Consider the following 54,645-nt stretch of genomic DNA (forward strand, 5'->3'; position numbering starts at 1 on the left):
CCTCCGCCACGATGCTCCATCCTGCGCAGCGCCACCCGCTAAAGAAGCTTGCACACGCAGGAGGTGAGAGCCACGGGGCGATATGCCGTCACCGCCCCGAGGCCCCTCCCCGGCTTGAGCATGGGCCTCAGGATGGCGAGCAGCCACTCGGGCGGCAGCTGCCCCGTCTCCCAGATGTGGTTGTAGGTCACCAGGAGCTTGCCGAACCCCACCTCGTCCAGGTTGCGTATCCATCTGGTAGGTTAGGCCATCTGCCCCTGGCGCCGACTTGCGCTTGAAGCTGCGGAGGGCACCGCGGAGTTCGCCCACCGTGATGGGGGCGTCGTTGAGCGGGTGCTGTCCCTCGGGCTCCTCCAGCGCAGCCGTGGGCCTTGGTTCCGCCTAGTGCTGTGGCAGGAAGTGTTCCGCAAAGCGTTCGGCCAGCTCCCCAAAGCTGGCCTGCTTGCGGATGGCCAGGGCGGCCAGGGGTTGCGATTTATCCGGGGCTTCAAGATGGAGCGGAAGATGCCCCAGAGGCGACGGCAGCGCGAGTCTTCCTCCGAGCTGACACACAGCTCGGCCCCCCGTTGCCAGTTGAGGCGGTGGGCATGTCATCGGCAGGCAGCATCCAGGCGACGGTACTCCGTCCAGTCTGCCCTGTCCCCCGAGCGCTGCGCCTTCCGCTCCGCCCGGTTCCGTACTGTCCGCAGCTGCAGCAGCTTGTTGCATCCGGGAGGGCCGACCCGAGCCGAGCTCCGTCGCCTCCGTCATACGTGTGGTAGCGTGGCGTGAAGCGTGCGGCCAGCCGCTGTTGCAGCCGTGAAGAAGTCCAGAAGCCTTAGGATAACGTAACTGTTTACTTCATAGCGAGAGATGAGCAGAAGCCAAAGAACAATGCCCCGACGGGCAAGGTTACAATACAAGACTCGAGCAGATTGACAGCATTGATTCACTGCTCAAACAGGAATGAGTTATAGCGCTTGAGGGGCTCGTATTAATACCCAAAAGCGCCAACGGTCAAAACAGCGTTCCCGGTAGATTGTGCACACGCCACGAACGTCACAGACACACGCCACACTCTTTCCCGAGTTCGTGAGCAGTCGATAGTAGCGGCGCACGCTGAGTCCGAGAGAGGGGAGAGAGGAGGACTCTGCTGCGGACGCGGGGCTTCCGTGTCCTAGGGGCGCGTTGAAGCCTGCCTCGCCGGCAACCACCGAAGTTTGGAAACCCGCCGAAAGATAGGCGCCAGAGACCCAGGCTTGTCGAAACGTGAAAGCATGAGTCACCGACACGGGGGGCCGGCTTGAACGGCGCACGTAGTAGAGGCTTCGCCGCACAGCCGAGGAGTGTTGAAACAAAGCCCAACGGCGGGCTCATACGTAACAGCTTCTCCGCCGGGGGTCCGAGATCTCGATAGATAAGGGTCTTCAACCATTGTTGGAGGGATACTTTCGAAGTGAAATGCTCGGCAGACGCTCGACTCCAGGCCTGGGCTGTACGACACCGTGCTGGAGCTTCACCGGGCCGGTCACTGGACGAGTAGTGGCTCCCCAAGAACGTCTCTGGCTTGGTCAGGCAAGCAACAGAACAGCACAGGAAGACACAACCGCATCGCCGGCAAGTGCGAAACAAATCCACACTGAAGCTCTACCAGGCTTTTAGTTGCGAAAAAATACGCTAATAACTAACTGCACTAGTTATATTTTAGCCCAGCAGTACTTCAGACAAGTGCACAAACTTGAAAGGTGACATTTCGCGGGATTGGAAATGTCCCACACAAAAAGAAATGTAATTGTAAAGGGTGAAACCTGCTCCTGGAAAAACAATGAATTTGAGAAAGTCAGGCGTCTACAGGCCACTTCTCGCTCAGAGAGCTGCGATTTGAGCTCTCGTCATTGCCCTGAGCTTTCCTCTATTTGAATCGCACCTTAGGTGCGCCCGCTCTCTGAAAACGACTGCGACCGGTCGAGAGAACCATCGGCCTTCTTCCGAGAGGTGTCTCGAGCGCGCGGAGAAAACTGCTCGATTTTCCACCACTCGAGCAAGGCGTGCGCTTTCGTTCTCGGTCGCTCCGAGGTCCGCTGAGACGCGGCGCAAAGCGAGCGTGCAGCGCTTCCGCTCGGCAGGCGCGCATGAGAGCTCTTGCCGCATTTGTTTGCGACACCGTCGGCAAGCGAACACCGCGGGGTGCTTTGGCTCTCCTCTCCGGCTGTCAAGGCCAATCTAGGCACGGGCAGCCCGGTCTCAGAAGACGGCTCACCCGAAGGCGACACCAGAATTTTTACGTGCTCGGCTGGCCGTTGCCTGACATCGAGTATCTGAGTTGGAGGTGTAACGCTAGCGACTCGCTCCGTTGCGGCGTTGTCGTTAAGCTTAGCTGCACAGTGTAAACCGCTCAGTGTCTTGACTGCCGGCTCTGCCACAGCATTGCTCGGTTCGGAACTCACGTCCGGAGAAACAACCGCCGTTTCAACGGACTCGTGTTGCCCCCTTAAGCTAACGTCCCGGTTTAGGCTCTCCCGCGGAACGTCGGTAGCCTGTGAACTGCGCGCGTTCGGGTCAGCAGCCGTTTTCAAGGCCTCCCGTGAAGCTGCGCACTTCGAACATGACGACGAAACATCTCCGCTCACTGCAGGGTCCTTACACACAGTGTACTTACGCTGCCCTCTGTCGTGCGCCGTCTATCGCTCCCGCATCCGGCCGCGCGCGCCCGCGCAGCGGCTGGTTTCGGTATCGTCCTCCGAGCGCTTCCTGCTTTTTGCGCCCACGAAACTGATGTATATCTGATTTTGATTCACTCAAAAGGTGCCGGCTTGTTACTCTCTCGTTTTTTATTTAGAATTTTTCTTGTGTTACTCATGAATAAACCACATATATGTAACAACACAAACGATTTTTTTGTCACATTATGGTCACCCTAAAAAAATTACGATATTTTTTTTCTCGAAATAGATTCATCCGAAGAATTTGAATCAGCAATAAAAGAATCGACCCTGGAGGGTCGCATTTGGCGAAAAAATTCGACCCTCAAAAGGTTAACGTGCGCCGAAATCTTGCCACACGGGCGTTTTCGCTTTTCGCCCCCATCAGAAAAGCGCTACACAATATAGCTCGACACGCACTCCCGCAGGTAACGCTGGTATTGATTCCCGGCCACGCCAACTTGGGCGGCAATGCTCGAGAACACCCGCTTACCCGAAACCTCTATCCGGGGCCGTCCATGTTGTGGCCAAGTCTTTACCACACTGGCACTAAGAAGATTTCAGATCGTCAATAGGCACGCCGACAGCATCTCTGCGCGCGTTCCAGTAGGTCCACACCTTCACTGGACCCTCTCCCGTAAAGCCGCATGTCCAAACCTCCTCTCTTCTCACCGCCCGTGTCCGGTCCGCGCCAGGACCCGGGTTGAGCCAGTCCTCCCAAGAAGCGATGCAGGAGCTTAGGTGGGGTGGTAGGTCTGGTGGATGGCGCTCCCAGTAAAGGTGGCGTGCTGATGGGTGGGAAGGGCAGTTGGGTGTAGGGCAAGTGGAGTTGGGGAGGATGCCATAGTTGGCAGTCCATAGGCAGAGAGTTTTCATTTTTCAGGGGGGTGGGGGCTTGCAGCCTAGGATGATGATGATGATGACAGAATTTACCCATCATCACGTACATACATACATACATGCATACATACATACATACATACATACTGTGAGCATTCGCGGCGTTACATTAATGTGATACGCAGTGCAAGCGATACCGCCACTATCATGGCCAGTGTGAGCACCGAGGATACGCTTCCCAACCTCTTGTATTCAAGCCCCATCTTCATTACCATCTGTAAATAATCATCATCATCATCGTTGGACACGCGCTTCCGGGAACGTTCGCTCCGAGCAGGACAATAAACGTCGTCTCCGAGACCTCGTCCCTCACTCTCCCAAGTGGTGGAGTGTGCGCTTTATCCCGACGTCTACCTCTCTTGGTCGCACCGCTGAAGCTACGATCGGGTCGGCGTTTGACGCTAGCAATACGCAGCATGCAGCACGAGAGCAGCCGTAGCGCTACCAACGCAGCAGCTCCTGTCCAGCCCGCCATTACTATCACTACTCACCAGCGCGATCCTCCGTTTTTCAATGGCCTCCGGGGTGAAGACGTGGACGAATGGCTCGATCAGTACAACAGGGTAAGCTCCTTCAACCGCTGGGATGACACGTTAACGCTAGAACGTTGGTTTCTCCTTGAAGAAGGTGGCCGAGACCTGTTACCACAATAATGCGGAAGGAATTTCTGATTGGAGTAGCTTTACTCAGCAACTGCGTCAGATTTTCGGCACGTCCTCTGCTAGCGCGGCTGGAGCCAAAAAGAAACTGGATGCGGGTGAATCAAATGCACGAGAAATGAATGGGGTGGACTCAAACATTTAGGGATACAGAAGCTTAAGATATTTTATCGACCATCGGCGTAGAAAGCGGCTTTTCGCTATGTCGTGTTTGGTTGCAAGTAAAAAACACGCTGCTGGCACAATTTGGTATATCTTTCGGCACAGTCATAAGATCAGTCATAAGATCATAAGAAGTCACGTCACCGAGACTTCCCGGATTTATCGAAAACAGCAGTCCGTTTGTGCTTTCGGGGGAAAAAAATTGGAGGTTTCGTTTGCAGCAGTATTTTTCAACGGCTGACATAGAACGTTTGACATGATTTCAAGGAATATGCAAGGTTTTTCCGTGTTTTTGTCGGCTTAGGCAAACGTTTCAGATATATGGCAGCATTTAATTGCCAAACAGCCACCGTGTTTTACTTGTTTCGCCCTCGGAATGACACCCTGTGGAACGTATGGAAAAGCAGTGATGCGAAAACCACAACACCATGGATAAAAATAATCATTATAAAGTTTATTATATACAAATCCCGAATTGTTTCTTCCAGCTCAGCTCTAACTGTACAATTCACTCAAAACCAAACACTTCCCTTTACCGTAGCTTCAAGTCACATCTAAAAGTATAAACACAACTCTTTACATACTTTGCTGTAGTTGCTCACGCATACATGACATGCAGCAATCCGTTCTGTATAACCGCGCCATCTTGTTACAACCTACAACAGCGGCCGTTTTGCACGCGCGTATGAAGGAAAATGAACTCTTGAACGTGGAAAGCTCCTGGGTAGCGTCGCATACGAATCATGCACGAAGTTGACCAAGTGAAAAAAGGGTGCTATTAGATACACAAAATAGCGACAACATAGCCACTTTTAGTCTTTTACGACTCTGTCTTGAACTTCCCGCGCGCAGCTTTACAAAAATATTTCAAAAAATAGGATTTGGGAGGAAGCAGAATTCCACGATATTTCCAAGTAATGAAAGTTTCAAAAGCATTAACTAAGTTACACAATACTACGAATGTACAGAATTTTTAACCGCATCCTATGCAAAAACAAAAGTCGCACACAAAAAATGCATTCTTCCAGCACCTAAATTCCGTAACCTATCTTTATATTTATACATTGAGAGCTTAAATAATGGCGTCGTTCGGAAACGTTTACTACGTGCTCGACAATCAAATCTGATGAATGAGCCACGCGAGGAACTTTCTTTCTGAACAAAATTTAAAATTTTATTCTGCTTGAACTTAATATCTCTGCGTGTTCTGGTTTTATCTCCTGATGACAACAGAGAAATTAAACCCGAGACAATCCTATTTTCTCGCTCGGAGACAGTAAAAATGTCCCCCTTTCTGCTGCATAATTGCCCTCAACATTCAGTGGCACTGAAACAAGCCATAATCAGGTAAAAACTACACATATGTGTATAACATAAAGGCATGTGCTAATCAGTTGTTTCTTTGCCTGGTCTCTCTGCTGGGATTTTTTAAGGAATCTTGATTAAATATCCGTAATTTCCGGTCTATACACTGCGTTCTACTAGTCTGATCAGGACTGGGCTATCTGTACAAATATTTCTGCAATCGCTGAAGCAGCTTCTAACAAAAATCCCATCGACTTAAACTCCTCTGTCGATTACTCTCGGTTAACTTGAATGATAACAAATGCTGAAAATGTTCCCCCGCAGGTGCTACAAACTTATTCTCGCACGAACTGTACCAGCCTACAGCGGAACTAATGCTTGAGCAACATGAGCGTTATCTCGCAAATAGCATATATATGTGCCCCGTGGGAGCTACACTAGACCAGTCGAGCCCTATGCCCGAAGAATGTTTTAAAGTGTACAATGTGCAGATGCGAAAGAAGTAGCACACTATGAGAAGCCTTCTTGAAACTCTGGCTAACAACAGTGATACCGTGGTCTTGCAAAACGCCTCGTGCTTCCCACTGATTGGTGCGAAACAACAGAAGACAATGATGGTCTAGCGAAACATTACTAAAACACCTTGCATATCGATCACATCGACAAGTTGAAGTGAGGGAGAAGGGCAGAAAGCTTCAGCATGAAAAAAAGCCATCTCCACGAAGTGAATGATGATGAGTGGGGCGAGCTCCAATGCTTGTCGGTAAAACCGCGAAACATTCCCCCACACATCATATAAAGACTCGACACGTTGTTATAGGGGTGATTGTATATACACTTATATACACGATGTTTATTATTTACATATCGATGCAATTATCCCGCGCCTGCTCCGATTTGGAGGGTGCCTCAATTCACGCGCGTCCCCCGTACACGAAGGCACCTAAGGTCCCTAAAATTACTGTCGGTGCTCTTAGCGTCATGATGCGCTACTTCGCTTCGCCTCTTCTTGACGGCGCGCACCATCTGAATGAGTGAAGGACATAAAGCGCGTTCGTAGCACATGCTCCCGTCTCGGTTTGTAGCGCAGTGGGAAGAGCGCCACGTACCTCCCGTTGCGGCCAGAGGGTCTTGGGACCGAAACCGGGCGCCGCCGCGTCAATGGCACTTTAACCAGTGAACACGGCGACGGCGCGACGCGGGACTTGCCCCGAGCAAGAAGCTTCGGGACTTGTCCCGAGCAAGGAGCTAGTTTTAGGAGCTTCGCCCCTAAAATGAGCGGCGGTGGCGGCGGCGCGGAGGCGCACAGGTTACCTACGGCGGGACGCGAGACTTCGAGCGAGCAAGAGGAGCTTCGCCCCTAAAATTTGACAGACACCTACAAACGGCTAGCCTCCGGGCGAACTTAGACGCTAAGAGACGCTGCCTTAGCCATAGACAGGCTGTGGTACCGGGTTCAAAGTACAAGCCAGGAGAAATTTTCTAACGGCACAGTTTTCTGGGAAAGGTGTATAGCTTCACTAGGTAGCCATATGACAGCATTTTAAGTGGAAGCCAAATTTTCTTTCGCGTGTGTTTACTCCAGGGTTGGAGGTTTCGAATTCCTGAACGACGGAATGCGTAACCCATATTCCCAGCTTTTTTTTACTATTTAACCACGTTTTTAACAACAGAAGTGCGCTTGAAAGTGTCCTTTCTCTCGCACCAACCTCCTCGTGTATTTCTTGACGCCGTATATGACGACACACTGGAAGCCTTCACGGCTAAATTTAGCTTACTGATAGAAAAGGCGGCCTGCAAAACCTCAGCATGAACGGATAAGAAGCCGATGACAACCACTCAGGGGGTGAAAATCAAAATTTTCGGAAGCAGAGGTAGCATGAAAATACATTGCAAACCAGTGTGACATGATTGCGGTATGGTTAATGCGACGGCCGCGAACGGCGCACGACATTTTTTTTTTTTGCCACCTGTTACCGATAAACTAAGGACGCAGACTTCTTTCTGCTTTGCGAGATAATGAATTGCATGGCTTGTACAGTGAAACCCAGATAACAGCAGGCAAGACATCGTCGAGTCCACAACAGTGTTTTGCCAAGCCTTGGGACACCGCAGGACATATAAGGGTGACAAAGAGCAAGAACAATTCCGTTTCTGGATGCAGATACACCAAAGAATATACAAAATTCACCCAAGAAGAGAAAAGTATTGCGGACAAAATTGGCAAGAAAATACACAAAACGTGTCTATTTACGCACCATGCTTTAAAAACAGGCATAATTGCGCTTTAAGAATTATGTCTTGTCGCATTTGCAGGTTTACAGAAAGCGGCAACAAGAAATAGTACTTTAGTCCTTCATTAAAAAAATTCAACGGAGTAAGAGCGAATGACAGGGCAATATTAAATAACTAAGGCAAACAATACACGACATTTCATTTCAGCTCGCACTCAGCGCATAAAATTGTGTTTTGGGCGACGTGAGAAACTTATTCACAACACGCATTCACATTTTGTCGTCGCGATGTATAAATAAAGATATACTAGACAGCAACTACAAAGTTCTCGCGGGCGCTGTTGCATATTTTTCATTTTTACGTATCCGTAAACTACATAGTCACTACCGCCCTCGCAATGTCGACGTGAGATCATAGTTGGAGCGAGCCCGTATGCGGTAAGCTGTACCACGAGGAACCGGTATCTTTGAACCATAGTACGGTCCGATGATACAGAGGCATCAGTAAACTAATGCTATTTCTACTACGAACAATACGAAACTACATAGCTTGGAACCGCGTGGAACTTGTACAGTGTATCAGGAGAGTGAGTCACGGTGGCCGGCTGGCCGAAAATTTAACAAGGAGTGGCACGTCCCGATTACCGACCTCGCATCGTAGCCTACAATAAGAAAAATAGCGTGTACGTATGCCGAGATAGCTCCTGAAGATTAGAGGTATGCAGACATTTCCGCGCCGATCTTATTTCCGCTTCTCTTTCTTGTTCGCTTTTTTACTAACACGCTTTCTCATCAACTGACTACCCCCGCTCCCTTCTTGCGTTCGACCGCGAGACGACAGCCAACCTATACCAAAAAAATATGTTAATTTATTCTAGAAGGCATACCAGCGCTTTAAAAAACTGGCTGGCCCCGACACAGCGGCTTTAAAACGAAAAGAAGGCCGAAGTTTTCGAAAGGCCAGCTATGCAACGTCTACCGGCCGCGCCTGATATGTTTCTAAATTATATTCATACGCAACAAAAAATATGTAAATCACGCCCCATAGTGGCTTTCCAACACACACGCACACCAACAGTTCGGCGGCGTCGTGAAGGTGCCACCGTCCTTCCCCCACGCAACCGACAAGGTGGCAACACGAAACTTTCCCAAGGATCTGAACACTCGTCGGAGTAGTAAGGGGAGGTCGTTTGAAAAGGGGGTGACGGCGGCTTCATGAAGGAAGGACAAGCGAGCCCGGCTCGCTGCGCCCTCTCCGCCCGCTGGCGTTCTCGTCCGCGTCGTTGCAGTTAACAAACGCGCCCTCCTCTGGCGGCGGGTTGGCCAGAACCAGCACGGGTTCCTTGTCGGGATCCACTTCTTGCGGCTTCGTAGCGGCCAACACGGCAGCTGCAGCAGTGCAAAGGCGGAGGACGCGCACTTTCACTTTTTCATCGCAATACTGCGAAGATACTCTCTCTCACACACACGCACGCACGCACGCACACGCACAGTATTATAGGGCTACTGAGTAGCTAGGATAAGTGGTTTTCCGCCCTTTCCCTCATTCTAGTCTTTTATTACAACTACAGGAGCGGCGTTCAGGTGTTCTGGAGAGGCTGTAGGAATCCCGCTCCCCAAAGGTGGCTATAACTAGTAGAGGATTAAACCGTTTATAAGTTATATTTGCGGTATTCAGAAATACAGCCTCCGTAGCCAGGAATCTAATCTGGTAACAGCACATGCTCGTGAGAGCCACGCGCATTTGAAATGCGCCTGACCTCTTTACCCACCATAACAAGGCTAATCTACGATGTTAGCTGTCAATTTCATAGCATATATTTTTAGAAACCTGTCGACTTTCGCTGCTTATAACCACCTGACTCTGCTGTTCCCCTTCTTCTGACCTTAGCCAAAACGCCAACGCGGCTGATTCAATAGATGGTATTCACTGAAAAGTTTAGCTGTCAGTTTCTTCGCTCGGAAACCCCGGAAACGGCCACGGATATGGCCGAAGCGCTACGGATATGGCCGAAGCGCTACGGACATGGCGCGGCTTGTGCCACTGCGCCCGCACGCCGCAGAAAAAAAAAAACAGCGGCGTGCGTCGTCTGCTCCGTTTCAAGATTCTCAACGGTGGTGTCAACAGATATGTTATTAATCGCACTCACACTGGAGTCGAGGCATCACTTTGCGTTCGGTGGGGTATAGAGTTTGAAACGCCCCACACGCATCATGTGATTAGCACGGATAAGTACCGCCATCCCGCGAAGCCCGACGTAACCCGTGACGTCCCACTCCCACGGTTGTCTGCATGCGTGCCTCGCCAGTGAATACAACCTATATGTGCAGGACTTAGTTGCGCGCGAGGTATTTCGTGACACACGCAAAAAGGGTTTTCGCTGGAACAAGATTTATATCCCGCGGTATGTAAAACTCACGTTGGAGGTTTTGTTCTGAATACTTTAGATAGTAATACGCGTGACAGGCCATCCATTCGACCTCTCAACGGCGAAAAGCGAGCAGGAGACAGGGCAGCAGACTCCGATCAAGCATCAAAGACCAAGCGGAAGGCTTTGGGGCAAAGCCCAGCGATGTTAAGACTAAGAAGCAGCTAGAGAGCTTAACTGATTCCGCTGAGGTAAACATGCGGAGAACTCAACGATTTTGGAACGGCCATGCTCTGTTTCATCCACGCTGCAGCGAAAGCCACGGCTGGCTGGAGAGAGTGGACGGACCATGTATCTCCGCGTAACCCCATCATCTTTTTCAGCCGTATACAGCAGCAGCAGAAGAAGAAGGGGGCTACCTTTTTCGGCGCTATGTGAACGCAATATCGAGATGATTTGGAAAGATGTTTTGTCTGTGCCGAGTCTGCCCAAGGTAGCAAGGATGAAGTTAAGAGGGAAAAAATATCCGGGCCATCTCCAGTAACGTGGAACCCGGGGAAGGGCGAATCGTGCAGTGTACATATAAGTGTATTCAAAGATTGTAAGTATCTCTCTTGCCACGCGGAGCGCGCTGATGCACGCGACATCCCAATTACGAAGACGGAGAAGAAGTGAAAGTTAAAACGTATATTTGGATTGGAGGAAACAAGAAAGCGTGAACGAAAAATTGCGCCCACCTCCCCGCGAGGGGAACCCTGTGTAGATGCGACGCATCGTGGGGTTCACTTGGTGTTTCCGTTGGATTGATTCTGAAATCGCGTGAAACGTGTCGGGAACGCGTATGATTATTATGTTTTACGATTATTATTATGTTTTATTGGCCAATCTTGGTCAATCCCTCTAAGTGGTATGCTTGGGGCTTCGCTGTCGCAACGACCTTTACTCCACCATTGTTGCTGTAAGTGGGAGCTTTTATTGCAAGTGTTAATCATTGCCCCATCATGCGTTGTATCAGTAGCTTCTTGACGTAGTTTGAATGAGTCAAGGATATAAGGCGCGTTCGTAGCATTTGATTCTGTCTCGGTTTCGTGGCGCAGTGGGAAGAGCACCATGTACCTCGCGTTCCGCCCACAGCGGCGTGGGATCGAAACCGGGCGCCGCTAACTATTTTTTTTATAGTGTAGGGGGACGGGTGTGGACGGACAACAACGCCGTATGGAGGGACAAGGCGAGTGAATGAGATGCAGTCGCATCTAAAACGAGTGTCCGGGTGTGTTCTTTTATTACGCGTTTTTTGCCCATGGAGGTGAAACGTTCTAGCGCGAGGCATTGGAAAACGAGTGTCTCGGTGTGTTCTTTTATTAAGCGTTACGTTCTAGCGCGAGGCGTTGCAAAAAGAGTGTCCCGCTGTTTTAGTACCGTGACCACATCAGAATACCACGACGAACGACGACGACATGAGACGCCGACAGCCCGAGCCCCTCAGCTGCTTCGCCCCCAAAAGAACTCAGACGGTAGCAAACAGTCAAAGGCTTGAAAAAAACTCACTGAAGTTCTGAGTGTGACACTTTTTAAACAAAATGACTAATTAGTTTACATGTTCCGATAAGCAGCGAGTGCTTCTAATTGATTTCCGTGTACAAGCAAGGACGACCAACCCTTCTGTGCAGCGCTTTAAATACTAGCTGAAGAAAAATTTCAAACGCGTCTCCTACAAACAAACACTACCTGACAAAGACATTCCACACACGTGAAATTTTTATAAAATCACGCCGCAGTTTTCGGGCTGTTTTCGCTAAAAACGGTTTTGCACATCTCTTCGTTGCGTCTGTCAGTCAAGGCCACGCGTCAATAGTGGCACGTGCATGGAATCTGGCACGCAAGCCCAAACCGCGTTCACGGACATCTGACCATTTGAGACGCCCATCAAAGCCCCGCTCCTACCTGTGGCATGCCGGTCGTTGTTCTCGATTGCAGCGTCGTATAGAGGAAGAAATTTCCAGCCTGTTACGTATCAGCGTGACGCCAGCGGTTGTTAGCGCTGTTCACTACAGACCACGCCTTATTTCACTATATTCACTATAAAGAGGCTATATTCACTGGACAGACGAAAACTAAGTTGTGTTAGCGCTTCAAACTTGTATGAAAGGTCTGAAAAACCTGCCCGACGTCCACAACGGCATTACAGAAAAAAGCCGTCGTGACCTGCGTAGTCACCGTGTGAGCGCCGCCGCGAGGTCTAAGGTTGATTTCATTCAGAGTTTATCCAACGCCTAGACTAGCAGGCACGCAAGACTGTGCTGTAAGATAGGCGTGGCTGAAGAATGAGTTTTCACTTCTTCGATATATCACATTAGTACCGGAGGTTAAACGTAGTGTGCTTCAACGCAACAGCGGGTAGCATAAGATGGCAGTGAAGCAAGCTCTTTTTTGCCAGTATGGGCCCACAGGCCAATGCTTTGTTCGATTCCACGAAGAGCCCGATGAGCATGCGTCCTTACCACGCTTAGCGTCCCTCATGCTGAAGTACAGCTGGATCGCAATGTGGAACAGCAGGAAGACGACGCTGTAGAGGAAGAATATGTAGCACGTTCTTCGGCCACCCACTTCGGTGAACAGCAGGCCAGCCGCGAGAGTGCCCGAGGCTATTCCTGCGGAAAGGCGGAAAAAAAGGAGACCGGTTTTGAGGAAACAAAGTTGTAATTCCAACTACAAAATGCCCCTGTAGTACCACTTCCTAATTCGTCGCAGTAAACAACCACAGAGTTGGGCTCGAATTCAAGGACCCAAAAAACACGTTGACTGTAGCGGTGTAGCGTTAACTGTTAATATTAATGATAATGTTAATTGTTAACATTATAGTTGACAAAAGAGTTAACATTAAAAATGTCAGTAAGCCAATATATTGCCTCAAAGAACTCGATGGCCGAAAGATTAAATGATTGATTGATTGACTGTGATTGATTGATTGATTGATTGATTGATTGATTGATTGATTGATTGATTGATTGATTGATTGATTGATTGATTGATTGATTGATTGATTGATTGATTGATTGATTTCGCTTTACCATTCTACAGGGCGCCAGTGGATAAACCAGTCGAACGAGAAAAGAGCCACCACTAAATCACTCAGAATGAAGAAAAAGTGCGTGATCGCACACTAACCGAGCCCCTCGAAGGTGCCGCCCAAGATGCCCTGCATGGTGGCCTCGGTGCCAGGCGGTGCAGCCGTGCTCGCGAACGACGTCATGGCGGCGTAAAAGAGGCCGAAGCAGAGGCCGTGCGTCACCTCGACGGGCAGCATGGCCCACACGTCAGTTCCGAAGCTGTACACGGCAAAGCGGAGGCAGAGCCCCGCGATGGACAGGCTGACCGCGTTGCCGTAGCCGATGCGCTTGATGATCCACCCCGAGAAGAACAGCACGGGCACCTCGCCGCCGAAGCACTGCACGGCGAGGTTGGCGCCCAGCAGCGTGGGCGAGGCCCCCAGGTCCTGCAGGTACCACAGCGCGTAGCTCCAGATGAAGCCCATCAGGAAGCCCATGTTCAGCACCGAGAAGGTAAAGAACAGCGCCCGCCCGTTCCCCAGCACGCTTCTGACGTCCTTGAGCAGCTGGCTGGACTTTGTGGAGCGCGGCACGTCCAGGAAGCACAGGCTGAGCACATCCAGCACCGTGAACGCGGCCAGCATGTAGAATCCCGGGCTGTAGTTGATGAACGCGCTGCCGCCCGTCGCCAGCTCGTTCAGGTAGCCGATGAGCGGCGCCAGCCCGCCCCAGCCGATGGTGCCCCAGGGCCGCTGCTTGCCGTAGTCTTGCTTGCGGTCCAACAGTATCGCGTACGCGGCAGCGTCTGCCAGCGAGATGCCCACGCCAAACGCTGTGCCGCCAACCACGCGGAAGATGACGAACAGCCAGAAAGTGGACGTCTGCAGCGTGTTCGGCTGCCGAACCGAAGGGCAAGTGACCACGCAAGACGCATTTGCATCCAAGAACGAGGCGTTGCTGGGAGCCAAGTCGTCCGCCAGCAGGCACCACCTGGACCGGTGGCACACCAGGCTGGAGTTGAAGGGGTACTCGATCTCCTTGGGCGTGACGGCCCCGCTGCTGCCATTCGAGAAGACCACGTCGTCGTAGTCGCAGCGCAGGTGGCAAGGCTCGCCCGTGAGCGGTCGGCAATCGCTGATGGAAGCTTGGGAAAAGCAGAGGAGAGAGGCGTTGTCCTGGAAGGCTATGTCGAGCGACGCCATGTTCATGTCGAGCGACAGGTGCTCGATGGGCGGCACGAATATGATCAGAAAGTGGAAGAGGCTCTCCACGCTGATTACGGCTATGAGGACAACCTTGAGCTGCTGCACCTTGTCCGTGAGTGTGCCGATGGCGAACCGCATGACGATGGACAGAAACAGCAGGGTCGTGTTTACGAGACCCACATGTGCCGCTGATATTCCCAGCTGCTTGGCTATGACGGTCGTGAAGGGCATCACACCTACCACCGCTGGGAACGGAAAAAGAACGAAATAGAACATTTTAAGCTCTTTTAAGGCTAATGGCAAGCCCTATCACGTGTTAATCTTCCTGCCAACTATAGGCTTTCATCATTTTAGTACTTGGATACATTACATGGGCTGCTGTTAACAATTTGCTGTCGGGCTCACTAGGAATCATTCACTTGCTTCGGCGTCTCCATTTCACCGATACCAAATGGGCCCTTCGAACTGGCAAAACAAAATAATTTCCGAGATTTCTTGGCGCTGGAATATGTAACAAGTGCATGACATGCTACCAGCGACTACAAGCCTTCCCTTTACTAGCGTTTACAATTGGAGAAGCGACGGCGCCAAAGGTGAAGCTGCATCGCATTGCCGCTTACAATGCCGCATCGAAACCGACCCGGTAAAAGGGCCGTAGAAATAAAAATAAGGCAAGGTTAGAAAGCTTCGGCCTAATTCTATCGCCAAATGTTTCCGCGGCGTTGAATAGGCCAGAACCCCAATCTGTTTTTTTTTTTTTTTTTCAATTCAGGAGACAGAATTAATCGCGGTTCATCCACCTAAAAGTTTTGTTATTTTTTTACAATCTACAAACCCAATGCTTGTGCAAGGGCCCATGCTGTTCTCACTATTTTAGAACATGCCGGAATATGCAATCATCATTAGATCCAAAAAAAAAACGAACGTTTGGCATTAAATATTTTTAACAAGCTCCAAAATAAAATTTTAGAAACAGGTCAACCCCGCACAAGAGAACAGCAGCACGCAGCATTCTGCACAAAAATAAGGCATAAACGCATCAACTTGCTTAACTGGCCACCGAAATGCTCAGTTTACAATTTGCTTCTGGTGAACTTAGTTCATTCCAGGGTGAATTATGACAACCAAATTAAATTTGAGCTTACAAGATATGGGAGTGTCTAGTATACAGAGACAAGAAGAGCCATTCAAAAGGCACATTTGTTATCATAATTAAGGATCAATAAACCTGGCATCCAAAAGTGGGCCGTCCAAAGGGCCGATGACGCCGCCAGGTGACGAGGCACCATAAAGTTATTTCCCCCTCCTCCAAGATATCTAAGAGCCACATGGCGTTAGCGAGAAAGTTGGCTTTGCTGCACAGCGCTTTCTGTCGACGTACCGCGACGCGAAGGAATGTCAAGCAAAGCGACACTCACCTCCACAGTAGAAGAACATGTGCATCTTGAGAGGCAGAAGCCGTACATTCGGCGTCACGTACTTCGATGCGGTTATCATATTCTCCTTGATCGTCATCTTGGCCTCGATTTGGCGGATTTGTGGACATATGACGTCTGCCCTCAGCAGGCGCTGCGAAGCAATCACCACACTGGTTACTTATTGCCTCCTGCCATGTTTTCAGGTTCGCCATTATCTGACTCATGCTATCCTCTAAATTCTCCGTGCGTTCTCCTTTCCTCAGCACATCAATCATACCCGGATGAGAATTGAACGACTGGCCATATGATTAAAGCCCGCAGTATTGAATCCTTTTGGGCATCCAGTGTTTTGAAGTGCAGAGGACTCTAGGGCTCGCCTTTCGTCGCTTGCTGGACCCAAGTAGAGCTACACGGCGTTCCGTCGTAGCGGCTGTCGTCGCGGCGTAACCCAGATCGCGAGTGTTCGAAAGCCAAGCGATTTATATAGTCATAAGCGTTCGAAACTCGTGAACCGCTGGCGCCTGTTATACATCTCCCCGTTGTTTAGCACAAAGAAAACTGCAGGTACATTTGAGGCAAAATATACGTAATTAACCGGCAGCGCCCGCTTTCATTTAGTTAAGAACGCTCGTTGGGTTGGTTTTTACGATACTAAGCGAAAAAAATGGCAGTGCAACGCCGACACATGTGGGCGGAAAAGCAAGCACAAAAAGAACAGAACTCCCGCTGGCGCAGTTTCAGGCAGGGGGCGCGCGAGCACTGCGAAGGCGGGAAATTTGAATTGCATTGGGTGGTAGCACGTGAGCGGTGGAAAACAGCGGAAATTCGGTTTATCCCGAAACCGGGAAAGGACTTGAAGGTAGAGAATCTTAGGCCCATCTCGCTAATATCCTGCCTGGGGAAACTTTTCGAGCGAGTAATCAACACTCGATTGCAACGGTTTCTCGACGGCACAGACCAACTTCCGCACACACAGTTTGGCTTCAGACCACACCTAGGCACTGCCGATGTGCTTTTGCAGGTCTACAGGGACGTATACCTTCACCCAGACCGCATGCAACCGTGCGCGGTGCTAGCCCTTGATTTAAAAGGGGATTTCGATAACGTCCTGCACTCGGCCATACTACGCACCTTAGCGGAGACTAATTGCGGCTCCAGAACCTACAACTACATCAAGGCGTTCTTACAAGATCGGAAGGCCAAGCTCTCTATAGGGGGACTCGAGTCAGATCTAATTGAGCTGGGATCGCGGGGTACACCCCAGGGTGCAGTTCTCTCCCCTTTGCTCTTCAACTTGGCGATGAAGGATCTGCCGCCCAGACTGAACCGGGTGCCAGGCATTTGTCACGCACTGTACGCGGACGACGTCACCATATGGTCAAATCAAGGAACTAGGGCCGACATAGAGGACAGCTTCCAACGAGCGATAGAAATCGTGCAGACCTTCGCCCGGTCCCGTGGCCTGGAGTGTGCACCGGATAAGTCGGAACTACTGGTGGTCCAGCCCAAGAAGCCCAAATACCCGAAACAAGACCCCATCAAGCTGCACGTGGATTTCATGCCTATCCCCGCCAGGCAGGAGATCCGTGTCCTCGGCGTGCACTTTTCCAACAAGGCACACAATACCACAGCGGTGAGTCGCCTGATAGCGGCGGCCAACCAGGTAGCCAGAATGATCAAGCGAGTGACCTCCAAAAACCACGGAATGAAGGAGACTGAAACCACTAAGCTGGTACAGGCCTTTGTGGTCTCTAGATACACATACGTCGCTCCTTTTCTGAACCTCAAACCCAGAGAGGAGGACAGACTAGACCGGGCTCTTCGTAAGTGCGTCAAACTATCTTTGGGCCTCCCAGTATCTACGTCCAATAAGCGCCTAATGGCTCTGGGGGTCCATAACACCACAAAAGAGCTCATAGATGCTCAGAGAATAGCGCAACAGGTGCGCCTCACGAGGACAAAAACAGGCAGAGCCATCCTAAATAGACTGGACATAACCCCTCCGACCACGGTGCAGAATCGATTCGACATCCCTCGAGAAATAAGAGAACGCATTCACATCCATCCCCTCCCCAGACACATGCACCCGGAACACGATCAAGTCCGCAGAACACTCCGGGCCCAATACCTCTCCAAAACGTGGGACTCCCACCCTGCTACAATCTACGTGGACGGTGCCGGCCCCACCAATGGGGTGACCACAGCAGCAGCCTGCTCATCCAGTGGTAACTCCATTGCAATGGCATCCATCAAAACGACGGATCCGACCCGCGCGGAAGAGGTCGCCATCGCCGTGGCCATCTCTGCCCATCCTCGCGCCATTATACTAACCGATTCCCAAGAGGCTGGCCGAAATTTGCTCAGAGGCAGGATATGTCACCAGGCCCTTCGCATAATTACGAATCAGCCGCCTGAAGGGGCACAGATCATATGGTTCCCGGGTCATCAGGGACAGACCGGGGGGAATGTCGCCGCGCACGCGTTAGCCCGCGATTCCTTATTCCGGGCGTTCACCCCCGCTGGTTGCCCCCCAGGCAAGGGAGCCAGCCGATCACCTTCACCCCCTTCGCTGCGTACCGCCTACAGGGAGATACTGCTTGAACAGAGGCTCGGCAGGAGGAGATTTCCAGCCCCTCATCCCTCGCTAACAAGAATGGAAGAGGTGTTACTCCGACAACTTCACACAAACACACTTCCAATTCCCGCAACCCTACACAAATACTATCCGGACATCTACCCAACACCACAGTGCCCGAACTGCGACCAGACGGGAGATTTACTCCACACGATGTGGCACTGCACACAAAACCCCAACATGAAGAACATCACACCGAACAACAGATCCACAACACAATGGGAGGCCACCCTGCTCAACCCGCATCCAGCTTGCCAGAAATGGCTTGCGGACCGGGCTGAGAGAGCTACTCGTCGACCATTGGCAGCCCCGGATTAGCGGGCCCGACCATGGCTCTGAGCAAATAAAGTTTTTTCTCTCTCTCTCTCTCTGAGCGGAAAACGGCGCTACAGCCCATTATGGCGAATCACTGCTCTGCACTTCCGACAGCTTTCACATGGAGTGGAACGGCTTCGATTTTTTTTTCCTTCGGAGGATATAGGAAATAAGAAATATGTATATGGTGTCATGCGCCTAGAATAGAGGGATGTTGCGACATCTTTCAACAAGGGCAAACATTCATCTTGAGATTTTACGCGCCAAAGATTTACGCTAATGTGACAAAGTTCCTGAACATTCTACGAAAGTGGTCGGTTTTATCAAGAGAAATTACAGTCCAGGAGGAACGGAATTCTAAAATACTTTTATTATGCCTTGCCAGCTCGTCCTGAGTCAAGGGGCAGCGAAAATTCGCCGTTCACGTTTGAGAGATTTTTGGACACGCCACCAGATAGCACACCGAGATCGCGTAAGTAAGATCAGTGTGGATTTAACCTAAACAAAATTTTTCCAACTCTACCTGTCTAGAGTCCTTTGCGTTGCGGCCCACTTTACTAGAGAACTGCGTCCTCCGTGGGATCAGCTGTTCGTGCAAATAAAAAAAGAAGGGGGAGGGAACCCGTAGCTTTTTAGCGGAATGTCCAAAACGTTTATTTTAAGTGCGGAGCACTTTGGGGACCCGGCTTGTCGTCGTAACTCGTCCGGCATCACGCACCCAAACATGGCACGGCAGCACGCATCGTCACGCACCAAAGCAAAGGCTTCCAAAAGATCACCGCTTCCCTGGTCGGGTTTGAAACTGGGTTTGTCGCGTTACGAAGCCGATGTTCATCCCATGGCGCCACAGAGGCACACACTCCTTATATGCAAATTGTTGAGGGTGATCTTTGCGCTGCGCCGTTGCCAGGGAGGCTGCCGTTGCTTGGTCGCATATAAGTACACAATATTATAAAATAAGGAAAAATCATGAATTAACGCATATTTACCCCAAATTAATGAAAACTCAATCCAGTGTATCCATAGGCCTTTTCAGGGACTGTGGAGCCCTCTCTTGACTACTTTCGGTATCAACGCCAGGCTGATACTGAAACTAGTGAAGAGAGGGTGCCACAGCTCTTCCAGCGAATCCCTGTTCCGCACTTGACAGTTCACGTTGAGTGGAACTGCTTTAATTTTTATTATTTCATGCCGTATTCGCACTCGGCCATGGTTAAACGCTCTGGACAAGTCCAGTGACAATTTAGTGCGATTCACGTATTGTGGGGCAACGCGATTCCTAGCCGGCTTGAATCGAGATGAAAGAGCATTAGCATTTGTGAAACTGCATGAATTTTCTTTAAAACACGTACGAGCACTGCGCTTTTTTTTTTTTTGCGTGGTTGTCTAAACTTGCCCTGCATTTTGCTCTAGGGCGTCATTGCCCCAACGCCAATCTGGGTGCGCAGGAATTAAGCAATGCGGAGCCTCGCACTACGTCTAGCATTTTAGTGTGGCTCACATTCACAGAAAAACCACAGGCCAATTGTACTACGATTTTTTTCCAGCTACACTACATTGACAGCTACGCTGCTTACGCGAAGAGGTTGCCTTTCCCGCAAAGTGTATTCTGCTAACGGACCCCGACACGAAGAAATCCCGATGGATGGGCACACAACTTCGCTGTAAAACATGCTTGTTCTAACCTACAGACAATTGTTCGTTCGTTCGTTTGTTCGTTCGTTCGTTCGCTCCTTCGTTCGTTCGCTCCTTCGTTCGTTCGTTCCTTCGTTCGTTCCTTCGTCCCTTCGTTCGTTCGTTCGTTCGCTCGCTCGTTCGCTCGCTCGTTCGTTCGTTCGTTCGTTTTTGATTGATTGATTGATTGATTGATTGATTGATTGATTGATTGATTGATTGATTGATTGATTGATTGATTGATTGATTGATTGATTGATTGATTGATTGATTGAAAAACGTTTATTCTACCGCAGTTTCACATGATGTCGGGACCCCCAGGGTGTTTCTGAATGCAATTCAGTTAGCCTTAAGCCGCAGAATTCCGGAATCCGATGCTCACGGCTCAACGAAAATTATATCATAGCCGCCGCGGTGGCTCGGTGGCTCAGTGGCTATGGCGTTGCGCTGCTGAGCCCAAGGACGCGGGTTCGATTCCCGGCCGCGGCGGCCGCTTTTCTGATAGAGGCGAAGAGCGAAAACTCCCGTGTGTTCGACATTTTGGCGCACGTTAAAGATCTCCCGGTGGTCAAAACTAATCGGGAGCCCTCCACTACGGCGCGCCTCATCGCCTGTGTAGTGTCGGCGTGTTAAACCCCACAATCAATCAAATCAATCAAGATTATATCATTCACATGCTCAGTTCTTTGTCCAACGTTCTTCGAATTTCCCGCAGTATTTGGCTGTTCACTTTCCCAAAACCGCTGCAAGGAGGCGATTTCTCGACGAAAGATCTTTCTCAAATTACAGGAAATACCGTGCATTCTAGTGCCGTCGCATTTCTGCAAAGAACCGTTTTGCTGTTTCGTGTTCAGCGTAGGCATTGCTCAAGACACGTGTCGAAGGAACACTCTAGAAGGTCTCTAACGAATCTCATAGTACAAAGGCGTCAAGAACGCACAAGCGCACTGGTAGTCGTGTGTAAAATGAAGCCGCAATATTGAAAACGATCAGGGAGAGTTCATACTGGTTTCTTCTTTTTATTTTTATTTTTTTTTTTTTGCGGAATATCCTTTACTTCCGCAGTCTTAATTCTCGTGACCAAAGCAGTGAGTGCGAGTATTTACCGACGTAGTAAATGTATCCGAGCAGATTCCCTGGCTCTGAACTGCAGGCACGGCCCATGGCGTAGGGTGCGAAGCTACTAATTATTCGGTACATACGACCGCGCGTCGGAGAAAAAAAAAAAAAGAAGGATACAAGGTTGCCACCAACTCACTGAAATGGTGTGTAAAAGACAGCACACTCACAAGAAAGTAACGTGTCGTGTGTAACAGCCACGTCATCCTGCACGAACGGGTTATGCAGTTCGTGCTTCCAAATATTAGGTCAGGTTATGTAAACTCTCGATAAACGGAACTTCAAGGGACCAAAAAAATTAGTTCCGTTTAACACGAGTTCCGTTTACTGAGATAGATGTGTGAAAGTGCAAATTTATGTGCGGATACACTCTTAACACCCTTTCACGCAAGTCTAAGCACTAGAAGGAGAATGTAGCTGATGGTTTTTCAGAAAGCAAGAAAACTACAAGAGGTTTGGGCACAGCATTCACAAAGTTGATTTTGCAACAATGAGTTGATGTGCACTACAAAATGCATCAATTATTTTTGTTTGAGCCCTTGTAACTGCATCTTCACGGAGGCTAGAGGCCTCAACTTCGCGAGTGCTTACGAGCCACCGAATTAAGACGGCAACGCGGTAATGAAGCGCGAATAGCACCACGATGGCACGAACGAGGCGGCAGGAGCTGAGACCTGTAACCTCGGCGTCTTGAATCGAGACGGAACGACTGGAACAAGAACTGCGATGTTGCATTCGTCGCGCTAACACGGCTGACCACTAACTAGACGAGGCTTACGAGGCCAACCAGGCTAAAAAACATGGAGGAAGAAAAAAAACAAAAACGAAACAGCCGGAACCGTAAAAAGGTGACTCTTATGCCAATGGGTTTCACAAGAAGTTCCATTTTCGGTTCCGTTTACACGGTGACGCGGGAATTTTAGTTCCGATTACCGAGTTTTTTTACCTTATCTGAATACAAAACCAACCAACTTACAGGCTACTGTTCCCTTCAAGTGGCAATTCCGTTTAAGCGATGTCCGTGTATCAAGATTCTACTGTATAACTTCATTGATGCCTGCAATCGACGGTTTTTACGCACCGCGACGCGGGCCTGGCGTCGGCCTACGGTTTGCTGTTGCTCTGCACAGCGTCAACGCATTCCGTTGCCGGGTCGCCTGGTCTGTTTTTCGAGCGCACCCCTGGCTTTCTTCCAAATATTAAACGTCAATTATATATCATGCCCGAATAGATTACCGTAATTACCCGATTCTAACGCGCACCCGATTTTCAAGGCAAAAAACCGAAAAAACTTGCACCTCCGTTCGTAAAGCGCAAGGAACTTTGTGAGCAAGAAAAACGAATGCGAGAGAAACGGGCGATTTATTCCCCGAAGTAATCTCACTCATCTCACTCCTCGTCGCTCTCCGAGAGCTCCTTGTCGCCTTCCGCTGACCGCAACATCTCGTCATTTGTGCCGTCAAGCGCGTTCGCGATGCCACACTTCTGAACGAATGTTCAACCATGTTCGATGAGATCGTGGCCCACGCCTCGCATGCCCATCCCGCGACCAGAGGCATACGCTTCAGCCAACCGCTCGTTGTGAACGCGTGGGAGCCGCTCGTAAGCCGCTGAAGCGGCGCACCTTCGTTGCCGCTGAAGCGGCGCACCTTCGTTGCCGCTGCTGCCATTGCTGTTATCAAGCACGCAAGTGGAATAATTTGACGATTTGTGTGAACGCCGAAAGAAAAGCCTAGGCGCCTAGACCCGAAAAATTGTTGCTAAAAGCTTTGACGCCATCTTGAGATGGCGATGGCGATGGGGGGAACGAAATTTCAGCTGTTTCGGCAGTTTCTGTTTCGTATCCGATTCTAACGCGCATGCGATATTTCGGCCTATTTTTGCGGAAAAAAGGTGCGCGTTAGAATCGGGTAAGTACGGTATACCTTTCACGGTTCTAAAACACAAACCTCGTGGTTTCTGGTCGTCGGCCGCTGGTGTAAGAATAGGTACTCAGTGCAGACGTAGATTAGGTTGTATGAGGTCTTTTACTTTCTGCCAAATTTATTTTTTATCGTACATGAGGTAACTCCAGCAATTCAAGCTCAGGTTTAGGAACTCCGCACCGTAAGGCAATCGCGTAAAGTGAGCAATGCCACCGCCATCTGGTTGTCCTTCCGACTCCGTCGAACGCCGGGAGCGGCAGAATCCGAGCTGCCTGACGACGATGACGTCAGGAGGGCTCCCGTTCCCACGGGGTATATCATTTCGGTGCTGGCTTTGGAAGAGGAAGCGTCATATCAGCTGGGCGGCCACGGGCGCCTCCTCCGCTTTCGCAGAAGGAATGCTACACCATCGCCCATGTAGTATCACTTATAACACTAGCGCATATGCTCTCGTCTATGTATCGTCACAATTGTTAATGTTAAGAAACGAGCCGGTTGAAAAAAAAAAAAAAAACTTGCATTTGCTCATTGAACAAGTTCACCCGCTTTTCAAACAATAAGGTTTTTCGGTAGCATTTCGGCTGGCGTATACCCGCAAATTTTCCCGCCATTTTTTTGCGGGGCTACCATGGTTGCCAGACCAGGACTGCCCTCCCCTTTACGGACTGCCTTTACGGGCCCCATACGTTTGTAGTACCTCCCCTAGGGGTGAAGCGAAAAAAAAAAAAGAACGAACCTGGGCCCGATCCCGAGCCGCGAGCGCGCAGGGGTTCGAATCCAGAGCGGGCTGATAGATCCGCGCCATTTACGGGCCCCAATACGTTTGTAGTACCTCCCGTGGAGACGAAGCGAAAAAATAACAAACCCGGGCTTGAGCCCGAGCCCGCGGCGTGAGCGCGCAGAGGTTTGTAACCAGAGCGGGCTGACAGATCCGAGGCCTTTACGTGATCCAATAAGTTTGTAGTACCCGCGAATGTATGATGCGAACTAATCAACAGAGAGCACTCCTGGTCTGGCAACCATGGTAGCCCCGCGAAAAAACGGCGGGAAAATTTGCGGGTACGCACTCCAAGTGCACTCCCCTTTGCAGTTGTAGAATACGAATAAATCTGCGCCCCTATTTCCAGGGGGAATATTCTTCTGTACGTAGGTACGTCGCCACGTGGCGATGCACAGCCACTGTCATCATCATCATCATCATCATCATCAAGGAGGGGATCCCTGTACTCCCTCTCCTCCTCCTCCTCCTCCGCATCCCTCACCCTCCCTCATCAGGGTAAGCGAGAAAGGAGTTGACGTTGACACTGCTATTGTCCTTGTAGAAAGGGATGATCGTAACTTATTAGAACTGAAGCATACTCACACAATTTAAATAATTACAAGCTAGCGAATAATAGTGGCAATGTATTTAACCCAGGCTTGACCCACGTATAGAACCGAGGCACGATAATTTGGTAGCTTTGATTTGCTTTAACTCAAAGGAATGTTGTCGGCGTGTGGCTACATGATACATAGTCCTGTGGAATCGAAGCGCCGCCGAAGTGGTTTAATCTAGGCGTTTTCTAATTCGGCGCCGTAGGACTCCCGGGGATCCGCGAGAATACTTCAAGAAGTCTGGGTATCCTCGCGAGAAAATTCCTTCCCCGTTTTATTCCTGTCAACCATTGGCAGTAATGCGAAAGGCTGTATTTGTTGTATTCGTCTTTCTCTCCGCACTCCGCGCGGTGCAAGTTTGCTTTTTTGCACAACGCAGAAATGCGAGATAGCCAGGCACGCCAACGGCCTAGACGCTATGACCAGGTTGCAATTGCGGCTTTACAAGGAACTGGGGCGCCCGATGTCGAGAACCCGTAGCGCAACGAGATAGCTGCAATGGAAGTGATAAACGGAAGTGGTACGTGTGAAAAATGTAGTGTAAGTGCATCACTCATTCTCAACAATTCCCTCTTCCTCATGGCCGTAATCAATCTATAATCCACTTTGGCTTCCACGACCAATCTTAGTGAGAATATAACACTCCTCTGTATTTTTAATTGAATTTATTTGCGATCCCCAATTTTTATGTTTTTGAATCTCCGCCACTATTGATTTTCTCTTTTTTTATGGCGTCAGCAATAGACTGGGATGTCGGCAAAAAAGTTGCGTCGTCGCTCCGTCAGCACCGAGCGGAGGACGAACAGACAACGACAGAGCGCGGAAACGATAAGCCGAGCATCGAGCCGGCAGCGTCATTGGCTGCGGTGGCACTGCTATAGGGGGACGTAATATCGAAGCAATGCCTGCTGCGGCTTCTCTCTGGCCGACGCGTCCAACCACTGCTTGTGCTCGTTGTAAAACAAAGTGTGACGCGAGTGCAGGGCAGGGCAGGCGGTAAAACATGATGGAATAGGAATGACGGCGACAAAATGCCCATACCGGTGAACAACAAAGTACCGACAGGCAACCAATGCCGCTGCTGAAGCGAGCAAGTGTGCCCCCTGAGATTATAGAGAAAAGAAAAGGTTGGGAGGGGCCCTGAAGTCACGGGTGTGAAGCCGCAAGCGCCATGTCCATGAGCCCCCTGAGCCCATGGGGCGGTATTCTCGTAACTGTCCCTTTTGAAAACGTCCCTTTTGCGTCCCTTTCATCGTGACGTAACTTCCGGTTAGAGGTGGACGTTGGCAGCATGGAGGAAGGTTGGCAGTAGGTTTGCCGCGCTTGCGTTACATCACTTCCGGTTGTTGGCTTTTAGCCAATCAGGACTCGCCAAAAGGGACACTTTTGAAAGGGACGCAAAAGGGACAAAACTCGAGAATACCGCCAGCACTCTTTTTCATTCTCCTCTGCGGTTTCAAACGGCTTGATAACGGCTTCGCGGTACGGGCGGCTTGCGAAAGCAGACGAAGGGAGCAGTGATTAGGTCCGCACAGCACGGCGGTCTTTGTGCGCTGCGTCTGAGCTGCGATGAATTTCACTTCCCGTGGATAAGTGGCTGCAGTGGTTTGCAAGACGCCTCACTGTTCGTGTATCGGATCCTGGATAATTGTGCATGACCTGTGTTAGACGGTTTCTCTGCTCAGCTTAGCTGCGGTTAGGATCGATGAGGTGTCTGAGAAGCTGCCATGTTTTCTTCATCCATGGATTTCCCTGAAGCTGGTCGCAAATTTGGCCCCCATTGGTCTCGCGCAAGCTCGGTGGCGTGTGCTGCTATTTCTCTAATAATCAAACCGTTGCCCCACAATATGCACCCTGAGCACCACGTCACTAGAAGACTAAAGCGAGCGGAAGCACTCCACAAGATGTACGGCAACAATCCCCGAGCTGTGTATGTTGACGAGGCAGAATACAGATTCCACGACGCATACACGATTGTAGCCATGAACAACGGCAACGAACTTCTCAATTCGGCCACCGTTCGGTCCACCCGCCCAGAGACGGCGGAAGAGGCGGCCATAGCCCTAGCTCTAACACTCGACCCCACTCCCAGTTCTGATTCTAAAACTGCAATTCAAAATTTTTCCACCGGACGCATCTCGGAGCCGGCACTCAAAATTTTGACAGGAAACTCTACCCGACCCCTAAGACAACCAGTTCTGACCTGGACGCCCGCGCATACGGGCCTCGAAGGGAACGAAGCGGCCCACGAACACACCCGAGGACTCACGATCCGGGCTGGGCCCAGCCTCTATCCCTACCACAGGGCGCGATCTGCGCGGGATCGCCTGGTCTCTATTCACGACATCACTATGTACTACCGCCTCTCCCGATTGACCTATCCTCCGGCGGACAAAACTTAAGACAATTCTAAGGCTCACACGTGGCGACTTCTTCAGACAGGCACCTTTCCAAATCCCGCCGTCCTGACGCACATCCACCCAACTCGGTACCCTACTTCGGCTTGCTGCTTATGTGGCGGTCACGCCACACAATCCCACATCATCTGGGCTTGCCCGAAAAATCCCTTTCCGAAATACCCTCCGAGGAACGGTGGGAGGCCGCGCTGCGCAGCTCGGACCCGGACCTACAGGCCCGCTTGGTCGCCAGGGCTGACGAGGTCGCGGATCAGTTCACGCTGACAGCCATCAAGCGATCTAACCCCCAGTATCGCTTTCATGATGCATAATCACTGTTATTCCTCGAAATAGAGTTTATTCTTCTCTCTCTCTCTCTCTCTCTCTCTCTCTCTCTCTCTCTCTCTCTCTCTCTCTCTCTCTCTCTCTCTCTCTCTCTCTCTCTCTCTCTCTCTCTCACTGTTGCGTTTCGGGTTGGTGGTCGCACCCGGCAAAACTTGACGAAGCTGCTAACGCGCACCTTCTCACCCGCAGACTGATAAGGATGGAAAACCACTGCTCGGAATCGCCAAGATATCGCCGCAAGAGAACGGCAACGATGCTCACCGACGACGCCAATTATTAACCATCGAACGTTGCCTTCGGAGGAACATTAGACCACAAAAGAAACGGCAGTAGAAGAAACGCTGCGAAATCAGCTGCAGTGCACATATTGCCGACGACGATGACTCGATAGCGACCGCGCTGTGTTGCCAGCGTAGCGAGGCAGCCACAGTCAAAGCGCCGTCAAAAATTGTCCGTGGCATTTAGCCGCGACAGCCGTAAAAACTAGGCAACACTGTCTATGGGGTCATTAAAATGACGTCACTTCCTCCACGTTTTGCAATGCATTGGGATGCTAGGGGCTTCTCCTGAGTATTCTTTCCTCCATGACCGAATGGTTAGAACGCGAAGCACGGTTGGTGCGGTGTGCGAGAGGCGTGCGAGAACCACCGTGCTGCGGGCTTCTGAAGCCAGACCTGTGCATTGGGCCTATCATGTTCGCGAGGGAGAGGAACGAAGCTAGCTCGTGAATTCTTGAAGATATAACAATAAATCTTGCAATACTTTTTTGATCCCCAACTTCCCTCCTTAATAAGCAGCATTCATATTTCCGCTGCTGAATAGCTCCTACTAAAGCCTCATTTTGTGTCCGGTGCATTTTGGATACGTTGCTGTCAGTGTGCGCGACATTTATTAAATAATTCCTTTGACAAGGTTGCATCATTCGGTCTTTACCTTTATGTGCCATTGGTTGCATCACCACAACCATGAGCATGTTTTAGAGGAAGAAGTTTCGTACAGCGTTCTTTCGTCGGCAAGAAGTTTCATTTTTTTAACAACTTCGTTGTGAAGCGAAGCGAAATTCGTAGCTGAGACGTAACGTGCACAAAGACCGCCGTGCGGTACGGACCCAAACACTGCTCCCGTCGTCTGCGTTCGCTTTCGCGAGCCGCCCGTATCGCGAAGCTGTTATCAGACCGGAAATAGCAGAGGAGAATGGGGAAGAGTGCTGGGCTCAGTGAGCTCATAGACATGGCGGGCGCGGCTTCACGCTCCTAGTTAAAAATTCAAATTTCTGGGGTACAACACGGGGTAGCACCTGGGCTGTGGGGCACGCGGAGGGCTCCGGAGGAGGAGGAGGAATGCCTTTATTATCAGAGGGGGCATGAATCCCCCCTGTTGGGGAAGGAAAGGGACATGAAGGAAGGTAGGGAATAATCGAAAAAAAGAATAATGTTCAACGTTCAAACACATGAAATGGTGGATAGCATTTTAAAGTCCGTGAACTATATGTTCACGGACTTTAAAATGCAAAAACTGCAAAAACCGTGAAGAGAGGTGCTACGATTTTTATAGGTGTCGGTCCAGGTTATTACGCCAGCTTGCAAAGACCACTGGTTAGTGCGTATTCAATAACTTTCTCAAGCACTGATGGGACCTCTCGAACGCGTTGCAGGTGCGCTCCTTCATCTCCGGGTGGGGAACCGAGGTCCAATAGTGGCTCGCGACCGCTCTTGAAGTGCTCACAGTGCCATATCAAATGGTACAGGTTAGGGATACACTTCTCGTCACAATACGGGCAGCGTTGGATGTGCGAGCTGGCTCCGTGGGTCCATTTATGTAGTACATGAGGGGTTAGGAGTAATTTTTACCGCTTGGGGTTATTTAAAGTGCGCCGCAATCTCGACACACGGGCGGTTTTTTTTTTTTTTCGCATCAAAGTGCCCCCGACAGTCGTATGTGGTTCCTGACCTCCCTGCTACGACAGCAGAAAACAAAACTGACACGGGGGAGCAACAGAGGGGCACTGGACGGACGCTAATTCACAACTGAGACTCTATTAGGAAAGGAGTGTTGTGTACGTACTGTATAAAAAAAACACGAAACAACTAAAAGGGCGTGGGCGAGCTGGTGTGCCTCTGACAATTCATTCATTTAAAAATACAACTTCTTGACCGGCCGTTGAAAAGGGAGAAGAGAAGTGGGTTGCAGGGAAGGGACAGAATTCGGAGCTTAGCGAGACTGGGCATGCCAGCCATCCTAACGTACACCCTTTGCCAAAATTTTCTAGCCCAATCCTAAGCCTTCTGGGCCACAAAGAATCCAAAGAATAAGCTCTCCGCCTTTAAATGTGGCAAAATTATTTTATGGCAGTAAGAAATAAAGGTGTTTCCTCTATCTGTCCGGCATAAAACGTTTCAGCCTCGCTCGGGATGCAAGCTTGCACACTGAATTTTTTTGCGGCCTGCGCACTTTTGGCTTGGCCTAGAGAAGTTTGACAGAGACTGTGCGTCAAACGTGGACCCAAAATTTGCCTCCTAGCGCCGTCAGTACCAGTCGATGCCTCCAATGGACTGTCCTGAACGGGCAAAGATCAGCGATTGCGGTGTCTTCTTATCGATATGTGCATTTATGAGGAAAGAGAGAGGAGGGTTTTTTTGTGTCTTTGAGTGCGCAAATCACCCGCGACCAAACAAAGTAGAAATTGACACAAAAGAGGAATACAAGGAAACCATCATTCTTTATGTGCGTGTTTTTGCTCTGAATAGCCGAGATAGGAGTAATTAGCACCAACCTGTCCGAAATAATATATGCAGGTCGCTGACGGAAGATTAGAACCTGAGGCCGTTAGCTGCATAATCCACTGAGCCCTGCTCTAGAAAATAATGTCGAATGGCCCTGGAAGGAAATAAAACGCAACAGAGGTACACAACGAATCGAAAAAAAAAATGACGTTGGCTTCGAATGAAACGAATGTGACTGCTACAAAGTTTTGTCTGCAGCGACATCTTTGTCTGCACACGTTGTCTCACCCTGCCTCGTTCTTGAGTGCTCGTGATGACGCTTCGGTCATGGCCTCCCACTTCTATATTTGGATTTTTTGGGGCGCAAGACCGACTGAGGGCAAATAGCGCCAAAGGATAATTGTTCATTTGAGTGATATGACTACTAAAACATTTCAGTAAAAGTAAACGTAAAACCAAACAAAAGTCAGTGAAGATAACTGGTGTAAAGGTCTTCTTGATCCCAACGTAGACTGAATAACCCCAAAAGTCGCATGTTTCGGGTTTGTAGGATCAAGATACGCACGCTTGTCGCTTTCGTTACTCTCATCGCCTACATTGGCGCGAGTGGGCGACAAGTAGCAGCAACGAGCTTTAACGACTTCTGAACGGCGTTAAACGCAAGCTACCGCTAATTCAGATAGTAAATTTTTTACCGTTGACTTTGTTTACACATGCGCAGTTTCGGGGTGGTTAAACTGGTTGAATACGTGGCGGCAACTCCTTGAAAGGCCGCCAAGTCTGAGTATAGAGGCTCTGTTTACACATGCGCTAGAAAAACTGGGCCACGAGTTCTGCGGTGAGGCGCAGACAAAACAGAGAAACCTATACGGAGGAGTGCCCCTGACCTTCACTTCGGCGACTGTAGCATACGCGCGCACGTAAAATAAAACTACTAAATAAAAAAAGGATGCGAGGGACGCGTATCGGCTTGAACGTCGCCGCACATCACCGGTTAAAAAACATTTCCATGTGGGCTTCCTGCGTAATTTGGCGATGTGCCAAGTGCCGCTCAGACGCGTGGGACTGCAGCGCTCGTGCAATAAGCGCACGCCCAAGATCAGGGAAATGAAGCTGAAAAAATAATTACGCATGCGTAGGATGCGCCAACGACTCGCTTGGGCATACCTTGCATACGGCAGTGCAACTTCTCGGTGTTTCTTTTTTTTTAGTGATTTCAATCAGCAGGTGCATGCAACGCTCAAGTTTTCCGCGTTAACACATACTTCTACAATCAGATGCAAAACTCGAAAGCATTCGGGGTATGCCCATCAACAATCCACGAACGTCCACTGACCATCAGTTCCCATCAGTTCGGTTCTCCTTGCCAATGTGCGAATTGACCCTTAAAGCCTGGGTTATGATTCTGGGATGCATATGCAAAACAAACGTGGTACTGCCGAGGAGACGCGACGAACAAACAAAAAGCGCCAGCACCCTTCGCAACTTGGGACGAGACTTCGATTATGGCCAACAAATAAGCGAATAAATGCAGACAATGCGAACGAAATTTGTTCGACGAACAAACAGATAAATAGACGAACAAGGGAAATAAATCGAAAGCTTTTGAAGAGCTTCAAATTGATTGATTGATTGATTGATTGATTGATTATTGATTGATTGATTGATTGATTGATTGATTGATTGATTGATTGATTGATTGATTGATTGATTGATTGATTGATCCGTCGCAACGCAGGCGATGAGGCGCGCCGCAGTGGAGGGCTCTGGATTAATTCTGACCACGTGGGGATCTTTAACGTGCACTTTCACCTTTTAACGTGCAGGTATATAATAAAAAGCCCTGGGGCCCTCATATTTTGCTGTAAGAATGATCATATTGCCCTGGAGTTATTTTCCTAGCAATGTAAAGGTGTGTGTAGTGAAGCTTACTTATTTTAAAGGGGGTCGATGTATAGCGGAGTGACTGGTAAGAATGCTGCACATTATCCGAAAATTCCCATTTTTGAGTTCATCTATTTCGTAAAGAAACTGTGGCCGCGAACAGTGGGTTTCCGATACACGGCAGCAAGATAGACCGGTCTGGAGATTTTGCGCCGTTTCATCACCAGTAACGGGCATCAGGTTTCATTATAGTCCTTCCAGAAATGAGCTCCTTACGATTTTCTGCACTACTTCGACGATTCAGCGCTCGGCCGCGGTAGCAGCCGTGATCTTGGAAAGACAACTATGCAAAAACGCACGCAAATTTCAGCATTCCTAGAAACAAATATTCCAGAACACACTTCGACGATGGCGGATGTCAAATCACCAGTACGAAATTTTAAAAAATTATTAGCATAGGCGGATGTGTTCCGACGAAATGCACCGTTTACGTATTCCACCGGTGGTATAACGATCGGCGTGCACCGCTCGCCGGCGCGCTGTAGTCACCGGTACACAGCGGCCCCATGCCTCAGCCGCGTACGATGCAATGAAAGCAACGTTTCCGCTTAGCTGAGCGCGTACAGTAGCTGCCAGCATTCCTTTTGCCGGCCAGCTGTACAGGCCGGAAAAGGGGGACCGAGCCGCACGCCACGACGCGAGCTTCGACCCCGTTACAGCGGATCCCGCGATCCCGCCGTCTCCATGGCCGCGCGCACCGCAGTCCGCGGGGAGCCAAACCGCGCCACAACGCTGCTTTCGCAAAGTGATCAACAATAGCGTTCTTTCACCCGTAGAAATAAAAAAGCAGGGGCTAACTCACCGGTGTGGTTGCGTGCTTCGGCGGTGGCTAGTAAGTAGAGTAGCGGCACACCGTCGGATCCTGCCGAGGCAGCAAATGTGAGCCATGTGAGCCGTGGACCCGATCAGCGGGGGAGAAACCGGCGGCGGAGGGGGCTGCTTGCCAAAGCCCGTCGGCGGCGCGCATGGAGGAAGCGGCTCCCGGCTCTCCGCGCTATTGCAGGGACTCTGGCTAGTCAGTGAGCGGAAGCGGTTTGACCGGTTAGATAAAAATCAAGACCGACTGCTCTCGCTGAAATATTGTGAAGCGGGCGTCGGGTGGCGGCTTGGAGATCTGTTCGGATAGAGCTAGAGTTAGTCCGGCCATCTGTAATTATTAATGATGATTAATAATTATCAGTGGTTCTGGCTAGTCAGTGAGCGGTAGCGGTTTGGCCGGTTGGGTAAAAATCAAGAGAGACTGCTCTCAACGCGAGTTGTGTCTCCTCTGGACGGAACTTTAGGGGGCCCCGTCACTGTAGTGCAGATTTTAAAGTGACGGGGCCCCGTCACTGTAGTCAGTACCTTTCGATCACGTTACCCAGCCAGCTCATTGGCTGGGCGCCCGCGCACACCTCCGGAAGTCTGCGTTTGCTTTGAAGCGGTCGGTGTCGTCACATCCGGCAATGAGGTCACCGTCCGGTTGAGCACGTCACGGTTGGCGCGCGGAGCTCGAACCGAGTTTGAAACCTCGCGTGCGAAAGGAGAAAGTTGTAAGCACATTGCAATATGTAGAAGACGTTATGACCACGATGGTTTAGTCATAATTCTTGTGAGAATTATGCTCGGGGGTTGCTAGCTAAGTTGAACAAAAAACGCGCTCTTAGCTCTGCTATTCCTTGTGGGCTGACTTAAAGCCAGCTGTTCGTCGTAAACAAATAATACGGGAAAACGCCACGTGTCATTTGTTGACAGAAACTTGTGACCTTGTTTACAGAAGTCTACAAGGTTGCGGCGAAATGCGTAAAAAGGTGAAATGCGGATCTGGTGTCCAGCCGTTGAGTTACCCGCACTCATGGAATGGGCGCACTCCAGCTGTACTTTTCCCACTAACACGCGAATTCTTCCTTTTTTCTGTACTGACCCTACAAATACCATTGCGGCGAAAGGTATTCTTGTAGCGCAAACCCGCTGGCTCTCGCCTCTTTCATGCAGGCAGGTGCATGCCGTGCAGAGAAGACTCTCTGTGGAACAACGGTATGAAGTAGTGTTGCTGTACAAATAGAAAATTTTTTTTCTCTGCTAAAACAAAAACTGTTCTGATTAAACTTTCTGAAATAAACTGCGATCATTTGTGTTAGTGAATGGCTTGTATTTGATATTTTTACTACGAGCACAACAATACGCAATTTCAAGGTGAATATGGGCCAGAAAGGAGATTTTTCCAAGTTTGACAAACGTTTTCTCGCACATTTCACCTTTCCTTAGTGTAAATATAGTTTTTACCAATTTTACACAATGCTGAGATACAGGTACAAATGCTTCATTGGCTGAGAGAATGTGCTCGTATTTGCTAAAAATGTTTGAAAACGCTCGACATCGTGTATTTTCTGAATGGCGTAATCGCAGCAAAGAAAAGGAAAAATATTTTAAAAATGCGGCGGCATAGAACAGCCCAGGGCCTCAACATGATGTTCACAAAAAATGGTTGCCGTTGTAAGAGAAGTTACTTTTTCATTAATTTTTTCACAGACGTAAGTTTGCCTTAAACCCAGGAGATAAAACGACCGCTAGAAAAAGAACAAAATTTTTCTGGACAAAAACACTTTCAGGGAGCATTGTGGGCCATGTGAGGATGACCCACAATTTTTACTGAGCGAATCCGTGATGGTTGATTTTACGGCTGGGACGTTTGGCATGGAATGACCCAGAAGCTATGATTTTGAAATGTAAAAGTTATATATTAATAACGCGTGCCGCGTGACCTGAACATGACTGATTGATTGTGGGGTTTAATGCGCCGAAACTACCCACGGGGTATGACAGAGGGAGGGAATAAATTGCTTTACTAGCAAAAAAAAAAAAATTGCGGAGTAGTGTCCTCATATTATAGAACCCCACTCGTGGTGCCAGCTGCGATGGCCCTTTCCACCAACTGAAGCTGGTCGTGTGGACTGGAACTGATGATCAAAATTAATCCGGAGCGCCTCGTAGCCCATGTTTTTTGACACCTATGTGTCAAAAAACCACGGGTTATGAGGCGCGCCGTATAGTTCCCATGGGCCATGAGGCGCGCCGTAGTATGGGGGCTCTGGATTAATTTTGATCGCCGGGGGATTTTTAACGTGCGCCGAAATCTCAACCCACGGACGTTTTCGCTTTTCGCCTCCTCTGAAAAGCAGCCGCCGAAGGCTGGATTGAATACGCGTCGTTGGGCTCAGTAGCACAACGCCGCGTAGCCACTGAGCCACCGCGGCGGGCAAAACCTCAAAAGGACGGCACGTGAATACAACAGGTAAATACCAGCTGCGCGGAACCCTGACTGTAAGGAAGTTGTGGCGTGTGCCAGTGTGCTTGCTGACGTAATCCGCACCGCAAGGCGAAAAAGCGAAAGCGAAGAAAGAGACACACACAAGTGTCAGCTGCGTCGTGACTCGAATGAAGATCCGATAGGAGAAACTACATTTTGAGAAATAAAGGTTTAATAATAGAGAAATTGAACTGAGGTATCGTGTACGTTCCTTCGCGCAGATTCGCCTCACGCCCGTTCACCGCGTCAGACGTTCTCTCCCCGTGCTCCTCTGTCCTCGTCTACTGTAACCTCAGTTTTTTTGTTTGTTTGTTGTTGTTGTTTTTGTTTTTTTTTTCAATTAGCAAACCTTTTACAATTCCTCCCATTCGATCTTCATTCGAGCCACGACCTAGCTGACACAAGGTATAGCAAAGAAACGGAAACGAAGGAAACGATGCAAATGTGATGTTGTTAGGTGCCACAACGCTTTCGCTTTCAAAGCACATGAGCAGAGTTAAGTGCCTCCAGGAATTGTTTTGTCTGCTTTTCGTGGGTAGATGTACAAGATCTTGATTTGGTAATTAAGTTCACTTATGTAATTTTGTCGGTTTGTACATTTTTTGCCCTATTTGGTTTCTTGAAATTTCTTGCGACCGAGTACCGCGGAATCTCGCTGATACGATTCGGCATATTAGCGTTTTTCGGCTTGGTACATTTTTCTTTTCGTTCCCCACCAATTTCGTGCGTTTAATTGCGATCACATTTTTGCCGAAAATTGGATAATACAATCGCGAAATCGTATCTCTACCGACATATCTAGTAATAGCTTATGTTTATTCTTCGGTATCCTCGCTCAAACCGCATTCCAACAAGCCACGACCTGCGCGTTGCAGAGACACCGAGGGAGCGGAAGCGCCGGTTCCGTGCAAGGCTGACGATAAGTACAATACACCCCGCCATGCAGCAAATCGCATTACACTAACGCAGTGTCTAGAGTGCCGTCCGACGGCGCTGCAAGCGTATGCTCCCGTGCCGTCCGGCGGTCCGGCGCTTGAGCGGCTCCTGTACGGAGCTTTCAGCACGCGGCCAGCGCGGCGCCTTCGAGCTTCAGTCGCTTTGAGATACCCATACGAAAAAAAAAAAGAAAAAGAAGTTTCTTAGGGCGCATCATCCAGCTCAAGGTCGGACGCTCGCGGGTGGTTAGATAAGCAAGCGAACCGAAACCAAGGAGCACTTGCGACGAGAGATGATGCGACTGCATTAGCTAGTGTAATTTAGCGGAGCTACTACCCGGCCTGTACGACTTCCTTGGTGCTTCAACCATTCGCAGCCGAAGAAAATATATGTTGCACGAATTCGCGACGAAAACAGGTAAAAATCACTCTAAAACACGATACTCACCTGGCGAAAGCATTGCGGGTTGCGGAGGGAGTCGAAAATAACGAACTCAAGCATGCAGACACTTTTCAACATATTATTGCGGAAAGAAATACACACGTTTGCTTTCACGCCACAACACGTGTATCCCAGACCGCAAGGTTCGCTTCTTTTCACAGACGCTGAGGTTCTGGCACCTTCGAACTCCACGGTGTTTACTACTCGCCGATAGAGGTACCGAAAGGCTGCAAGTCAGCCCACGACCGGCTGTATCGAAATACAGCCGGTCGTGAGTCAGCCTACCGTCCCGCTATCATATATATACGAAGATTATTTGCTTTCGCAATTCAAACACGTTTCTCGAGATCTACACTGATGGGTCCCACGCTGTTCGTCGCTCGATTGGTACTGTGTACGCTGAAGCCACTGACCAAAGAACCGGAGTGCACGGGACGCTGCTTGCCGGCCCAGCGGGCCCGCCTCGGCGGGCCGGGCCAACTTTGGCCGGGCGGCGACTCCCCGCCGTTTGACATTGTAACGAAACAAACGTTTCGTTACCGGCTACGCCGGCTGACTACGCAGCCATGATTCGCTATCTATAAAAAATAAAAATAAAAATTCCCCCGCATTTCCCCGAGGGGGAGAATGTGAAAGTGCGAATGCACGGTTGTCGGCCCGCTTGCGGCGCTTGCGCTCGGCCCCCGCAGCCCACCGCCTCGCCGCCTTCTCTTCCATCTCTTCCATCGGGTTTGTAGTATCACGTGTACACCACGCAGTTATCAAGCCGCTATAACGCCGCTGAGTCGCCAACGCACGCCGCTGACGACGTAGTTTGAATGCGTTAAAGATATAAGGCGCGTCTAACACTGATATCACCGTCGCGTCCGTGGCTTGGTCGGTAGAGCGTCGCGCTGCGGCCGCAAAGTCCTCGGATCCAAACCTGGCGCCGGATGCTGTTTCTTTTTCAAATATAGAGGAGCACTGCGGACGCCAACGCCGCCGACGCCGGCGGTGGATGGTTTGGGGTCGCTTATAAAGTGCATACTTAAAAACTTAAAAGAAATCTTTGCGATGTCGTCGTGCGACGACAAAGCTTTGTATAGCTTTGCGATGTCGTCGTACGACGAGGGACTTGGGTCCGAGAGCGATCGGCTCCGCCGTCGCAACGCAACGAAAAGTGACGGCCGGCTCATCGCTTTGCGACGCCGCGCGACGCGCGAGACGCCAGTGGGAATGTGCGTTAACCAGAGTGAGCGCAAATTGCGCCTTGATTTCGGCTCGCTTGCTCACAGGGATACATTAACACAACGTCTTATACAACCACCCGCGAGCTTCCGATCTTGAGCAGGATGATGCGTCGTTAGAAACTTCTTTTCTAAGACGACTGAAGCTCGAAGGCGCCGCGCTGGCCGCGTGCTGAAAGCTCCGTACAGGAGCCGCTCAAGCGCCGGACCGGCTGGACGGCACAGGAGCATACGCTTGCAGAGCCGTCGGACGGCACTGCAAGGCCCAGCTAAAGAGCCGTCGGACGGCACTCTAGACACTTCGTTACACTAAAGGAAGGCGCGCAATGCTCGTGGCAGACGCGACTTCAGTTCCCGACTCCTCCCACGGACCGTGCTTCCCGCGCAGTGATTTGTTCTCTTTGTACCTTGTTTCTATGCGCGGCCGTGTTTCCAGGCTTGTGACAACGTCAAAGAAATGCAAGGCGCAAGCTGACATTGTGCGCCAATTAGAAGAGCACCCGAAGAGGAAGTGCGTAAAATTGGCAAGCGAGCTATAGACTCCTTGCCAGTGTCAACGCTCAACACTATTGTTGGCCAGTAAGAGCAACTTCTAAAGAAGCTGCACGTTTTAGGACCTGGTGTAAAACAAATGCGAAGTGGGAATAATAAGTAAAAGGAAAACATCCTACTTACACGGTTCAAGGAAGTTAGAGCGACAGCTAGGAGTGAACTTCGACGGGTCAGTCCTACGCAAAACAGTTAACAACGTCGTGCTCTACTTGGTTATTTAAAACTTCCAAGCATCCGGAGGCTGCCTTTACCGATTTACGGAACGACACGGATTGTCGTACAAGGCAATGTCTGCCGCAGCAACAAATACCGCTAGATTGCTTTTTGAACGTTTTAGAAGAATTTACTCCCGGACATTTAAAAGAAGAAAGGGCAGCACCCAAATTGACCAGCTATTCCAATTAATGTTGCTCCATAAAAGTGAGTTGCTGATGGAGCATGCATATTTTCCTTCATTTTTAACCTATAGGGACCGGGCAGCTGGACGGGTGGCGCCACCACTCGGCGATCCCCTCGTCAGTGGAATGAGCCGGTGCATTAGACTACACAGCCTCCCGTTGTTTTTGTCGTGTTTGCTTCGGTGCTTTGTATGTTTTGGTGGCGTTGTGAGCAGACATGTGAGATGAAACGAAGTCTAGACAGATGTGTTGGGTTCTTAGATGCAGTAATGACTACGTAAACTTGTCGGACGCGTCTAAAGTTGGGTATCGGCTGCAATGGCATGAGCGCTTTTTGCAGCGATCTGCGCTTCGCTCCACCCGTTCTCAGTACGAATAAAACTAACTATTATTAGCATTATTTTCTTCTTAAATGCACTAACGGCTACGCAAACTTGTTGGATGCTTGTAAGGTTGGGGAAGGGCTACATTGACACGAGCGCTGGCTCCGCGCGATCTGAGTAGGAATAAAACTATTAGCAATATTAGAATTCATTTCTACCACTTTAAATTATCTTCCCTGGTTTCAATGACTACGGTTTCCACGCCAGCCTCAGCGCTGGGATACTATTCCATACGTGTGCTTTAAATAGAAAAGCACCTGCATACGAGATGGATTACCGTGTAGCCGTAGAAATGTTGCGGTAGTTTGCACTTTCTGTAACCGTAAGCTTTGTACCTTCGGTTTTGGCGAGCGACACTGTGACAGCATGGGAGCCTGAAAGCCGAAGTGGAAATCCCACGTTTTTGGTGGTCATTTTGTCAAGAGCCAAAGTTATTCGCCAACTCAACAGCCCCAGCTACAAACCATCCCTCCTCCCCTTCTCGTTTTACCACCTGCGTAGAATAAAGGCTGGAACCGATAGTAAAAAATGTGGCAGTTTTAACGTCAGCCGGTGTTTTTTAATGCTTAAGTATTCTGTACAGAGTACCTAAAAAAATCGTGTAATGCCTGGTGAAGACACCAAAAACGCGCGATTAGTTGCCTCAAATAGTCCTCCACCACAGACACATTTCCGACACGCTGAAAAAAGTTAAGATTTGGAGAGGGGGCATGGAAGTTCAAAATTAAACAGCAAAATCATCTAGCCCTCCGTCTAGTGATTATGATGGTTGAAAAAAAAGCTTTCTTCGTGCGAAATCGAATGAGAAATGGTCAAAGTCAAAGACGCTGCGATCAAAAGACCAAACTGCGTGCTGGTAAAATTCGACGCTTAACTAGTTAAAGTTTAAATCCAGAAGGCAACCAAGGAAACCCATACGATAGAGCTTTGCGATAAGCCATCATCGTCGTTAGACGAAGGTGTGCATGATTTTTCAAGCGTAGGTGGCAGCTTGTAAACCGACCGCAGCATTCAGTTGTGAAGCTGAGTACAGGTTTCGGGCACCCTCCTGTCTTGCGTCCTCCTGCCACGCAGGAATTGGTTTTTGAAAAACTATTTACCAACTAGCCAGCAACCATTGCAATTCTTGTAAAGCAATGCTTCCCCACGACAAGCAATGACGTTCTACTATCATGCGGTATTTATTCTGTCAACGATTCCCGATGACTGTAGTAAGAGCATTTATGTGAAATTAAACACGTTTCAGCCGTAGGTAATGAAGTTACGGAAGCATTGTTCGTCACAATTTCTGTTTTCAGGTAAATATTAGAAGGCACCCCCGCCAATTTTGTCTTTCGCTTGTGCACGACGCTGTTTCGTCATCAACTGCCAAAGTTCAGCGCCGCAGCATTCCTGAATCGGTTGCACACACCAGCTCTGCGGGATCATTTAGCTACAATATACTCCTCGATACGCGAAACTGCACGCAGGCAGGAAAAAATTGCATGAAGGAAAGAACTTTCACTTCCAGCTTGACTTTCAGCTTGTCGCATTGAGCGTCGTCTGCTATTTGTAAATACTGAGTATGGGCGTAAATAACACACATGTCATACCTCGTAAACGTCGCATCCACGCTCAAGATTTACCGATCTGAAAAATGCACGTGGAGTTACGTACGCTTTGCAAGCCGCACCGCAGAAAAACGACAGAATGCCATGCACAGCTACGCTGCGCTGACCGCCACCGGCATTCCACTGACGAGTGGTTCGCCACGGGCGGCGCTGTTCGCTGAAACGACGGTGGTGCCATACAACGGCCGCCCGGTCCCTATTTGGATGATACGAGTTTCGGACAATACGCGTTTTGATTTTCCGGTTCCCGTGAAAACGAATCAGCGAGATTTCACTATATCTTCAATTACGCGATTATAAAAATTCAATTAGGCATTTTTGTGCAAATGCAGGGCGTTACCCGCTTGGCCTGCTTGCACAATTCTTATTCTCGTTGTCAATGTTTTTTTGCTTTGTTTATTTTCGTTTTCGGAGGGAGGCGTACAAGATCTCCCCCGCAAAGCGCAGAATCCGATCCCCTCAATCGCGTGATTCGTGTTTCACCGGATGCGCCGCTCGCAAGAAAGGCAAAAGGTGGCGTCAGCGGGAAAGTCTTGGCTTACCTGAAGTTTAAATCTTTTTCTTAGACGTCATCGTCAATGGCATAAGATCCATATTGCTGATACGTAAGTTCACGTTTCATAATTTTGTTGCTTTATATTTGTATTTTGAAGTGTTTTTTTAATTCAATTCGACCAATTGTCTCCGTTTACGCTATTACGACCCATTAAGTGCGTTTTTTTGCAAAAGCATTTTTTTTGCAAAAAGAAAATAAATGCAGGGCGTTCGTTTTTCATGATTTTTTTTATTCCAGTTTCAGTCGCTCTTTTCTGTGCTTTTTATTCTCGTTTTCGTTTTTTGGAGGTAGATGTTTAAGGTTCATATATCTTTTATTTCGTAAGCTCATTCGTACAATTTTTCTGTGTCTGTTATTGAATATTTATTGGTTTTTCAAAATGCCATTCGACCAATTCTTCACGTTTACAAATTCAATTATAAGGATTAAATTTGTTAACTCTATCAGGTATGCCCATCAGTGCAAATGCAAAGCGCTGCACGGTTGATTATAGTTCTCACGATTTTTTGTTCGCGTTTCAGTCGTTCTTTTCAAGAGATTTTCTAATTTCGTCTGAAGGTTTTGGGGCAACTATGTAAAATTTTGCATTTTTGATTTTGCAGGTTCAGTTGTATATGTATTAAACTGTATAATCGTAATTATTATTCATATTATATTTCCAGCTATATTGTTTTTTTATGTGCTAGAGCATGACGTACGTATACCACAATTGTGAGAGTACAATTTACGTTAATTTTGGGAGTACAATTCACGTTATGTTTGTTTTCATGTACAAAAAGTTTTATATTTGTTTGTTCTAGTAAGCTCTATGTTATGTATGCGTAGTATCCTATCGAGTCTGCCATAATACACTGTATCAGGCGTTTTTACGGTTTATTAGATGCGAAGCATCTCATGGTCGGGGCTATGTCCCTCCCTTGTTGTTGTTGTTGCGCCGTCCACATCCCCACTGCGCATGCTCGGCTTGCTGAACGCCCGGTGGTGTCTTACCCTTTAATGGCTCCTGGAGCGACAGTGTTGCCGGTGTCTTCCTGGGCTGCCACGAGACGAGCACGCTTCCCTCTCCTCCTCACAGCCGTATAAACCAGGTGTGCACACGCACTGCGCGCTACTCCACTGCGCATGCGCGTCTCTCCTCAATTTTCTTGGTGTGCACACGCGCTGCGGGCTACTCCACTGCGCATGCGCGTCTCTACTCCATTCTCCTCCTCACAGCCATATAAACAAGGCGAAACGACAACCACAACTAGACGTTACCTACATTGCCTAATTAAAGACATTCATGCCACCCTACCCACGCGTCTCCTTACTCTAACACCACACACCAACTCTACTCACACTACTTACTTCAACTCTACTTACACACCAACCAACCCCCACTGCTGCTTCGCATCCTCCTCAGGGTTCCCCCCACGGGAACATGGCGTAATTTTTCCTTTCAGTTGTACTTGCTCGCGCCTGAGTATCTGATTCTTCGATCAGAGAAACTCTTCACAGAGGCTTTCCAGAAAAAGAGAGCCCACGCCACGGTTTTTGCACGTTTTTTTTTTCCTCTTATCATCTCACTCTCTAATCTACTCCCCTCCCCGTGACCCCTGCGCAGTTTAATTAGGAGTTATTTCACTTTGCGAAGGTGGATAGTAAGAGTGAATGATGGCGATGGCGATGGCGATTGTGGCTGTACCCTTTGCAGCGGGTCGCCGCGTCTCACACGGCGGAGCCAAAAAAGAAAAAAGAAAGAAAACACAGTTTCCACATTATGTGCGGCGCAGAGCACCGTGAGACCACCAGTGTTCCAGGCGCCTCTTTGTCACCTCTACTACCTCCCCACGCTCTGTCTCGGTTTTCTCTTCGGCGAAGCCAAGCGCGACATGAACGGCTGTGGTGCGGGCGGCGGGGAGGATGTCTGGGCAGTTGACAACCACGTGCGCAATAGTCTCTTCGGCGCCTCCGCAGAGGGCGCAAGTCGTCGACAGGCCCGTCGTGAAGCGCGCCCGCCATACTCGAGTGCGCAACACCCCGCCCCTCGCCTCCGCAAGCAGGCCGCTGCCCCTGGAGTTGTCAAACAGTGTCTCCCGGCGAATGTCCTCCTTGTGGGTGCAGTACACCTCCAGAGACGGCTTCGCTGACGCCAGCCCCCGCCACTCTGCCTTCTCGGACCGCTGCACCTGGGCCCGGACCACCTCCCTCGACGGGTTCACCGTGACGAGTGTCGCCGCTGGCAGTCCGAAGCGGTCCCGAAGTGCTCTGGTCCTCTTCGTCCACCTCGTTGGCTGGCTGGCGTAGATGGTGTGCAGGAGTGTCTGACGAGCCACGTTTGTGACAGGCAAGCGAAGCAACCTGTTCTCGTAGCTCGCCTTCGCCACTGCTTCCCTCGCTGCGAATGTGGACCACCCCATGTCCCCCTGCACCGCCTCCGTCGTACACTGCCCATGGGTGCCCAGTGCCAGTCGCCCCACCCATCGCTGGCACCGTTCCAGGAACTCGCGGGTGCCCGAGGACAGACAGAGCACGGCGTTCCCGTATGTGATGCCCGGCACGGCGACCAACTTCCATAGTGCCCTGGTCACCTCGTACCTGTTGAACGACCACAGGGACTGGCGGACCAGCATGCCCTTACTACGGGATGCCCTTGCCTTGAGCTCGCTCTCATGCTCGGCGAGGTAGCAACTGGTCCCAGTGGTCAGCCTCACGCCCAGGTACTTCGCCGTTTGGACCAGGTGGATCGTGGCTCCCTGCAGGCGCCAGGTGGGGGCTGTCTGCTGTGCCCCCACACCCCAAGCCATCACGACACACTTGGCTGGGTTAAAGACAAGGTGGCGCTCGGTCATGCCCATGGCACAGGTGTCCAGCAGCTGTTGCAGTTCCTGCGGGGAGCCAGCAAGGACCGCAAAATCGTCCGCGTACACGAGCGCCGGAATGTTCACCACCACTGTCTGGCCACCCTCCTTATGTTCCAGCCTGAAGCCCTGGCCGGATCCCTCGAGGCGTCCTAGCACCCCCCCAACATACAGCATGAAGAGGAGAGGCGACAGAGGACAGCCCTGTCTCAGCCCCTGCGTAACCTCAACCGGTGCTGCCGTGTGACCCTCCCAGACCACCTGCGCTGTTACATTTGCGTAGATGGCTCGAAGCAGGTCCACGTCCTTCTCCTCCAGGCCGTACCTATCTAGGATGGTCCACAGGAGCTCCCGGTCCACACTGTCATAGGCCTTGCTGATGTCGAGGAGAGCGACATAGAGGGGAAGGTTGGTGCGCTGCGCGATCTCCATGCACTGGGTGAGCACATATAGGCAGTCATCAATGCGCCGGCCTGCCCGGAAACCCATCTGCAGCTCTCCCAGCAGGCCCTTCCTCTCTGCCCACCCCTGCAGTCGCTCCCGCACCACCTGCATCGCCATCCTGTACAGCACGGGGGTCACCGCAATGGGCCTGTAATTCATTGGGTCCGTCTTGTCCCCAGCCCCCTTGTACAGTGGCCTTAACAGACTCCTTGACCATTCCTCAGGGATGGCAGCCTTCTCCAGAGTCTCAGTCAGGAACCTGCCCACTTGTCTGCACATTAGGGGGCCCAAAACCTTCACCAAGCCCATTGGGACACCGTCACCGCCAGGTGCCGTTCCAGGGCTCACCTTCTTCACTGCCCGTTCCAGCTCCCTCTCTGTGGGAGGAAGACGGAGTGCCGCTTCACACTGGGACAACTCCTTGCCGCTGCAGTGGATCCACAGATCCGTGCACCCACTCTGCTGCTCCGGGGGGCCCCTGACTGCTTGCAGTGACTGTAGCCAATTGTTCCACACTGGCAAACAGTCCTTCCCCTCTACCGTGTTGCCCTCTGGTGCCCGCAGAGATGTGCCCGTTGCCGTCCGTGTGTCCCTCTCAATTTTCTGCCAGAAACGCTTAGGCGCCTGACGGCCCGCCGCCTTGAGCTCCTCCATGAACTGCTTGTTGGCCCCTCTGATGCTGGTCTGCACCAGCGCTGCTGCTGAGCGTTTGCAGTCCAGGAAAGTCTCCCATGCTCTGCGAGTAGCCTCAGGGTCCCCAGCCTTGTTCAGGTGTCGATGGAGGCGGCTGGCCTCCTTTCTCTGCTGTGTTGCAGCAGCCACCTCGGCATTCCACCACGCCTTTGGGCAGTGTGACCGTGCTCTCAAAGGCACCTGCCTGCTCATCTCATCCCGCATCACCCCCATCATTCCTGCGTAGTTTGGAAATCTCTTCCGCCCTCATTTCCAGTCGATCCGCCACTTTCTGGAGCTGCCGTTCATTGAGTCGTGTCTGCCGGTGCCCCTGACGTCTTGAGTGATTGCTGTGCCCCCGGAATGTCAGCACGATACGGTTGTGGTCACTTCCCAGATTCCCCTTCCCGTCCTCGTGAATGATCATTGCGTCCAGCACCGCATAAAGGCCTTCGGACATCAAACAGTAGTCAATGCACGACTGTAGATCACGTACAGCCCATGTCACCCTGCCTGTGCATTTGCCTGTGAGGTTGCCTATCACTAGGCCCTCGTCTTCCGCCAACCCCAACAGCAAGTTGCCACTGGCATCAGGGCGGTCACCAAGGTCCTCTATGTGGGCATTGAAGTCTCCCACTAAGAGGATCTCATGCTCCTCTCGCAGGCTCTGGATGTCCTTTCGTAGACATGCACTCATTTCCACGTTGTGATCCCTCGAGTTGCCTGTCCACCAGTATACCACTGCCAGGGCAACGGGTTTCCCAGCAATGGACCCCCTCAACCACATGTGCTCCCGGCATGTGGTGAGTGTTCTAGTCCATCGCTGGGGTTCTGTCCATAGGCATCCTAGGCCACCCCCACGGCGTTCCGAGCAGGCCCTGTTACACCCCTCCCACCCCAAGCCTGGCTCACTCGGAGGGGCTTCCTCCTCACGTAAGTGGGTCTCAATCACTGCAAATACTGCGATGTGTTCATCTCGCATTTGCTTGGTGAGTTCCCCCCACTTCTGTTCACTCCTGGCGCCATGCAGGTTGAGGACAGCCACCATCGTCTCCTGTGCCTGCTTTCGACGGGGCCTCCTGTGTCTGCGGGGACGCTCTCTCCAAGCCCATCTGCAGCTAGCCTCTTCCCCCGCCGCTGGTAGCCAGGGTGCACTGTCCCCAGCCCCCGTTGAAGGGCCATGGTGCCCTAGATCTGCGTGCCCAGTTTTCTGAGGATTTGACCAAGCTGGCGGACCAGTTGGACCTCGTTGGGCTCCCTGCTGCCGAGCCCCGACCTGCTGCTCCTCCTGCCACCAGCGGTCGCTTTCGCTGGTCTGGGACTTTTGACGACAGCAGGTGGACGGTGCCCTAAAAAAGAGCTGAACCTCCTGCTCAGCCTTACACCAAACACATCCGCTGACGTCTTTGAGTAGCGAACTCCCTCCAGGCTTGCTTCCCCAGCCGGGCGAGATGGCCACACCATTTCCACCATCGGGCCAGCCTCCCGACACATGTTCCGGGCAGTGTCATTCCAGCGCTGGCACTTGCTGCGTACACTGTCACCGTTGCATGTCACCTCCGGAACCGCACAGATAAGGAAATGGCTGCGTGGGTACTGCACGGTCCACGCTCCCAGGCACGCCTTCAGGTGCTGCAGTTCCTCGGCCATGTCGGCTCCCCGAAGCATGGATCACTACCAGCCTTCGTCTGTCTTGCTCTGCAGCCAGCTTTCCCTGCACCGCTTCAGCCACTTCTCTGATTGTTGCCTTAGCGTGCGTCCAGAAGTTGACTCCGCGGTCCACCCCCTCTTGGCTAAGTATGGCCGACTTCAGTCTGTAGGCATTGGCGTCTCCAAACACCCAGACCTCCCGTCCCGCGACTACGCTTGGCTGGCTGTTGTCACTGCTGTTCTCAGGCACTTGTGCACGAACCTGCTGGCTTGAGCTCAACTGCCTCAGGGTCTGGGTCCCTGCCTGGCTAGTCACCCTGCCGCCTGCCACACCACTGTCCCGGCCTCTCTTCTTCCCTCGCCTGCCCCTAGCGCCTGTGCTTCCCACCTCATCACTGACCGGTGGTCGACCGTGATCCGTCTCCAGCTGCTGAGGTGTACCAGCACCATTCTCGTGGTGTGGCTCTAGCTCACCATGCAACCCTGCTTGGGTGCTAGCCTCCACCTCAGTCAGGTGGAGACTAGTGGAGACAATCATGGACCCTTGAGGCCCATTTCCTTCGTGAGCATTGGGGGCCAGACCATCTGGGTCAGTTGTGGCCACTGCATCATCCCTGCCCTCTGTAACTCCGGACAAGCCCGCCGCCTGCACCTCCGCGTCTTTTGTTCCCGAACGTTGCTCTTGCAGCTGTCGCACCTGCGCTTCCAAGGCCTCCCTTCGCTGAGCCTCACTCAGCAGCTGTAGTCGGGCTTCCTCTAACTTGCCTTCAAGTTCGCTTTGAGTTGCTGCGAGCTTTGCTTCTAGCTGCTGAAAGCACAACGACCATCTCTCGTCCGCCGCCTCTGCATCCGCCGCCGTCTTCTCTGCCAGCGCCCGCAGCCTCACGCATATGGCGCAGTCGTAGTTTTGCGCCTCACTGGCCTCTTTCATGGAGCCGAAACGAGTCGTTTTCAGGTCGACCCAGGATCCGCAATCCGTGCAGGCCAACCAATCCTCGTCCCCGTCAGCGACATCCAGTGCCGCATCCTTCTGTCCACGACGTTTGCTCATTCTCAGGGGATATCGGTCCCTAATTACAAACGCTAAAAAACCACCGTTCACCACCACGAATAAATGCCACGATTAACACCACCTCAAATAAACCGCTGCGAGCCGCTTGCACGCCGGCGCCGCCATGGTGATGGTGATGATGGTGATGATGGTGATGGTGATGGTGATGTGGCTGTGCCCTTTGTAGCGGGTCGCCGCTGCGTTGGATCGCGCGGCGTAGCCAAAGAAAGAAAAGAAAAGAAAAAAAGGAAGAAAAAAGAAAGACGAAACTGTCCCTAAGAAACAACAACAACAACAACAACACACAAGAATTGATGAGCCACTACTACTCAGTCCTCAATGGCGCGACATTCCCCGTACTGCTCCGTGCTGCCACTGCCACCCTTGTTCCAGCCGTCTCTCCGTCGCAACGCCGCATGTCGCCACCAGGCCTCAAGGCGTCGTTTCGCATTGTCCACCCACGCAGCACCCCCAGCCTCTTCAAAACCGAGAGCTGCTGACAGGGTGTGGCTCTCGGGAGCAGGTGCAACCGCAGGGCATTCGAGGACGACGTGGCTGGTGGTCTCTTCTGCAGCTCCACAGGCGGTGCAAGTTGTGTCGAGCCCGGCCGTAAACTTCGCCCGCCACACACGTGTCCGCAGCACGCCGAGACGGGCCTCTTCCAGCAGGCCACTGCCCAGGGAGTTATCAAAAAACTTCTCCCGGCCGATGGTCGTCTTGGTGGCGCTATACAGGTCCAGAGAGGGCTTCGCCTTTGCACCTTCGAGCCACTCCCTCGTCTCCACCTTTGTCACCTGAGCCCGGATCCTGGCCGCCCTCGTGCTCACGGGCTGTGCGGCCGCTGACGCGATAGACTCGGGCGATACCTCATAACGGCGCCGCAGATTCGCCGTCCGTCGGGTCCACCGTGTCGAGATGCCGGAATAGATGGTGTGGATCAGGGCCTGGTGGGCCAGGTTAGTGTCGGGCAACCGGAGAAGTCTGCCTTCGTAGCTCAACTTTGCCACTGCTTCCCGCGCCGTAAATGACGACCAACCCAGGTCCCCATGGATCCCCTCCACCGGAGTGTTCTTGTGGACGCCCAAGGCCATCCTCCCTGCGTCTCTCTGTCTCCTCTCTAAGAATTCACGCGTTCCTGCAGAGAGGCACAGCGTGGCGTTAGCGTAGGTCAGCCCTGGCACTGCCACCATCTTCCACAAGGCACGTAGCACCTCGTAGCGGTTGAAAGCCCAAAGTGCATGCCGCCCCAGAAACCCTTTGTTTCTGGCAGCTTTGGTGTTGATGTGCCGCTCGTGTGTCGCCAGGTAGTCCGGTCCTGTGCTCAAGTGCACGCCCAGGTACTTCGCCGCACTCGTCATGTGCACCGTGTCCCCCAGCTGCAGTGCCCATGTCCGCTGATGTACCTGTGCCATGCCCCATACCATCACCATGCACTTAGCTTGATTAAACCGCAGTTGTAGCTTCGCCATCTCTGAGCCACAGATGTCCAGCAGGTGTTGCAACTCTTCTGGCGATCCTGCCATGACGGCGAAGTCATCCGCGTACACCAGGGCTGGGATTCGATGGACCACCTGCTGCCCCTCTACCCGGTGTTCCAGCCGGTAACCGCTCCCCGAAAACTCCAACTGGTGCGTCACCTCTGCCACATACAACATGAACAGAAGTGGGGAGAGAGGACATCCCTGCCGCAGACCGCGTGGTATGTCAACCGGCGCCGTAGTCTCGCCACCCCATTCAACCTGTGCCGTGATGTCCTCATACAGTGCCCGGAGCAGGTACAGATCTGACTCGTCCAGGCCATGTTCCCGGAGCAGCTCCCACAGCATCTCCCGATTCACCCGATCGTAGGCCTTGGAGATATCCAGGAACACCACAGAGAGCGGGCTCCCGGTCTGCAGGGCAATTTCTATGCACTGCGTAAGGACAAACAAGTTGTCCTCAATGCGTCTGCCGACCCGGAAGCCTGCCTGCAGCTCCCCCAAGACACATTTGCGTTCGGCCCAGCGCTGCAACCGGCTCTTCACAATCTGCATGGCCATTCGGTACAACACCGGAGTGATGGCTATAGGTCTGCAGTTGTTCAGGTCCATCCTATCCCCGGTGCCTTAACACAAGGGGCGAACACTACTGCACTTCCAGTCCCGAGGAATCTCTGCCTCCACTAGGACCCGTGACAGCAAGTCCCCCATTCGCACCCTGGCTTTCGGGCCCGACGCCTTGATGAGACTCATGGGGATGCCATCCACCCCCAAGGCCGTTCCTGCGTTCACTCTTCGGGTAGCTTGCTTGAATTCGCGGTCCGTCGGTGCCTGTCGCAGGTCGGCTGGCAGAAAGTTGTCGTCGTGGACGGCGGCAGTTCTCCCAGTTGGCTGCGCCACCTGTTCGCTCGGAGGGATCCCTGTGTCCTCGTACCGTTGGAGCGCGCGCAGCCATTCTTCGAGTAGAGGCACGCAAGCCGCTCCCTCCAGTGTCTGTTCGTCCCCTGATGCGCGGAGTCGGCCCTGTGGAGCTGTTCTACTCCCCGATTGAATGTGGCGCCAGAAACGTTGAGGCGCCTGCCTCCCCGCGCGCTGTAAATCGGCCAGAAAACGCTGGTTCAGATCCCTTATTCGAGATTGCACCAGAGCTGCCGCCTCTCGCTTACGCGCTAGAAATTCTGCCCACGCACCCGCTGTGGCTTCATGGTCCGTGTGCTTGCTCAGCCGCCGGTGTAGGCGGCTGGCTTCACGCCGGCGCTTAATGGCCACCGCCACTTCGGCCGTCCACCACGTCTTCACCCGATGCCGGCCTTTCTTCTGTGTAGCGAACTGTGCCAGTGCTCCACGGAGCGCAGCTATCATCTGTTCATATGTTGTCAATTCATCCACCCTGTCTTCCAGAACAGATGCCATCCTTTCAACGTCACGTTCACTCGGTCGTCGCGGTCCACTTTGAGCAGGCTGTGGGACGGTCTGCTGATGCTGGCCAAAGAAGAGACGAAAACGATTGTGGTCGCTGGCCAGATTGCCTTCCCCGTCCTCGTCTATGACCATCATGTCTAATGACTCAAACAGCGTCTCAGACATGAGGCAGTAGTCAATGCATGATGTCCGATCACGCACCGTCCACGTGACTGCCCCTTGGCACTTGTCCATCAGATTAACCACAACTAGGTTTTCTCTCCTCGCCATGTCCAGCAGCAGTCTTCCATTCGCGTCCGTGTGACCATCTAGTTCCTCGACGTGGGCATTGAAATCCCCCACTATCATAACTTCACACTGGCTGCGGAGCTCCTGCATGTCTGCGCTGAGGCAGGCGCTCATTTCCTCGTTCTTCTCACGCCCTGCCCCCGTCCACCAGTACACTGTGGCCAGGGCCACTGGTTTGTCGGCTACCCTGCCCGCTAGCCACATATGTTCCTGGCAGGTAGGCCTCTCTCTTGTCCACTGATGGGGACTCGCACACAGGCATCCTATCCCACCTCCTCGCCTTTCATTAGCCTGCCGGTTGCACCCCTCCCAATGCATGTCAGGATCTGCTGGGGGGATTTCCTCATCTCGAAGGTGTGTTTCAACGACTGCACACACCGCTAGTCGATGGGTCCGCACCTCCTTCGTAAGCTCGGCCCATTTTGATTCTTTCCTTGCTCCCTGCATGTTGAGGAAACCTAGCTGCAGACCTCTACCCTGTCGCTTTCGCCGTAGGCCTCTGCGTTTGCGCCGCCGGCTGACAAAATCTCGTGGCAGCATTTTTCCTACGGGGTCGGTCCCCAAAACCTCCAGCTGGGCTACTTCCTCGGGGAGCCCCACTGCCGTGGTCTGCCCTCCATTTGCAACAAAGCTTGCTTCAGTGCCTCTACGATCGACACTTCTAGGTGTCTGGCCGGCCTCTGATCGTGCCGGAAACGTCTGGAGGGGCGCAGCCCTAAAAAAACGCAGAGTCGCCGGCCGAGCCGCTGTCCTAGGACCTCTGCCTTGCTTGTACTGTATCCTGTGTCCTGCGTCCCCGATTCTGTCGCTCGGCTGGTGGTAATGAACTCCACTTTCCCTCTCAGTTCTTTGCAGGCCGCCCTCATCAAACTGTTCCATTGCTCGCAACGACTGGAGATGCTCTCATCCGGGCCTGACTGTTCAGGCAGAGCCTGGACCACGAAGTGGTACTGCGGTCCTCGCCTCATCCACTCTATCAACTTGGAGTGGAAAGCCTGCACTAATGTGTTGAGGTCCATGTCGGTGCGCCCGATGTCCCTCAGACCGGCCTGAATGACTACCATGGCTTCGGAAACACTCCAGAGGTCTGTAGCCCCATCTACTAGTTCCGCCACCTCGTGGATCGTGGCATCCTGCTGGATCCTGAACTGGACGTGGTCATCCCACCGGGTGGTCCGGAGCACGTGGGGTTTTAGGCGTCGGGCACTCTCATCTCCAAACACAAACCCCCACCTGCCCCGTTTCACCTGCTGTGGGGAGCTCTTCTTGCGTGTCGGCTCAGATTGCTCTTGGGGCTTTAGCTCGGGGGCCTCCTCAGTCTCAGCAGGTTGTTTCTGTCTCCGCGCCTTCCGCTTCTTGCTCGACTCCCTCCCCTTGGCTTCATCCCGGAGCTGCATCGGCCGATGCTCTGCGTGTCCGGCTCCCACCTCCTGTCTTCCCTCAGAAACTGCCAGCAGTTGAGTGCTCCTGCCGTCCCCGTCCCCCGTCGTTGAGAGATGGAGAGCACCACTGCCAGAGGAAACGGGCTCACCCCCAGCCCCACCAGCGTCTGTGGTGTTGGCAGCCGCCACTCACCCGTGCTTTGCAATTCCAGGCGCCTGGTCACGATCCATCGTGTGGCCTTCGACTACGCACCTGAGACGTGCCACCTCTGCCTGCAAGGCCTCTCGCTCCCGTCTCTCTACCATTATCTCGTGCTCGAGGGTCTTCCTCTCTTTCTCACACGTCGCTGTTTCTATGTCCAAGCGTTTGGTCAGGTTGGCGATAGCCAGCTGCCATTCCTCCACGCCCCGAGCCTCGTGCCGAGCGAAATCGTCTCTTTCTGTGTCTACCCGGGCATCCAGAGCAGCCAGACGGAGGCAGATTGCACAGACGAACGGATCACCCTTTGCCGCCGATGCCAAGTCCTCAAATGGGGTCTCATCTAGGAACACCCACCGGCCGCAGGAGTCGCACCTCACATTCGGATTCCTCTCATCCGCTTCTCCGCTCTTACCGGCCTCGGCCTCGTGCGCGTCTTCATTACTCTGAGTCTCCTCGTTGTCCTGGGTCAACTGTTTAACGCGCTTAGTGAGCGGCTTTCCCGATGTCGGCGTCGTGGGCTGTAGCGGCGTAAGTTCCGCCTGCACCTCGAACTCAAACGTTTCTATATCCTCGCCTGCGCCTCGAAGGGCTTGCGCCAACCGCTCGATGAGAGCCGCCTTCACTCCAGTTTTGTCCAGTCCTCTCTTCTCAAGCTCACTGCGCAGGTCGATTACTCGCAGCTCGGATATCGTTTTCTTTGTCGTCAGGCTCTCCGTCGCAGGAACCATATTGGCTCGACGCAGCCGCCAAAGCCGCTTTCACGATGCACACCACCTCGGGAAAAGTCGCCCGCGAAGGGTAACTCGTCAAGACGAAAACTGCTCCGAGGCCCTGGTCCCAGGGTGTCGCGTCACTTTAAGCAGAAACGGCACTGTTCTTAACGAATACTGCCCACGACACGACGAAAACACTCCGCCATACAGCAGCCTTAACCACACACAACCACACACGGCGTTTTGCCCGCACGCGTTGGGGCCGCGCCGGGTGACGAAGCCCTACGTGCAAAAAGCACTGGCATGAACTACTTCCACCTCCCCGCACAGGCGACGTTCACACACGACGTTCACGCAGGCACTAAAAATAAAACGTTGAAAACCACTGTCAACACGTCGCCATCAACACGCCATCGTCAGGACAACATGCAGGTATACCGGTGTTCCCAGCTCACACACGTACACACAAAAAAACGTACACTTATATAACTCAATTTTGTTAACAACAGTTGTGTAGGCTAAGAAATTGCACGGCAGAGTTTCCGCCCAGGCAATGCATTTAGTTTCTGGGAAGTGTATATGTGTGTGTGTGTGTGGGGGGGGGGGGATAGATGAACTAGCAACGGTACTGGTATCTAATCTTTTACTTGCGCACTTAAAGCGAACCATCATGACGAAG

General features: G+C 51.4%; 1 protein-coding gene across 1 annotated transcript; it reads right to left on the reverse strand.

The window, feature by feature from the left end:
• Positions 1-4,836: 4,836 nt before the first annotated feature.
• Positions 4,837-33,746, reverse strand: LOC144174584 (major facilitator superfamily domain-containing protein 6-like). The gene is made up of 5 exons (XM_077703357.1): positions 33,236-33,746; positions 15,984-16,134; positions 13,479-14,810; positions 12,812-12,961; positions 4,837-9,330 (listed from the first exon to the last, which is right to left on the reverse strand). Exons 2-5 carry the CDS (start codon positions 16,078-16,080, stop codon positions 9,155-9,157), a joined length of 1,755 nt encoding a protein of 584 aa, XP_077559483.1. The 5' UTR covers positions 16,081-16,134; positions 33,236-33,746; the 3' UTR covers positions 4,837-9,154.
• Between the last annotated feature and the right edge of the window lie 20,899 nt (positions 33,747-54,645).

Source organism: Haemaphysalis longicornis, unplaced genomic scaffold (genome assembly GCF_048455015.1).
Source record: "Haemaphysalis longicornis isolate Haplotype H1 unplaced genomic scaffold, Haemaphysalis longicornis Haplotype H1 scaffold_3, whole genome shotgun sequence".
In the NCBI taxonomy this organism is placed as follows: Eukaryota; Metazoa; Arthropoda; class Arachnida; order Ixodida; family Ixodidae; genus Haemaphysalis; species Haemaphysalis longicornis.

What these genes read in the sequence shown, in the direction of transcription:
- LOC144174584 (XM_077703357.1), bottom strand. Translation starts at nt 16,080, where the DNA reads ATGACGATCAAGGAGAATATGATAACCGCATCGAAGTACGTGACGCCG. An exon ending in CATGTTCTTCTACTGTGGAG is followed by an intron (nt 14,811 to 15,983) that starts GTGAGTGTCGCT and finishes TTCCGTTCCCAG; the next exon opens with CGGTGGTAGGTGTGATGCCC. An exon ending in CGGCACCTTCGAGGGGCTCG is followed by an intron (nt 12,962 to 13,478) that starts GTTAGTGTGCGA and finishes GCCTTTCCGCAG; the next exon opens with GAATAGCCTCGGGCACTCTC.